This window comes from Rhinolophus sinicus, chromosome 3 (genome assembly GCF_057876585.1).
Source record: "Rhinolophus sinicus isolate RSI-liver-muscle chromosome 3, RSI-T2T, whole genome shotgun sequence".
Taxonomy (NCBI): Eukaryota; Metazoa; Chordata; class Mammalia; order Chiroptera; family Rhinolophidae; genus Rhinolophus; species Rhinolophus sinicus.
Window position 1 is genome coordinate 93,530,730 of NC_142503.1, and position 62,151 is coordinate 93,592,880.

Below are 62,151 nucleotides of genomic sequence, written 5' to 3' on the forward strand. Positions count from 1 at the left end.
CACTGACGAGGGGCACAGAGTAGACATGCGGTGAGTGAGTGCCTGAGAGAATCCCCGCCAAGGCATCCAGCAGCCTACTGGTCGTGTGGGTCTGGGGCTTGGGAAAGAAACCTGGCTGGGGCCGAGCATCCCTCCACACTGGGGAGACCAATGGAATCAGGGCTGTGGCCGAGCGAGTGTGGCACAACTGACAGCTGTGAGACTCACTAGTATCAGCCCATGTGGCCTGGGCTAGTACAGGACCCTAGATGGGTCCTGTCATGGGAAGCTGTTTGGGCTATAATGAAGACCTTCTTCCCAGGGATGAGCCAGCCTGTCCTCCAAGCTGGCCAGGCAGCCAGGCAGTGCGACCCTTTGAGTCGGAAACCAGTCTTGGACAGCACCTCTGATTTGGACTTCCTCTGACTTCCCCAACTGCCCCCAGGATCCCACAGCCCCATAACGAGGCTCTCCACCTTCCCCAGCCCATTCTCCACATGGCAGTCAGACGGTACCTGCTCACATGGGGATCTGACGATGACACTCCCTGTCTCAAACCCTCCATGGCTCCCCAGTGCCTCAGGGCAAGAATCCAATCCATCTTGGATTCCTGGCCTGATTCCCATGATCTACTGACTTCTCCAGCCTCATTACTCAACATCCATACCTCATCCTCAGTACTTCCGTACCTGAGTGAACCATGGTCACGTCCCCAAAATGTTCACCCCTGAGCCTTCACCTCCGCCTGGACCACACCCTCCATGCTCCCATCTGACCCCAGGTATGCTATAAACAATCCCGTTCTCTCCAGAGAGGACTGACTGCTCTACCTCGTTCCGCCTGCTGCACCCCTCGCCATCTGTCCTGGACCATGAAACACTCTGGGACACTTCTCTGTCCTCGTCTATCATCCCCTCTAGACTGTGGACTCGGGCTGAGGTTCTGCTTGGTGCATCTCCATGCCTGGGGCCTGGCATGCAGTACAGTTGTCCCCCCTTATCCATGGGGTACGTTCCAAGACTCTCAGTAGACGCCTAAAACTATGTATAGTACCAAACCCTACATATACTGGTTTTTCTTATGCATACATATGATAAAGCTTAATTTATAAATTAGGCACTGTAAGAGATTAACAACAATAACTAATAATAAAATAGAACGATTATCGTAGTATACTGTAATAAAAGTTACATGAATGTGGCCTCTCTCTTTCCCTGATAACCGGTCTAATAACTGAGACCACTGCTAAAAGACTAATGAATGGGGAGCATATACAGTGTGGAGACGCTGGATAAAGGAATGATTCATGTCCTGGGCAGGATGGAGAAGGACAGGTTGAGATTTCATCATACTACTCAAAACGGTGTGCATTTTAAAACTTATGGATTATTTATTCTGGAATTTTCCATTTAATATTTTTGGACCATGGTTGACCCAAATAACTGAAACCACAGAAAGCAAAACCGAGGATAAGGGGGACTACTGTAAGTGTTTGTTGAATGAATGAGTGAATGCACCCATTGTATAGACAAGAGAAGCGAGGCCAAGAAGTGATGGTGGTTGTGAACCACTGTGGAGTGCAGACACAGGCCTTTGAGTTTCTAAGAGGGTGTAGGCTAGTTTCTGGCCTCTGGGCTCTGCCTGTGCCTCACCCCACCCCAGGTAAGCTCCTTGCAGGGAGCAGCAGGCTTTACCACCTCTCCAGGAGCCAGGAAGCAGAGAGGCCAACTGGAACAGTATTTGGAGATCTTTGGGGGTGCTTCCTGAGAACCAGGTCACTCAGGACATCTGCTCTGCAGAGCCAAAAGCTCCTGGGTAGGCCCTAGACTCGCCTCTGGGCCCCTCTCTGCCTCCCAAACTGGGTGGGACTCAGGGGTGGGCAGTACCGGGAAGGTATGACAGGAGCAGGGAGGCAATAGGGAGAGGCAGGCTTGATTTATGAGGCAAGCAGTGATGGGACCACTTGGCAAGGTGGGCACTCACGACAGACCCTTGGAGATAAAAGCCCAGAAGTATGTGAGCGATGTAAACAGTGGGAGGTGGACACCCCAGCTCCCCCCGTACCAGCCGGAGACACCAAGAACCGGGCAGGACAAGGCAGCCATCTTGGATGGAAAGAGGCATCAGGACTTTCCAGGGCCTGGCCTGGCTCTCCCCACCAGCCAGTCTACACCCCTCATCCTTCCCCACATTCCCACCCCTCACCACTGCTCAGTCCATACCTCCCACAGAGAGCCTACTTCATCACTGAACCCTGCCCAACTCGGCATCCTCTCCCAAGGCAAACCTCCTCCAGAATTTTCCCTGAATTCCTCAGGCTCTCCTTCATCACTGCCCCCAGGTCAGTGGCTCATCATGGCCCTGCTTAAGCTCAGCCTTCCCAACCTCTTGTACTTCCCTGAGTATGTCCCACACTTCCTACCACTTTGGGGACTTAGCACACATGATGCCTGGCAAACTCCTACTCAACCTTTAAAATCCGTCTCATAGATCCACTCCTCCATAGTCATTCCTGCCTCTACAAGGGATGCCCTCAGCTCCACAACCCCCACCCCACACCTGCTTCTCGGCCATAGTACTCAGCACTCTTGCCAGCCTGCTTTCCCTTTGATGGGGGCTCTCTCGGGCAGAGGCCTCGTCTGTGGCCTCTGGGTCCCTGACTTCCACCTTGGGCTGTTGAAGACGCAGAATCTCCCAAGTCAAGGCCGGAGGTTCCACCCACCAAAGGATCAGGCCTCCAGCGTTATTCCAACCAAACCCAGCCCTGGGCCCAGGAACCAAAGTTCTGGCCATTGGCCTTCATCAGGATCACAGCAGTCATGTGGAGGGTATCACCAGGCCCACTTAAAGGGAGGAAACTGAGGCTGTGGGCTGGGGCGACGTAGCTATCCTGCCATAGTCGAACAGTGGTAGAGCCCAAGTTGGTTCACTTAAATGACCCTATGTGTAGAATACATTGAAGACATGCTCAATTTAAGTACAGGCCAGGGGACATACCAGCTGGTGCCCGGGCAAGGCACAGGACAGGGGAAATGTTGGTGTGTGCAAGGGCAGGGGCTACACTGGCTGCGTGTTCAGGGCTAAGGACCCATGTGGGCAAAGTCATACTAGGAGGGCAGGGTTTGGTACTTGCTGAGTGCCCAAGGCAGGAGACAGAAGAAGCAGGGCGTCAGCTGTGTGCACAAAGCCAGCGTCTGCTAACTGCCTGCACGGGCAGGGACACAGCTGCATGCCCATGGCACAGCCATCCACTGGTGCATCCAGCCCAGACTCCCTTGGCTGTGTGCAGACTCATGTCTGCAAACGACTGTGCGTGCCGCCCCAGAGCCCCCGCCCCTGCAGACAGCCGCGACCCCTCCTCACTGCCCTCCCACAGGAATGCATGACTTTGGATGGAGACTGTGTCATCCAAGAAACATTCCATGTTTTCCTTGGTGCGTGCTCTGGGAACGTGGTGAGAACGGCTGTCCACACTGCTGTCCACATACTTGGGCAGCTGCTGGAACACTCAGCTGCTCAGGCCAACCATGTCCTCAGTCCAGAGGTGCCTGGTCCCTGGGAAGCGACCACCTGCCTTCGACCCGCCTGGGAGACCTACTGGGAATATCTCTGGAGTTGGGATCTTGGGGGTTGGGGGAGGGGTAGTTTGCAGAGCACGGAGGCCTGGGTCGTGCTGGCCAAGTACTGTCTTCGAGTCTGGGAGACAGAGACATCGATGCCAGTTCCCATACTGGCCACACCCATGTGGCTTTGGGCAAGCCACCCTTCTCTCTGAGCCTCAGTGTTATCCTCCGTACAATGGGCTCCCCCAAGGCCTTCCCAACTCTGAGAGGTCCACAGTTAGAAACTTTGGATCTTGGCCTAGGCAGCTCATACCAACAGGATAAAAAGACCCACCAGTATCCCTATGCCTACATCCCACAATGGCAGGGACACCCCGGCCTTTATTCCTGCTGGCATCTTGTCACCAAAAGCTTCCCTTCTTCTTCCTGCTTTGAGCACAGCAGCCAGCCACAGAAGCCCCCTCTGATCACTTTGCCAACCTCTCCTTCCTCCAGGGCCCTCTAGTCTTACCTGTTCCTGCCCTTGTGCTGAGAGTGACAGAGCAAGGGGGGGCAGTGGGGAATGCTGTCTGTATTCTTCCCTCTCAAGTGGGGAACCCAGCCCAGCCCTCAGGTGGCTCTGAAACATTGCTGGGATGGGTACACTTCCCTGGGGCCACCAGAGTGGCAGGAGAGTGTCACCTAGGCAGCGGGTCTGGTATCTCTGGGCTCACGCATGAGATTGGCTGACACCAAGCACCCTGCCAGCCAGTCCTGAACCAGTCCTGCTGGTGATGGAGCCTGCAGAGGGGGCAGCCCCCAACCTAGGCCCATCGCCTGCTCTACAGGAGTTAACAGCAACACTCCAGCCCTTTCTGCTTTTGATTTGGACATGGTAGACAGGGCTTAAGGGTTTTCATGTTTCCTTAAACATTTCTGGGCTGAAGCGGGGGCAGGGGGTGAGGATGGATGATTTTAGGGCAAGGAGTCAGGCACCACCTGCCCTGTGCGGCAGCCCACATCTGAGCAACAGACCTGCGGTTGTCCTGGCCCACAGGCTTCTGCGGCCCCCAGGTCCAAAGGGTGGTAGAACCCAAACAACTCCTTTCACAGGCAAGGAAACTGAGGCCCACTGAGGGGACACGCTTTCCCAGGACCCACACGGCACAGGGCACAGAGCCCAGAAGGGAGCCCAGGACACCTGCCTTGGGCCTTTGGCTGAGCAGCTTCTGAGGTGGCAGCTGTAAGAAGGGCCATCTTCTGGGGCTCACAGACCCTGGCTGGAAAAGACCTCTCCATGTGATCTGAACCTGTCCCTCCCTCTCTCAGCCTCAGGCCCCTGCCATAGGAGCACAGGTGTGTGTCTGTGTGGGGGATGTTGAGGCTATGCCCTCTGACTGGTGTTCTAATTTGAGGGATTCGGGACTGTAAATGTACCAGATAACGAGCTCTCAGTGCCGAGGGCACCAGCCCCCAGCTCAGGTCCTCAGCTGGGACCCCTGGAGCTGAGAACCAAGCCAGAATGGGCAGGGCCTTGGTCAGCCCTTGAATCCCTTGACCCGCCAGGCCCATCCTCCCTGTCTGCCCCCTGCCCAGCCGGCGCTTGCCTTGGCCGGCCTCTCACCCAGCCCTGTGGAGGCCGAGCGCCTGGAGCCGGTCACATCCGGCCCAGCCGTCTCAATAGGCCTGAGGGCCTAGAGCTTGCTGGGCCCAAGGGGAGCCCAAAATAACATCTGAGTCAGCGTCCCTACAGACACCCCCACGAGCCTGGGCCCATAGGGAGGGGCCGAGAGGCAGCCCAGACAGAGGACCAGGCCAGGTCAGGCAGCCACCTGCTCTAGTGTTGGGCCCAGCCCAGAAGGCAGCAAGACCATTAGGGTCAAGAGAGGGAGGCTGGGGAGCAGAGGGAAGATGGGGCCCTGCCTTGGGGGTCCTGAGGGAGACAGAGGTGTCTGCAGATGGTGGCACTGCAGTGTGGTCAGTGTCATAACAGAGGGAGAAGTAGGGGCGGGGGGAGCAGGGGGAAACCCATAACCCACCCTAGGGTCAGAGGAGGCTCCCAGAAGCAAGCAAGTCTGGAAGGACGGGTTGGATCTAGACAAGATAGGAATGGGGAAAACACACTCCAGACAGGGGAGTGAAATCAGAGCCCAGGGCACTCGGGTCTCATACAAGAGCAAAGCTGGGTACCCCCACCCCTTGGTGGACAGATGCAGAGAGCCCAGGGCAGCTCCTGTCCTGGCCCTCTAACTGGAATCCACCCGTCACACCATGACCCAGGGCTCAGCCTGGGATCAGGGACCGGAGCTAGGCTGCTTCATCCAGGGTTTAGTCTGGGGTGGGGTCAGGGCTGGGCCTGGGTTAGGGAAGAGGGTGCTTCAGGTTGTGAGACCTCGGCCAATCGGCGCAGGGAGCAGGAAGCATGCGGCTTCATCTCCTCCCCAGAGGTGGTCCCCCCATTGAGCTGGCCCAGGTGGCACTGTGTCCCCATGTCCCCGGGTGGGTGGCTCATGTCACTCCTCTTGTTTCACAGCCTGTGGCTACTGTGAGGTTATCTCGCCGCTCATCCCCAGGCTGGGGCAGGAGGTGGATACCTGAGTCCCCGCAGGCCTGCGGCTTAATCCCCCAGCTTTCCTGAGAACAGCTCTGCTGTTCTTGGCCAAGGGCCTCCACTGAGCCTGGCACGGCCCCGGCTTGGCCCTCGCCAGCGAGCGAAGGCTTGGCTGGGGCCCAGCCAGGGCGGTGGACATGATGAAAGCACAGAACATGGGGCCCGGGCAGGAAGCAGGGGCCCAGCTGAGCTCTGGTCAGCGGCTTTGTGGCAGGGTTGGGACTCACCTCTTGGGCCCCTTTGGTCCAGTGGAGGCCACAGTGGCCTTCTCCCAGCTTACCTGTTCTAGCAAACATTCAGGCGCTGCCCCTTTATGCCTCTGAAACAAATTAGGGCTTTCCCAGGGGGAAAGAACCAGAAGATTGAGAGCAAAACCTGGTCCTCCCTGCCACCCTCCCTCCATAACAGGCTTTAATTGCGTCGGTACCATACCCCCAGCTCAGTGCCAAGCTCTGCATAGGGGGTGCAGAGGTGAATTCTGTACAGAGCCCCGAGGCCGGCCACACACCTCCAAAGTGCCCCAGGTTGTTGGCATTGCCCTGAGCAGTGATCTGAGTGGGGCTACACGAAGAGCCGTAGCTGACATCTGTCAGGCAGCTACTCTACTCGTGTGACTGACATGTGCAACATGCTCCTTGACGCCTCCCCACAACCCTCTCTAATAGAGGGAAAACGAAGTCTCAGGGAGGATAACTTGCTCAAGGTCAAATAGCTCAAAGTGGACAGTGAGCACTTGAACCTGAGATATGTGAGTCCAGAACCTTGGCTTTTCACTACTCTGTTGTGGGGGAGAGGACGCAGACAGAGACAGAGAAACTATGCAAATGTCTGTGTCTGTGTGTATTGTCTGTGTATGTGTATGCGTGTCCGTGTGTGTGTGAGAGTGTGTGTCTGTGTACATGTCTCTGTGTTTGTACATGTCTGGGAAAGGGTGGGGCGCCCAGAGGCTGGCTCAGAGGTGGGCAGCAGGGCAGGACAGTGGTGTGTCACAGAACGGTGCCCGAGCAGCCCCCGAGCAGCCCCATTTCAGAAATTCCAGAGCTTCCTGGTCTACTTCATTAGCAGGTCGGCTTTTCATACCCTGTTATTTACTGACCTCGTTTGTGAACCCCTTTCCTGAAAGTTATCTGGAGAGAAACATTTCAACTATGGAACTCCAGTTACCCACCAAGTTCTGTTTTGTTTTAATTGTATGCTAATCCCACCCCAGGGACGGGGGCTGGAGGTGGAGGAGGCAGCAGTAGCCGGCTCAGCAGATGGCAATGACCATCACATGAGGCCCCTGATTCATTGATTTTATATATTAAATATTGGAGTCAAGGAAATCATGCAGAACTAGGGACAGACTAGACTAGGTCTTATTCACTATTGTATCCTCTGTGCCCAGTGCTGAAATATACCACTACTGAAATACAGTAGGTGCTCAATCAATATTTGCTGAATTAATAAGTCCCTCTGTTAAATGGATGCTACCTGAGCTTCCAAACCTTCTCTATTAATTAATAGCTGAGCCCCTTGAGTGCATCAGTTAAACTCTACTTTGGATTAATCCTAATGAGGGACTTAGACATGAGAGGCATTACAGGCACAACGTGTAGGGCACGATGCCCACCTGTTGCTCCCAGGCAGATGTTACCCAGCGCCCGCTGAATCTGGGTAGCCTCAGAATCCTTCCTAACACCACTTTAGGCAGCTGTTGCCAATCAAACGTCGTTGGTAATAGAACCTTTTTGCCATCCTGGGACGGGATGAGCTCCTCCAGTCTTTAAATCTATGAATAAGTCAGAGAAGAAACTGGGGAGGCCCAGGCAGTGGGGTGGGTTTAGGGAAGAGTAGGAATAATCAGGTGAGGGGGCTTCTTAGAGATTCCTTGTCACAGTCTGGGGACCCTCAGAGTTGTATGAATAGGTGAGCTTGTCCCACACTTGGTGTGAAAAGAAGCACACATGGAGAGGAGATAGAGGACCCCACTTGCTTCCTGAAACACGATAGAGATTGGAACCAGCACTCGGGCTGAAAACCACAGGCAGCTCAGAGCTTTTATTAATTCCAGGGCTGGGAAGAAGGGCTGAGACCAGTGACAAAAGGCAGTGCAGCTGGTGACTCTGGAGGGAAGGAGTTCCCAGCAAGCTTGGGGAGGGGCTGGGCAGGTAAGCTGAGGCCTGGTTCTGCTGAGATTTTAAATTCTCTTGCATCAAAGTAGATCAGAAACCTAAAAGTAAAAGGTAAAACTATAAAGCTTCTAGAAGAATAGCTTCATGACCTTTTAGTAGGCAAAGGTGTCTTCCACAGGACAGGAAAAAACACTAACTACTAAGGAAAAGATTGATACATTTGACTTCATTATTTCATTAGAATCAAGGATTTCTGTTTAACAAAAGACAACATTAAAAGAAAGGCAAGCCACAAAGCAATAGAAGGTTTTTCTAATGCATAAAACCAACCATAGAATTGTATCAGTATATATAAAGAATGGCTACAAATCAATAGGAAAATATCAACACAATTTTCAAAAATGGACAAAAGACTCGAATAGATACATCATACACAAAGATATCCAAAGGCCCAAAATGCGTATGAAAAAGTGGTCACCATCATTACTCATCAGGGAAATAAAAGTCAAAACACAATGAGATACCCCAATACACCCACCAGAGTGGCTAAAATTTAAAGACTGACAATTCTAAGTGTTAACAGGATGTGGAGTAACTGGAGCTCTCATTCACTGCTGGTGGAAATGTGAAATAGTACAACCACCTTAAAAACTACCTGGAAGTTCCTCAAAAAGTTAAATGAACACTTACTATAAAACCCAGCAATTCCATTCCTGGCTCTATACCCATGATAAATGCGAACATTTGTTCACAAAAAGGCAGAAATGTTCCTAGCACCATTATTCATAATAGCAAAAAAAGGGGAAAAAAGAAAACAACCCAAATGTACATTAACATTAGAATAGGTAAATAAATTGTGGTATATTTCTAAGAAGGAATACCACACAGTAATGAAAAAGAATAAACATAACACACATGAATAAATTCCACACACACAATATGAGCAAAAGAAACCAGACACAAAAGAGTATATACATTGGGATTCCATTTATATGATGTTTGCATTAGTTTCCTGGCACTGCCATAACAAATCATCAGAAACTTGGTATTAAAACAAAAGAAATGTATTCTCTCACAGTTCTGGAAACCAGAGTCCAAAATCAAGGTGCTGGAAGGGCTATGCTCCTTCTGAGAGCTCTAGAGAAGACTCCTTCCATGCCTCTTCCATGTCCCCTGCTCTCTGCCCCCTTCTTTCCATCTCTCTCATTCTGCGTCTGTGTGTGTGTGTGTGTGTGTGTGTGTGTGTGTGTGTGTGTGTCTGTCTGTCTGTCTGTCTCTCTTTCTGTGTGTGTGTGTCTCTTTCTCCCCCTGTGTTCCTTCTGGCATCTTTCTCTGCCTCTCAGCTTTTGGTGGTTGCTGACCATCTTTGGTGCTCCTTGGCTTATTGGTGATTCACTCTAATCTCTGCCTCCATCTTCACATGACCATCTTCTCTCTGGGTGTCTCTGTGTCCTTGTGTGTTCCCATGGCCATTTTATACGGACACCAGTCATGGTTTTTAGGACCCACTTTAATCCAATATAATCTCATCTTAATTTGATTATAGCTTCAAAAACTCTATAGTATTTCCAAAAGGCCATATTCACAGGTACTAGGGACTAGAACTGGAACATATACTAGGGGGTCCCAAAAAAATGTATACAAGTGGACACTTTGGTCAACATTGCTCAGGCAGTGGTTTGCTGTAATCAGAAGTGTCTGGATGCTGATGGTAACTACTTTGATCACCTCTTGTAATTGCAGAAGTCAAACGTGACTTGTATTTATCTTTTGTTATCGGTATATATTGAGTATTATAATTTTCATACAGTTTTCCTTTCTTAAAATGTGTATACAGTTTTTTGGCACCCTCTGTATTATGGAGGACACAATTTAACCCACAGCAGAGTTCAAGAACAAGCAAAACTAATGTGTGGTAGGAGACGTCAGCTGAGTGGCTCTCCCTAGCGTGCACTGACTGAGAAGGGGGCACAGAGGAGCCTGCTGGGCTGGAAATGTTCTTTGTGCTGATGTGGGTAGTGGGGAGATGGGCATATAGACTTGTAAATATCCTCAAGCTGCACACCTAAGGTTTGGGCGCTTTAAAGCATGTGTGTTGTTCTCACTTTAAAATGCTCTTATGGAGTTGAGTAAGCTGTTGGGTAAGCAGTTATCATTATGGAAGTCAGTATGACAGCACACACACACGCCACATACCAGAGACAGACTGACACAGAGACACACACAGACCCACTAGCTCTCACTGATACCTCCAGCGCAGGCAGGCCTCAGTCTCCTCCTCTGTGATCAGCAGGGGGTGGGAGGAGGGCCATCCTCCCTGCCCTGGTGATTTCAAATGTGGAGCATGAGGCAGAGGAGGGATGCATATCCCCCAGAGCTGAAAGCTAAAACCCGTGCTGGGGAACATGGAGACCACCCCGCTGGTGGCACTTCCTCCTCTGGGGCTTGGAACAAGAGTTCAGGCAGCTGGGTCTGCTTAGGATAAACAACTTAATGCAAACCTGGGGGGCTGGAGAGCCTCAGGCCTTGCAAGAGTCGATCCCTGAGAGGCAGAGAAAGATGCCAGAAGGAACACGGGAAAAAGAGATACACACCCAGAAAGAGAGACAAAGACACACACACACACACACACACACACACACACACACACACACACGAGCACGCGGAATGAGCGAGATGGAAAGAAGGGGGCAGAGAGCAGGGGACATCCATTCATTCACTTTTTTCCTACCCCCCAGGTATGTGTTCTGTCCTAGGCTATGGTGGTGTTGGGGTTGCATAGGGGCCAAGACACAGCACCAGTCCCCAAAGAGCTCCTGGAAAGAGGAAATAGAGATTCCATCGGTCCAAAGGGAGGGGGCCAAACTTAGGTCAGGTCTGCCTCCTCCTCTTTCAAGAAGGTCCCAAGATGTTAAGTCATCAAAAATACACAATAAAAAGATATGATTCATACAGGGGAATAACAGTACCTCTGCATTTGTTTGGAGATTAAACTAGTTATTATCATGGAAGCTTCCAGCATGGTGAGCAGGTGGTAGGAGGACCATACAGGCTGGAATCCAAAGCCACATCTCACCTCCTCCGAGAAGCCTTCCCGGACTGACCACACCTGGCACTTCTGTTTGATGCCCTTGGTTTGTGATTAGCACTGTCAGATTTTTTTTTCTATGCCCATGAACTCTCACACACATGGTTCTGGGGGACGGTGGTCTCACTAGTCTGGGCTGATGGGTAAAGAGTTGCCAGCTCAGTGTGAATAAAAGAATATTTTGAAAGAAGTAGATGAGAACAATCATATACCCACCTGGATGCTCAGACCGTCTGGTAACACAATGTGACCAGGAAAGACCCCTCAGAGAAGTTGGTGCAAAGGAGGGATCTTCTCTCCTATACGGGACATTTTGCATATTGTTTCAGGAAATGCACACACCTCCTCAGGCCCACCCCTCGAGCTCAGGCAAGAATAGGGGGTCTGCTTTCAGGAGAGGCTGCAATGAGCATGTTGATAGCCAAGAAAAGAATCAGAGTGGCTGGAGGGCTTAGTTACAGAATGTTCCCTCACCGTACTTGGGGCCTGGGAGTAAGGAGGCAACCCTCTCCCGGGCCCCCACAAGTCCTTTGTTATGGGCTGATTCATATGACGAGGCTGTAACCCTCAGTTCCTCAGAATGTGAATGTATTTGGAGATAGGATCTTTAAAGAGGTGATTAAATTAAAATAAAGCTCCTTAGGGTGGGCCTAATCCAATATGATTGGTGTCCTTTTAGAAAGACATTAGGACAGAGACACACGGAGGAAAGACCACGTGAGGACACAGCGAGAAGGTACCATCAGCAAGCCAAGGAGAGAGGAGAAACCAGCCCTGCCCAACCTAGATCTCAGACTTCCAGCTTCCAGAACTGTGAGACAATAAATTCCCGTTATTTAAGTCACCCCATCTGCAGAATTTTGTTATGGTAGCCTGAGAAAACCAGTCTACCCACCAGGAACCTTTGCTGGCTCCGCCTTTTTTCCAGAAGAAGACGCTGTGGTTGGGGGACACAGGTGACCTTCACACTGAGGAATATGGTAGTCAAGGTTAAACCAGTGGTTCTCAGGCTTGAACGTGTACCAGCATCACCTTGTAGGCTTGTTAAAGCCTAGGTCACACTGGTCCCACCTCAGAGTTTCTGAGTCAAAAGATCCGGGTAGGGCCTGAGAATCTTCATTTCTAACAAGTCTGTTCTCATATGGAGCGGATGCTGCTGGTCCAGGGACCACACGTTGAGAACCATTGATGACGAGCATGATGCTAGTTGAACTCTGAGCACCACTGTCCCGATAGCCTGAGTCCCCTGTGAGAGGGTCCCTTGCAGAGATGGGCCATCTAGCCGTGTTTTCCAAACTCTGCTATGCATTGGAAACCCCTGGAGCACTATAGAAATACCAACACCTGGGCCCTGCCCCTGAGACCCCAGTCTGGGGCACAGCCTTGACAGTGGGCCTGAGCAACCCCCAGGGTTCCAATGCACAGCCGGGGGTAAGAACCACTGCTCCAGTCTGTACCCCCACTGTTCAGAGGGGGCTCCAAGCCCAGAGAGGAGAGAAGTTACCCAGTGTCACACAGTGATTGGGCAGGTCAAGGAACTGAGGTCTGACATCCCAGCAGAACGGTGGTTTTCATGAGTTTTCAAGGCCCAGAAGACTTTCTTCAAATGAAATGCTGCTCAGAGCCCCACTATATAAACGGCACAGAACCAGGTCTGCTTTGGCAGTAGCAGGGTGGGGCCTGGAGCACTGCCCAGCCAGCAGCCCCACCTCCGTCCTTGGGGTTCTGAGGAGCACATCCTGAAATCACTGAGCTCCCCCAAGATGTCCTCTCAGGGGACCCCTGGGGGAATCTGGAGGGTTTTAGGGCTAGGAGCAGGCATATACTCCCCTCCAGAACAATGTTGACCCAAGCTTGGGTGCCAACACCCCAGTTCTTATCAGCTTGGCAGGAGCACAGTGTGTGGCCAAGCGAAAGAAGGAGGTCAGGGAGGTGTGTAGCATAGGGGTCTCCCTCCTCCACATCCATTTGTTCACTCATGCATTCACTCAGCCACACTGTGGGTGCCAACACTAGAGCAAGCCTCCTTTCCGTGAGCAGGACGACAGCCCCCAGTGGAAAGGGCAAGAACAATTTGTAAACAGTCATTGCAGCAGTGTCTTTCAGACTTGCTGATTGCGACATGCAAAAGAAAAAAAAAAATCATCATAATCCAGTACTCACATGCAAATACATGTAACTCAGACAAAAGGTTCAAGATACAAGGTGGATTTGGTCACATGTATCACACTTGCATCTTTTCTGTGCTATTCTATTCCCTTCTTTTAAAATACCGTTCCTCACCCACTAAATCAATTTCACACCCCACAAATGGGTCACAGCCTGCAATTTGAAAAGTGCTGGTAGCACGTGAAAGGCTGAGCAGGAAGGGCCAGCATCCTCCCAGAGTCAGTTACTGGCAGGCTTTAAGCAGGGCGGGGATAGCTGGGATCTGTGCTTTTGGGAGCTCCCCCAGCAGGCAGGCAGCCTGTGGGTGGGCAGAAGGGCAAAGGCCAGCTTTGGTCAGGGCTGCCTGCAGCTTTCCTGCTTTTGCAAACACCATCCGGTACACATCTTCCTTTGAGAGAAGAAAACAGGATTCAGCTCTGGCATCATCTCCTCCAGGAAGCCTTCCTGATTGCCTCCCCTTTTCTCAGGACTGCAGGTGCTAGTGTCCTGTCTGTCGCCCCTCCCATGGCATGCTGCCCAGCCAGAAAAGTCAGTTCAGGAATGTGGAGAGCAGAATGAATGAGGGAGTAGATAACCCAGGTCTAGTAAGAGCCCCCAGCCCAGTCTGGACTGCCTCCCACCCTGTATCCTGGCAGCTGCCCTGCCCGCCCTGCGGGACCCGCCCGGCGCCACAGGGATCAGGCCAGCTGAGGGTTCCGGGCATGGGTGGAGGGGGTCTGTTCAGGGCATGGAGTGGCCAAACGTGGTGTAGGGATGGAGACCGACAGAACCATGGAGGAAGAGGGCTCCCGCCCAACAGTGTTCCTGGTTCAGGCTCTTGGAAGGGCTCCTGGGCACGGCAGGCTGGGGGAGGCAAGGCGATAAGGGAGGGCAGGAGGGAGCACTGCTGTGAGCCATGCAGAGGGAGCACGGAGGCTGGGGGTGGAGCATGCACGGCTCTGCCCATCAGCTCCCACAGCCAGCCAGGGAACACTTGGGATACACAGCCCAGGGAACACAAGGCCCTGGTCTCCAGGTGTTGAGTGTACCCCAAAGCTGGGGCCATCGCCCCGTCAGAAAGCAGTGTGGCTGGCCGAGTGAGATATCCCAGAAGCCTCAGCTCCAGATCACAGTGCCTTGGGGTGACCTTGGGCCAGTTGTGTGTTTCCAAAAGACTCCATCTCCACACCTGGGTAGCAGGATGGTTTTTTAAGTAATGAATCCCTGTGTGTGTCCATCCTGTATCCTGCCCTCCTGCAACTCACCAGGCTGCAAGCCAAAGCAGTTTGAAGTCTTTTTCCCTTGAGTGACTACCCTAGAGGGGCAAGAGGCCCTGAGGGAAGATGTCCCACCCTGGGGATGCGAGAGTCTCCTGTGGGTCCCATGAGCCAGTCACTCCTTGCAAGCATTCCCGGAGACGGCCCGGGTTCAGGCTCCCCAGCCTCAGCACAGTCTCAGGGTACACAAAAGCACAGAGGTTCCAGCAAGGCCGTCAGGGCCCTTCGGTCTCCAGGCCCCATGCTCTCGAGACAGATTTTGGTTGGGTGGAGGGTAGAGTCAGAGACCCAGTAACTGGGATGGAATTTACTGCTGCCTGCCCATGTGACAGGGGCTCAGAGTTAAGATTAAATAGATCTAAAGGAGATACCGAGAGTGCTCTTTCTGGCAGCCAGAGTTTGTAGACAGGGCTCCTAACCCTGTGTTTATAAACTGGGATAATAATATCTGCGATCGCAAATGGAGATGTGCTTTGTAAACTGTCAAGTGTCAAATGAGAGGCATGTTCTGGACTCCTCATCCCAAGTCCCTTGGGAGGGGTGTACAGAGCACCCGGCTCACAATGTTCCCCTAGGCCACAGCAGACAGCCCGCGAGGTGACAGGGGAACAGCACGGGGCAGAACGACCCGTCCGGGACACCCCCCACCCCAACCCTCCACTCCCGCCGCCCCCACCCCCCCAGGCTCTCACTGCCAAGGACCCAGACTGACAAATGACTCAGACACGCAAACACCCGGGCCTGGGCAGATCCAGTACAGAGGTCACTGGATCAGAGACACGCGTGGCTCAGGAGCTGGGGCGACGCAGGATGGCAGTGGTGGTGGTACTTGTGGGAGGGGCTTCCTTCCCTCTTGCACCAGCCTCAATCATCTGCTTCAGTTGCCTGAGATGGTGTCATGCACCCCATCCCACCTTTGAGCACTTGCTGTATACCAGACTCACAGAAATGAGCCTTCAATCTTGAAGGCTGTGAAAAGCCCTGTCTCCATAAAAGGAAAGCGGGGCTTCCCTGGGTCAATTACTGTCGATGCCACCATTACCTGGTATGATTAGGTGATCTGTGCAATCTCACATGCTAATCAGTGTTCGTCTCTGTCACCACGTGGCTCCAGTGGCTCCCTCTGCACCCCCAATCTGCTCCTGGCACCCCAGCCTGAGGGATGCAGAGGCAGCCTGTGCTGGAATTCCAGACCCCTCCCCAACTTCCCAACCGCCCTCTGAGCACAGCCTGTTCTTCGCTCTGGCTGGGCTGATCCTGTGTGATGAAGTGAGACTCTAGTGGCCCAGGCCAACAGCGTCCCATCTATTTTCAGCTGCAAACCCTTTACCTCTAATGAAGTCTGACATCTGTCCCCACGGCAGGTCCCTTCCTTTCCTGGCTTCTTGCTGTCAGAGGGGTCCCCCGCTGCCTCTGGGGAGAGACGAGCCGCAAAGGGCCTTTGTCATTTTCCAGCTGAAGTGTTGGCTCTGGGCCGATGCTGCCTGGTACCCTTCAGTAGGCGGTACCCTCTCTGGCTTGGTCACCAGCATGAGGGCAGGGCCTCTCCCCTGGGGCTGCCTGTCATGGGTGCACCCAGGCCTTTCCCTTCTGGCCGTCAAGGATGTCCCTCCTTCCCTGGCCCTCTTCCTCATCCTCATGCCCGATCTTACCTGTAAACTTGGAGCAGCAGAAGCCACCATTTCATGTTCGCTCCTCGCTTGTCCTAAGTCAGGCTCATCCTTACCAGTCCCTTCATGGTCTCCACCTGTGCTGCCCACTTCGGTGACCACCTGGCCACATGTGGCTTCTGAACGCTGGAAATACAACTAGTCCAAATGGAGATATGCTCTAAGAGCAATTTACACACCAGTTTTAAGGCTTAGTACAAAAAAAGAATGCAAAGTATCTCATTAATAATTTTCACATCAATTACATGTTCAAATAATACTACTTTAGAAGTACGTATTGGGTTAAACATAGCTTATTATTAACATTACTTTTACTTATGTTTTCTTTTCTTTTATATAGCTACTAAGAATTTTTAAATCGGAGGAGAAGGTTTTGGCTCTAATGTCTGCAGCTGGGTCTCACAGATGAGGGCAGGTGGGTCGGGGGAGGCGTAAAGGGGTCCCTTACTCTACCTTGCTGCTGATTCTCTCCTGGGGTGTCGACACTTGAAGCTACACTATCCAGCCAGCATTTTTTCTGTCCCAAACCTTACGTGGGTCCATATGAGAAATCCATGTTCCTCCTATTAGTGTAATCTTGACTTTGTGGGACTGGCTGGAGGGACCCTCACTCACACCACTCACACAGAAGCATAAATGACCGACAGCAGAGACTTCCGCACTGGGAGGGAGCACAGCAGGGCCCTAGGTTTGGCTGACGTCAAGCTCTTCCCAGGCTAGCCAGGCAGCCCGCGCTGTGCTCTCTCTCTGGTCCAAGGTTCCATCCTGCATTCAGTGGACAAAACGACCATGTGGAGTCAAGGGAGAAAACAGAAACCACACTCCCAGGATTCAGGACATCTGTCCACGCCGGCAGTCTCTGCACCCTTCTCCATGAGAGCACATCTCTGCTTATTTGATACTCTTAGACGATGAGAGAGACAGAAATAGTTCCATCCTCCAACTGACCCCAGCGATGCCCAGGGCAGTGGAGGATAAGATGAAGCACCAAGCTCAACCTATGGGGGCTGGCATCAGAGAGATCTAGGGGGGAGCCTGCTGAAGCCACAGACCTGCAGGGATGGAAGCTGAGGCGAGGGCACCTCAGCAGCAAAGGACCAGTGCACAGCCCTCTAGGACAAGTCTGGGGCCCGGGGAGCAGCGGCCCTGGGCAGAAGGGAGGACGGCCAGGAGGAAAGAGAGAATGACAGAGCAGTCAAGCTGGATAGAGCAAGGCCTTGAAGGCCATTTTCAGAAGTCTGGACTTTATCCAGAAGGCAACTGAGGGTTTCTGAGCAAAGCAATGACATGCTTAGAGCTGTGTGGAGGCTGGTGGCTCTGTCCTTCCTCAACAGGTGTGCTTGGGGTGGGGGTGGGGGGAGGGCTTACGGCAGAGATGGCCTGTCAGTGACTCCCCTGGATGCCCAGCGCGGGAGGCTTGTCAATGATAATGGTGAAGCCAGCCTCACCCAGCATTCTGTGAGCCCTCTGTGGGAAGTTCTACATTTGTGACCTTATTTAATCTGTACAGCTCTGCAGAGAGGTAACACAGAACAGCTGAGCACTGTTGGGTTTCTTGAATGTATGAGTGAATGAATGAATGAATGTTGATTGGTAACTCTAACCCAGTCCTTACATTAAGTATTAAATGCGTTGGGTTATATTGCATTTGATAATCAGTTTAATGCATTGGATTCTGGACTCAGGCCCCCTTTTGAGGCCTTGCTATATATGAGTTAGTGGAGCTCCTGCAATGAGCATGGGATGCTAAGAAGAAGCGGGGGCATAGGCGGGGGTGGGACTCAGGAACCAGTTCCTGCAGAGAGAGGCCTGGCCCAGCAGCCTCAAGTCTATCCCTGAAAGCACCCCACCACACCTCTCCTGGATCCCCCCGAAGCAAGCCCTCTCCTGCTGGCTCCAGCCTCTCTCTCTGTCCTGGAATTAATAAAAACTCTGAGCAGACTGCGGTTTGCAAGTCTGAAAGCCGGTTCCTGCCCACGTCATTGCCCTGAGAGGAGTGGGGCCCAGGTCCTCCCAGCACCCCATCCTTCCCCCTTCCCTGGAGGGGGCAGACACACAGATACAGCCCCTGGTCTCCCCTCCCTAGCAGCAGGCACATCCTAAGCACTGGGCTTCAGACCGTGGCCCTGAGCAGCTCCTACCCCCTCAATAAGGGCCGGCTTGGGCTCATGAGCTCCATCAGCTACGCCAAACGCACCCCCAAATAACACACCCTAGAAGTGAGAGCTGCACACTTGCTGTGCAAGCACAGCTGCCCTACAATTCTCCTGGCAGGTCCACCCCTTCGAAACTCCTGGAACGCCTGCCACCTGAGAGCAGGAAGAGGAAGGGATGGTCCAGGGTCCCAAGGTAACCCGGGAGAGAGCCAAACCTAATAGTTACTCAACAAACAGGAGTGGTGCTGGAGAAGCAGTGGTAGTAACAGCAGCACTGGTACTAGTGCTAGCACCAGATGAGTACAGAGCATTTTGGATCTGGCAGGCACAGCACAGAAATATATGACCACATTTTATTTACCTTTGCAATAACCCTCCTAGGCAAGAATGTTTATCACCATTTGACAGATGAGGAGACTGAAGCTGTGTGAAGCAGTGACCCCCTTAGAGTGTCTTAGAGCCAGAATTGATTCCTCAGAGAGTCCAGTTCCTGACTTTGGCATCTCCACTCCTGGACGCCCCTGGTAGCCCCTCGGACTGCCACGGAGCTCCTGGCTAGAGGAGAGGCCATTTAACTCCTTCCCTCAGAGCTGTGGTTGTATCCTCCCCTCGTTTTCCATCTGACTGCAGGGGAAAGCTCTCAGAACTTATGGCCTCTACTTCTCCCCTCCCAGGCTGTGATGAGGGCAAGTACCAGTTCCCCGCTCCTACTCTCTGGCTCCCAAATTTCTTCCCCACTTGAGCAGGGAGGTATGACACTCTCCTCCCCCACCCCACCCCCCAAAAATCTCCAGGGTCCTCATCCTGCCCAGTTAGGCGGGAACAGACAGAGTCCTTCTGGAAATGTTGGTCCCAGCTGTTTCAGCGCAGAGCCGCCCCCTCCTGGCCACTGGAGGAATGTCGGTCCTGGGTGTTCTGGGGTAGGGAGAGAACCAGCAGTCGGGAGACTCCCATGTCTGGTCTAGGTGCCAGCAATGCTCAGTGTTGGCACAGATGAGGGCTGAGTGATAAAGAAGCACTGGGCCACCTTGATAGTCTTAGTGGGCTCCCCAGCCCCCTGTTATCCTGCAGGGCACCTGGGGGGTCCAGCCTAAACTTTAACAGGCACTGTGGCATGCACAGGCCTGCTCGCCAGTGTGAGACTGACCTTGGTCCATGCAAACAGAACCCATGTGGTGTGTCAGGGTCTCCCACATGTCCCCCAGATGCCCCAGGGAACAACACCAACATGGTCTTAACTCCCTGGTGCAGCCCCTTGGCCTCTGTAGACATGGATCCCAGACCTGCCCAACAGCCCCCTCTCAGCTGCAAGCCAGAGGCTGTAACCTTAGCGTCTGCAGAATGGAGCCATGTAGTGTGTCAGGGTCCCCCTTCCAGCTCCCAGATGCCCCAGGGGACAACAGCAATATGAATTTACCTTCTAGGCCATTCTGCCTGCAGCCCCTCAACTTCTGCAGGCTTTGATTGGCCCTGGGCCCCAGCCCCCAGACCTGCCCAACACCCCACTTCCCCAGCTTTGGGCAGGGCTTGTCTCTGGCCAGGTCTGGGGGTGTTGGGGAAGTCTGGAGGGCCAGGGTGGGGGCAGAGGCTCGGGACAGCTGGCCTGTGTCCCCACACTGGGCCCGGGGCCCAGCTGGAGGGGCGGGGTCCTGGCCACTCAGGCCTTGGCTGGGGCTGGATTTTTGGCCGGGCTGTAGGGCCCTCCCTCCTGCTTCCTCTCCCGAGGGCTGTCCTGGCAGAGGCCCCCCTCACACTTTCTGGCGGGAACAGGGCCAGCAGTGAGAGAACAGCCACAGAGGGAAAGCAGGAGAGAGATGGGGGAAAACTGTGTGTGTGTGTGTGTGTGTGTGTGTGTGTGTGTGTGTCCACGCGCGTGCGTGTATGTGTGCACGCGCACGCGAGTGTCTGTGTTTTAAGGAAAAAAGCCCACAGTCCAGTCCAGTCAGACCCAGCCTGGGAGGCTTGTGAGCTGGGCCTTTCGTAATTGCCCCCCTCCCTTTGGCCCCCTCCCCCAGGCCTCCCCCTTCGCTGGCCCTCCCGCCCGCCCTCCCTCTCTCCCTCCCTCCTTCCCTCACAGCCGAGGAGGCAGCAATTACGCTTTGGGGATAAAACGAGGCGTGGAGAGCAGGCTGGGGCATTTCTCCCCGAGATGGCGGGTCCGACAGCTGCAGCCCTGCGGCCCGGAGTCCTGCTGCTCCTGCTGTCCATCGTCCAGCCCTCACAGCCTGGAGGTAGGCCTCACCCTGTTCCCGGTGCTGCCTGCAGCCCTGGGGCCTCCCGGCCAGGTGTCTGGGCTGATGGATGAGAGAGCACCCTTCACCCCTGGCGTCCTCCTGGGCTTCCCAGGCCGGAGCCCCATAGCCACTGGATCCTTGGAACTGCCCTTCCCGGGAGCCAGCCTGTGCTGAGGTGGAACCTGTCACACAGACACCCCCCCATTCGGGATAGTCCCGGCAATGTCCAGGTTCTGCTGCCCTGAGAAGGCTGAGGGGCTCCTGCTCTGTGGGATGATGGGAGTGTGCTGGGGCCGAGCCGGTCCCATGGGTCTGCAGGCACTGGTTGTTTGCACACCTGTGGCCCCAGCGGTGTGCCCACATACCCTGTGGGCAGGGGACCTGGGCTGGAGGCCAGCCACAGTGAGCCGTGTGACCTCAGCAGGTTCCTTGTCCGCTGCGAAGTCAGGAACCCCCACTCCCACTGCTCTGAGGGAAGTCAGGGTTAGTGATGATGGGGTCGCCAGTTGGAAAGCTGCTGCTGTGGTCTGTCCCTGGTGAGAAGGGCTGGGACTTCTGAGCGCACGCGTGTGTGTGTGAACGTGCATGCACGTGCATACATGAATGGATGTTTTGCATGCTGTTACACAGGTGTGCATGCGTGTATATGCCCAAATGTGTCACCAAATAGTGGAGGAGATTTCTGGGAGGAGATAAATATCTGTTCACAGGGTCATCCCTGAACAGGTGTATGTGTATGTGTGTATGTGCATGTGTGTGTATTTGTGTTTTGGGGGTGAGGTTTTAGGGTATGTGAAAGTGCCTCTTAGCACCTGCAAAAGTCTGCCACCCGACAGGCATGTACACATGGGAGATCTGGCGTCCAGGTGTGTCACTGGGTGTGGATTGTCACTGTGTGTGTGACGATGTGTGTGTGTAGTATGGAACACAAGGGAGAACAGGGAAGCTGGGGAAACTGTCCCTCTCTCGGCAGAGTAAGTGTGTCCCATGGCAGAGGCTGGAGTGGACCTTGGGGCAGTCCTGGACCATCTGGCGTATGTCCTTCCACAGGCCCCAAGAGTCCCCCACCTGCCTGCTACACACCTTGGGAGACCCGCCGGGGGCCCCTGAAGGTACTCTGACCATGGAAAGAGAGAGGTGCAGGCTTATGAGCCATTTGTGGGGTGGCTTGGGTGGGGTCTGATTCCTGTGCGAGTCCTCCTGGTCATGAGAACCAGACCTTTGGTGGAGGCCAGCATGGGGGGGGGGGGGCGCAGGGTGGAGCAGGCCAGGCAGGAGGGCTGGAGTAGGGCACCGGGCAGGAGCAGCAGCTGTTTCCGTGAGATTGCCTGGCTGGGCAGGACTGCTGGGAGCAGGGGCTTCCTGCGCAGAGGTCAGCTCCTGGGTTTGGACGAGGCTGAGAGACGATGAGCACACCACCAGGTGGGGCCCAGTGGGGGCAGCAAGGCAACCCAGAGGACCCGCCACCCGCCTGCCTGAGAGCAGCCTCTGCACCTGCCTGAACCTCCCCACCACAAGGTGTGTCCGCTGAACACCTGCCTTCCCAGAGCTTCCACCTAAAGCATGGCAATTAATTAATCCACCCCCACAGGAACCTTGAGAGTTGAGAATTACTATTTTCACTTTATAAATGGGGAAACTGAGATTCAGACACGCTAAGGCAGCCCCAGGAGGTTAGTACCAGACAGCTCTTTGCCCTGGACCAAAGGATGGGGGGTGTCGGGGCCAGGTCCAGGCAACATTTAGGGAGGCACAGGCCTGGGGCTGAGTCCTCTATGGTGGGCACATCCTAGGGCAGAATGCACCCTCTCCTTGTTCCCTCAGTGACACCATGAAATGCTCAGCTGGCCTTATTCTTTCTTTGCAAACATAAATCTCAGCTCTGTACCAGGTGGTAAAGTATTTGGGTCCAAATAAGGGGTGTGTGGATTGATGAGGTCTTCACAGGTTAGTCCCCAGAGCCTACTAAAGTCTTGAGAGGTCGGAGAGTAGGAGGGGCTGCAGACACACACATACACACACACACACACACACACACACACACATACACCACAGAGCCACCTGCCTGGCTGTCCTAGGGGAGCTCAGCTGTCCCCCACCCTAAGAGAGTGTCACCTCCACGAGTTCCCAGCTCCAAAAAACCATGTTGCCCGTGGGCTTCCAAGAAACGGGCTCCCTAGGAAGACCCTGTGATGGAAAGCGTTGTCTAGACCCAGTTAGGATGGGTCAAAAGTAGCTTTGAGGACCAGCTGTCCCAGACCACCATGCCATTTAAAAAGAGAGGAAATAACTAAATTGGGCATAATTCTCTCCCCACCCCCTAGAAATATTACAGGGTCTTGTTTGTTTGTTTGTTTGTTTGTTTGTTTGTTTGTTTTTTCCGATTTTGGAACTGAAGATGTTTTGAAACAGGGGTTTTCACCCCTGGCTGCATATTGGAGTTACCCAGGGAACTTTAAACAATTCTGATGCTGGAGTCTCACCCAAGAATTCCTGCTTTATTTGGCCTGTGGAGGAACCCAGACATAGAGGTTTTGTCAAAGCTTCCCAGGTGACTCCAGTGAGGCTCCAGGGCCAAGGACGTTTGGTTAGGGGTTGATCTGGTTCTCTAGGTCTGCTGGGGCCACGGCAGGAGGGCAAATGTGCCCAGGGGAGGGGGGGGATGGAGGCACTCACTGGAGGACAGATTGTTTTTGAAAAGCCCTTGGCAGCCTTTCTCCATGCAAACAACAAACAGCTTCATGTGGTCTTATCTGCTCCCCAGGCCAACCCTTTGGACTTGGGCTTGGCAAAGCCCCCTGCCAAGGCCCGCTGGCCCACTGCTTGCTCCCAAACAGGCTTTTCCGAGATCTTTGAACTTGGAGCCCAGGACCCAGGCAGAAGGCCCTGTATGTGACTGGGTTCAGCTGTGGGTCCCAAGCCAGGCTCTTGGTTCCCCTGGCTGTAAAGCGGGGAAAGAAATCCCTGCCCTACTTTATCTCCTAAGGCTGGTGGGAGGGGAGGCTCTAGCAATAAAACATCTGCCAAAAATGCATCAAATAAGAAGACTGTGGGAATGTGAATTCTTAAAATGATGTATCTTCAGAATTTGCTAACTTTGGCTGATTGACCCTTGTAATTGCTGCACATTTATAAGGTTTAATTTTCCTCCTGCTACTCAGGCCACATTGTGTCTAGTGGGGAGGAGCACGAATTGATGGAGGAAACAGACAGGACGGGGGGACAGGGTGCCCGGAGTAGCCGCAGGAAGGCTTCACAGCGGAAGTGACCTTTGAGTTAGACCTCTAAAGAAATGTATGAGAGTCTAGCCATGGACGAGAGGGGAGCCTCCATCTATGGGCCTCTGGGAGGCAGAATTGGGGGGGCAGATTATGTCTTGATAGGAGGAAGACCTCTGTGAGGTAGAGCTGACAGCATCAGAAGGTGGTGATTTTCCTGTCACTGGAGGCATGCAAGCAGGAGCACCAGGGGATGTTCGCAGAAGGCGTTGCAGCCCAGGCCAGAAGACTGTTATGATCCTGAGAGTCTAGGATCATGACTCTAAGATGCAAGAAACAAGTTCACCCTGTACTCTCTGGTGAAACAAGCCAAACCCACATAAAACAAGACAAGCGTGCTCCAGGCCAATTGCTTTGGGCCAGCTAAGCAGTGAGAACCACAGGCTCAGGGCAGGCAGGAGGGAGAATCTGAGCTCAGTCTTGGTGGAAGGGTAGGGTTTGAAGAGAAGAGAAGGCATTCCTGGCAGGAGAAACTGCTTAGACCAAGGAGTAGAGGTGACCACTGGAGCTTGAAAAGTGGCTGCTGCCTTTTCAAAGGCTCTTGACTGACTACTGTCTTATAGTCTCACCTCTCCAGCACTCAAAGAGAGGAGGCAGGGCAGGGACCATTTACACCCACCAGGCCTTCTCCATTACCTTAGTGCAAAATGGGGATCAAAATCTATAGCTCCTCAGGCTGTCATGGTTCAGGCACAGAGTTTGGCACATGCTGTTGGGATTTGAGTCACGGAGGTGGAGAGTGGGGAGAGGAGAGAGCTGGGGGGAGATGGGCATGCGCTGGGAGAGAGGAAGCAGAAGAGGAGATGGCAGGCCCGGGAGGGGCCTGGCCACAAGTGAGTGTGAAAGAGCAGAGCCCAAGGAGAGGAAGTGGGGGTTCAGCCAGTCCTAAGGGCTACACCAGTCTGAGGTGGGAGACCCCTTGGCTGGTTGGGGATAAAGAACAGATTGGACCCAGACCCACAGGCAACATCCTTGCCTCCCCTCCACCTAATTCACTCATCATTTATTAAACACCCACTGTATACCTGGCCCCAGGCCATGTGCTGTGCAGCCAAGTAGAGACAAACATTTACCATCTTTTTTTTTCTTTCCTGAGCAATTACTGTGTGCCAGCTCCATGGCAGGACAGGTCTCTTACTTGAACCCTTTGACAATTCACAACAACTTTGCAAGGCAACGGTTATCAGCCCCACATTGTTGAAAAGGAAACAGGCTTAAAAGCGTTAAGTGACTTGCCCAAGGTCACACAGGTGGTAAGAAGTAGCACAGCCGAGAGCAGAGGCAGATGGGTCTGTCCTGAACCCCTTGCCCTCTCCACTCCCCACACTGCTCCTGCCGTCTGTTCTGGAGCTGGAGAGGAGGCCAGGGCAGAGAAAGGTCTGGAGTGCACCGGGGAAAGGCATGTAAGAGACAGTGCTCAGAGCTGGAGGCCAGAGCCAGGGAAGGCATCAAAGGCTCGAGGCAGGCCATGTGTGTGCTTGGCATTGGATGACAGGGCCGAAGTCCTCATTCCCAGCAGGGCCACCCTCATGGAGCCACCGCTTTGAGCCCCTGAGGCTCCAACAAGATTGCTTGCACACTCCAGGCCTGGACTGAAATTCCTGGGGGGCCACAGGCCCTGGAGGAGGAGGACTGGCGCCGGGACATTGGCACAGGGTGGCCATGACAGCTTGGCATCCCCTACCCTGCTGGACTGGGACTGGGGCTGACGGGCCTCTGGGGTCTAGCTGTGCAACATCACCAGGCCACAGAGGCCAGATGTCCATCTGGGAGGTCTCTGGACACACTGCAGTTCTACCCCACACGGTCTGTCAACCCCACTGCGCCCTTTTCAGCAGGGTGGTGCTGGGGCCTGGGTTGGGGCATTGGCAAGGTGGCTTGTCAAGGTTGGGGCCATTGTGTGGTGGTAGCATTAGGGCCTGGTCTGCACCAGGGTCATCTGTTGCCATGACCATGCTCAGGCTGGGTCTGGGGCCCAGCTTCACAGCCTTCCCCAGTGAGAGCTTCAGTAGTCCGTGGGGACTGAACTCGTGATCTTGGCTGGGCAGACGGCCCCTGGCCTGGCCAGTGAATTAGCTTTTCCTTAGGAAACTATTCACTTTGCTCATTCATGGTGTCCCCCTCTGGGGCCCGGCGCCTCCTAAGACAGCCCTCTGTCAGACAGCCAGAACCCCACCCAGCCACTGTTGCCCAGTGGCTGAGGACGCTGACCTCACACCATCCTATCAGTGTGGGAATGGTTGCATTTTTGCTGGCAGCAAGCACATTTCCTTACCGCTCAGTCTCAGCCTGGCCTGCCTTCCTACAACCCTGGTCCCTGCCCATGCTGCTCAGGGCTAGAGAGAGTTGGCTGCCCAGCGAAAGGCGCTCAGACCGGCCTCATGCCCGCCCTCTCCAGGGAGAGGGTTTGAATCCAGGCTCCATCTCTTTCCAGCTGCGTGGCCTCTGGCACGTCTCCTAACTTCTCTGAGCCTGATTTCTCATCTGTTCAAATGAAGATAGTAATCCCTGCCCTCCCCACCTCACAGGGCCATTTTGAGGAGAATGAATGAGAAAATGTTTTGTAAACATAAATTGTTCAGTTGACATAAGTTGCTTTGTGGACATGCAATATTATAAACATTATCATCATCATCATTATTATTACATGTGCTTTTATTAGTTCTGACTAATGGAGGACTCTACCCACTTCCTTCTAGGGGTCCCCGGGGCTGTTCCTGGAGTCATTCCTGGGGTAGTTCCTGGAGGAGTTCCTGGAGGAGTTTATTACCCAGGTAATGCACATGAAACTTCCACACTCCCAGGTGAGGTAGACAGTGAGTTCACTCACGACAGATGTACCTTTTGACGCTGCAGAAGGGAAGAACGTTGGCACACCTACTAGAGAACCCACAAGCCACTCCTACTTAAAAAAGCAGTTTATGTGACACTGTTTTACAACTATTAAGAGCATAATCTTCTGAAAGATGAAACACAAAATGTGTGAGGCTATAGGAAAGTGGGTGCCTTCACGCGTCCCTGCCATTCACAGCTTTCAAACGATTAACCCACTCGTGGAAATCCATTTCAAGGAAACAACTGAAAAGAAGAGCAAAAGAATGATCTGCAACATGGTTCATAGGAGCGGTGTTTGCAAAAATGGAAAACAAGAAACCTTCCTGACTGGAGGCTGTGATTAAGCAAATTCTGACATAGTACAAAATTACTGAAAAGTATGAATGTGTTATCTGTTGTGCAATATGGTAAAGTGTTTGTTCAGGTAAAAACAATATCAAAGCAATGACTATGTGCAGGTGGAGACTGGAAGCCCTCCCCCAAAAGAAAATGGGCAGAATATTGGGGCAATGGCATCAGGGGGCCACATTTTCTTTTAATTTAGAAAAAGACAGAAAAAATATACCGCTTTAAAGTATATTGAAAAATCAAAAGTAATATTTTCTATACTTAAAAAGTATTTGAGTGTTGAGAACTGATGTGGAAATAAGGACAGCTGCCAGCACTCTCTCAGGCACATACTGGCACAGGGCTATTGGCCTGATGAGACAGAGGAGGAAACTGAGGCTCACAGAAGTTAAGGCTTGTAGAGGTCACGTAGCCAGGCAGTGATGGATTTGACCAAGGGTGGATGATGGGTGGCTTTCTGGCAAGGGCACTGATCTGACGGGGCACTGATGTTTCTCTCTCTCTCTCTCTCTCTCTCTCTGTCTTCCCCTCCCCCCCTTCTCTCCACAGGGACTGGTCTTGGAGGCCTGGGAGGAGGAGGTAAGCTCAGAAACCAAATTTAGTTCCTCATTGATGGGGTTTGGTGTCACTTGAGCCTACACATGTTCTCAAAACTCAGAACTCCAAAAGGCCAAGGCATCAAGGGCCCCTTGTTTTATAGACCAAGTGGCCAGTGGGGAGAGACTTGTCTGAGAACTGGAACCCACTGGCCTCCTGAGCCTCTCCCAAGACTTTCCCCCTGGTGGCCCCTGCCTGCTTTCATATTCCTCTACAACCTCCTTGAAATGCTGCTGAGCGGGTATCATCATCCCCTTCAAAGGCTGAAAAACTGAGTCTGAGAAAATATAAGCCACAGATCAGGGCTGGAGCTGGGCTTCCTACCGGACATGTAGACACTAGGCTCCCGGCAATTCCCTGTCCAAAGGAGAGGACTGTCCCTGACAGCCCTTTTAGGACTTGGAGAGTAAGACCCCACAATGTCCTTGCTTTGTCCTAGTGGGATAAATAGTAAGACAGGTGGGCTGGGGCTCCTCATTCACTGCCATCTCTTCCCTCTGCAGCACTGGGTCCTGGAGGCAAACCGCCCAAGCCAGGTAAGACCTGAGGTCTTAGGGCTCTGAGAGCAGGCCAAGGGGCAGGGGAGGGAAGGGCCAACAGAGCTGTTCACCTAGCAAGGGAGCCAATGAGCAAGAGAGGGGAGGAAGGAGGTGGTGGGCAGTGCCAGCCCCCAGGCGTGAGCAGGCTGGGGCCAGGTCCCAGGGCTCCAGGGACAGGAGGCTGAAGGCAGCTTGACATCTCTCTATGTGAGGAGTGGCCAGGCTCTACCCTGCCAGTGCCTATGTGCCCAGCTGCCCTCTCCCCTCTGCACCCGTCTCAGAAACAGCCCTAGTACTCGGGGCAAAGGTAGGCATTGATGTTCCAGTGGCCACCAACACTGAATGACACAGATGGTGGGCTCTAGACTCCACCAGAATGATCCCCAGGCCCCAGACCACACCCTCTCTAACTCCAGGCCAAGACTCTCAATATCCTTAACTTCAATGACAGTCTGAGCCCTATCCTGACCCCAGGCTGAACCTGACTCCAGACTCAGCCCTAAACTTAATCCCAGGTCGGACCCTGGCCCTGGCCCCAGATGAGCACCCTTCTTGATCCCAGGCCCCTTCTAGCTGTGTCCAGACCACGGAGTTTTCCAGGAAGGAGATGTGGCTAGATCTGTCCTGGTCTTGCCGGATCTGCCACCAGGGTCCACCACCAGCTCCAAAGAACATACCCCACCCAGGAAAGAGGGAGGGCGTGTCCCACCAGGAAGCAGGTGGCGGAAATGGCGTCTCTGTCCAGATTTATGACCCCATCGGAGTGAGATGCTCCGCATGTGGCCTTGGCACCCCCACCCTGCTCTGTGTCTCCCTGGCTCTGAAGCCCAAGGCGCTAGGACAGTTTGGATGTCCGACAGTTCTTACGAAATCCCACTGTGTGATGATCCAAGTGCAGATGAGTCTGCAAGACCCAGATTTCCTCTCCCTGCAAGTCCATCTGGGTTGTGAAACTCCAGGGCTGAGGCCAGGCCGGAGAGAGGCAGGAGGGCAGGAAGCTTGGGAAAGGGGTTCCTAGGGTCTGGGGGTTCTGCAAGGCTGGAGCCCTTGGGATTCACTGCCCTTGGAATTCCTGCCAGAACGTGCATCCTGCCTTCTTGGAGGGTGAGCAACGTTCTCTGATGAAAAGGGGCTGGATCCCACGACCTGCCTGAGGTCATCGTTCAGCCTTAGGACTCTGGGCTACAAAGGCCTGTACAGAGCCACAGACTTCCCCCTCCCCCAGGCAGCTCCCCACATCCGGGCCATGGGGATGTTGGGGCCTGCCCAGGCGAGATGGAACGGGGCACAGGCAGTGTGTGTTGTGCTTCGGAACAATTAATCCCTTGGCGAGTAGAGGGTGGGTGGCCTGGCAGCTGCTCCATGTGGGCCTCGGCAGGCTGGCCCTGCCTGGACTCTCAGTAGGGGACCAGGCAGCTGGGAGCCAGCAACACCCACACCCCTAGTACCAGCTGGAAGCCAGCTGCCTACGCGAGAGGACAGGAAGGAGCAAGGCACACATACTGGGCACCCTGGCATATTGCACATACTAGGTGCTTTCTGCTCATGCTCTCACTGGTCCCAGGAAGGTCAGAGACACAATGGCCATTTTGTAGGTAGAACACCTGAGTCTCAGAGAGTGAAGTGACTTGCTCCTGCATGCAAAGAGTCAGCAGGGACAGCAGCACTAGAATGCAGAGCTCTCTGATCCCGGGAAGAGGAAGGGTTGGGCTGACCAGGCCCCTGGGCTCACAGCTGTGGTCAGCATCTCACCCCATCTCTCCTCCTTTCCAGGGGCTGGACTCCTTGGGGCATTTGGGCCAGGTGAGTCCACAGGGAGGCCAGCAAGAGGGGTGGGTCTGGTCATGCTGGAGGGCAGCCTTGGGACCAGACAGCTGGGGGGAGTGTGGGAAAGGACAGATGGCTGCAGAGGGGTGGCCTGCCCCCACCCTACCCACCCCAGCCTCTTCTCTCTTTCTGTTCGGTCCCGCATCATATTTTCCCATTCCCTCTGTGGTCAGGAAAGGTTCAAATATGTCGTCTGCCCTGTTGAAGCTTAGGCCTGGCTTGAGAGAAGCCCCTGACAGATGGGGTGGGGCAGGGCCTGTAGTGCCGGGAAGTGACCCAGGCACGCCCCAGGCCGGGCCTGACCCATACCACGCCTACCAAGAAGGGCGACTGGCCAGAGTTAGAGACCCATCTTACAGGGGGGCTGGCTGAGTTTCAGACAGGACCTACTCCCACAAGTAGGAAATGAGTAGGGAGCAGGGAGACCACGCCCAGTGAAAGCCAGGTAGAATCTCCAGGGCTCCCCAGAGAGGACTCCCCTGGTCTCACGACCCTGGCAGCCAGGACTGGCTCTTGCAGGAGAGATTCTCACATAATTGGAAACAAACCCGGCACGCTTGTGAACTCCAACCTGATTGCCCATCAGTCCTGGCCAAAGCCATGGAATGTCTCCTGGAGGGGGAGAAATTGCGATTGGGCCCAGATGTGCAAAGGAGAGAGCCAGAGAGACCCATTTGACTTCTCATAAACATTTTAGCATCCGTCTGTAAGTGAGGAGGCTTCTGGACTGCAGGCAGACTGGATGGTCAGATGGACAGATGGTGGGGACAGAAGGGTCTCCAGATCCAGGGGAGGGGGAATGGGCTGAGTCAGGAGACACCTGCGAGGAAGCAGAAGAGGCCTGGGGTGGGAGCAGGGCAGGGCCTAGCTTGGGTGAGGTCTTGCTGGCAGCCTCTACACAGCTCCAACCCTCACAGAAAGCCCTGGTGGGTCCCCCATTATCTGGCAGAACTTCTAGGGAAAGCAAGGCCTGACCCAGGCATGTTATGGGGAGTCAATGCAATCACATCGACATGGCACATAGCAGCTGGTCACTAAATGGTGGCTGCCATTTTATCAGAATCAGTCCCTAGGTACCAAACGCTTGAGTCCAGCTTAGGGGCCTGAGTGGCTGCACAGTGACCACAGCACTGCCTAGTTCCTGCCTGCCCTCCATGAGACCCTTCCTACCTGGGGCCCAAGAATGATGCCCACATACCAGTCTCTCCTCTCCTCACCTGGCTGTGTCTCCTTCTCCCTGCAGGTGCTGGAGGGCTTGCAGGAGGTGGCCTTGGGGCAGGTTAGTGTTGACACCCAAGCAAAATGCCTATATCGGGACCAGAGCCTAGCCCAGGGCGTCTTCCTGATGTGGAAGGCAGTCAGAGTACCAGGATATGGGCCAGGCCTATCCTGGGCACTGGTATGGGTATGATGCTGAGTCCACCTGTCCTGAAAAGCTGTCCAGGACACGAGGGAGTCACCACTGGGTACTGGGTGCTGTTATAACGTAATGCTGAGAGAGGGATGGAAGAGGCTGTAGGGGCCAGTGGAGCCCAGAGGAGTTGCTTAACTCAGCAGGGATTCAGGAAGGCTTCCTGGAGGAGGGGGTGTGGAAGTTTGACCCTAAAAGATCCCTGTAGTTTTGACTGGCACATGTTGCTCTCTGACACCAACCCGGGTCCTGGGAGCAGCGGCTGCTGCTTATTGTGGAAGTCCTGCAGACTTCCTGGGAGGGGCTGAGTGACTCAGGACCTCGTCCTGTCTTCCCCTCCACAGGACTTGGGACCTTTCCTGCGGGCACCTTCCCGGGTGCTGCAGTGCCTGGCGGAGCAGCTGGCGCTGCTGCAGCCTATAAAGCTGCCAAGGCTGGTGAGTGTGATTCTTTGGGACATGCCATACAACCCTCTGGTCTCCATGGGCTCTCCACTTTGCAAAGAACCTTTCCTGGGAGGTAGTATATCCTCATCTCCAATGTACTGGGGCTCGGGAGGTAACCCTCTGTACCCAAGTCTCCAAGTGAGGCAGTACAGGACCAAACCTCAACGCTGGGCCCTCCAAGTGCACCCAGAGCCCTCCTGCCTCCCTCTGCTCTTTGCATGACCCCTCACCTCTCCTACGCCTGACTCTGTAGGTGCTGGGCTTGGCGGTGTCGGTGGGCTTGGCGGTGTCGGTGGCATTGGCGGTGTCGGTGGCTTAGGAGTGTCTACAGGTATGGTGGCTACCCCTGAGTTGCCCAACTGAAGGCTGCAGACCTGGGTGACATCCACTCTGATACGCCCCTTCCATGCCAGGTGCTGTGGTACCTGGAGCAGGAGTTGGAGTTGGAGCCGGAGCGAAGCCTGGGAAAGTGCCAGGTTAGTGTGGAATCCCTGGGGCTGCACAATGCAGTCACTGGGCAGAAAGGGCGGGGCCTGGCTACAGCAGGGCATGGAAGACAGCCAGGCCCAAAGCGTGGTGCTGAGTCCCAAACAGGGGAGAGGGGCCCCGGCCTAACTTCCAGGCCCTTCTTCCAGGATCTTAAAGCTGGAAAAGACCTCAGAGACAGGCTCTATGGCAGGTATTCAGTGACAGAAGGGGATACTGAGGCTCAGAATGGCGAATCAGTGCAGAGTGCCCTGGGTGGTCACAGCAGAGCCAGTATGGCCCGAGGTGCACCGACTCCCCATCTGGTGCTCATTCCTCTGCACCAAGACCTTAAGGAAGTGACTTCAGGTTAAACAAAAGCCTGCCTGAGTCCACACAGCAGGGAGGGAACATCTGGAAGCTGTTAGCCCAGAGGTGGGGTGGGCCGGCCATGTAAACAGGCTCCAGGAGACAAGATAAATCCACGCACAGAAGGGTTTGCAGATGACTTCCGAAACTCGTGGGAGTAGGGCTGTGGCCACCACGACATGTATCCTGGCTGGGCACTGGGGTGGCTGGTTTATGAGCCCTGGAACAGTGGAGGGAAAGGTCAGGAAGGGATTACTGGGGGCCAGGCTGCTACTTAAGGCTCCTCCTTCTTTTGGCCACAGGTGTAGGGCTACCAGGTGTATACCCAGGTGGAGTGCTCCCAGGCACAGGTAAGGACAAGGAGTAAAAGGGGACCCTAGAGCAAGGAGAGCAGCCCCTGGCCGCCTCCCTCCCCTCCCTGAGGCTCAGGCTGAAGGACACAAGGCCTCTGTCATCTTTCCCCATGAAGGTCACCCCACCCCCACCCCACACAAGCCCCAAATCCAGGCCCAAACCCAGATCATCACCACAGCCGGCGCTGGGCCCCTGAGGACACACCAAGTCCCCAGTGTGGCCAACTATTTCCCAAAAGCCATGAGTCACCAGGGAGCCTGCCCAGAGCAGCCGCGCTGCAGGAGACCCTTAGACCTGCCCTCCCACCCTCCTCTCCCTGCCAGGCCCTGACCACCCCACCCAACATGTGACCTCCCGAATTCCCCCAAAAGCCCAGACTCAGGCTGCTCTGTGCCATTTGCTGACAATGTCCCTCCCTCTGTCGCTCTGATTGCGAGGCCCAACCCCAGGGGAGACAGGAGAGGTAGGAGTGACAGACACTGGCAATTGCAGAGTCCCTGGCCACAGCAGATGGCTGTGTGTGTCCCGTTGTGAAAGCACATCAAGCGAGCGCCCGAAAGGGCACGGGCTTCCCACTTCACACCGGATTTGACTGTCTGCCTTCTCTGGTGAGGGTGGGCAGGGCAGGTGGAAATTCACTCCAGCTTAGAGACAAGGCCAATTGAGACACAAGCTCATGTGGCTAGAAAATGGGATTAAAACTCAGATCTTCTGAGTCAGACAGGGAAGCAAAGTCACACCAAACAGCTCCCATCCCGTGGCTGATGGTCAGTGCAAAGGAGGTCAGCGTGTGACCTGAGGTGGGGTGCGGGTGCCAGGCTGCACCTGTAAGGCCTGCCTTCTGGCCCTCACTGCCAGCCCCTACTTTGTCCCCTCAGGAGCTCGGTTCCCAGGTGTGGGGGTGCTCCCCGGGGTTCCCACTGGAACAGGAGTCAAGCCCAAGGCCCCAGGTATGCAGCTGGTGGGCTGGGGACCCATGGTGGGAATCTTCAGGCCCCTCTGGCCTGGGGTTGGGGGTAGGGGTGGGGCTCCTGGTCTCAGGGCCCTCTGGGTGGGCGCGTCTTTCACTGCAGCCTTGGTACAACTGGCTGAGATGACCACCAAACCTCTCAGAAATTCTTGAATATGTGTGAGGGCAACATGAGCTGGGAGGTACGGGCAAAACTGGCCACTGCTCTGGCCAGCCACACCCTCAGTGGTGCCTGGTGCCAGCCATTAGTGCCTCAGTGCCCTGCGCCCATGGTGGCAGGGCTGCAGTGATGGCCCCTTGTCATTGCAGGTGGAGGTGGAGCTTTTGCTGGAATCCCAGGTGAGGCAAGGTTGGGACCCCCGCATGGGTGGCCAGGCCAGCAGCGTGGCCAGCCAGGCAGGAGCTCTTGTCCTGGAAGGGGCTGGGCATTCAGAATACCATCAGGCCTGTCCAGTTTCCCTCATGCCTACTGCTCCAGGCCTTGGCCTGGCTCCAGCACAAAGTGGCATCCATCACAGCCCTACTTCCCCAGTCCCAGCCCTTCATGTGTAGCAGCCCACATGCACCCAGAAAACCTACCAGTCTATGCAAATGCTGCGAGGACTGCACGCCCAACTGTGGCTCATGGCCTAAGAAAGAGAATCCTGCAAAGAGGGAGTGGCCCAGTGCTAGGAGGGCTCAGCTGACTGGTGACAGTGAAGCAAGAAGGCCCTCTAGGCAGATGCAGTGGAGGCTCCTTCTACCTGAGCAGAAAGTAGAGAATGAGGCTGGGTGCTTAGCAGGAGCTGCTGGCCCAAGTTGCTAGGACCTGATTTGACTCTCCCTGTTCCCACAGGAGTTGGACCCTTTGGGGGTCAGCAGCCTGGAGTTCCACTGGGGTACCCTATCAAGGCACCCAAATTGCCAGGTAAGTCAAAAGGAGGATTCAAGAGACACCACTCGCTGAATCTCGCTGCTGAGAAGCCAGCTTGCTGGGGGTACTTGTTTGGCCACAGGTGTCTCTGGTGGGAACCTGGGTATCGACCCCTACTTCTGGTTGCTAGCAAAGGAAAAAGTGGGGAAGCCACCCTGAAGGTGGTAGCCTCACTCACATGCACACACACGTACACACATGCACACACATGCACTCACATGTACTCACATGCACTCGCATGTACTCACATGCACTCGCATTCTCACATGCACACACATGCATGCACTCACATGCACACACATGCACTCACCTGCACACATGCACTCATATGTACACACGTGCACACACATGCACACCTGCACATACATGCGCTCACATGCACACATGTACACTCACATGCACCCACATGCACTTTGTATGCACTCGCATGCACTCGCAGGCACTCGCAGGCACACACATGCACTCACATGTGCACACATGCGCGCACATGCACTCGCAGGCACACACATGCACTCACATGCGTACACATGCATACATATGCACACATACACACATGCACACACACGCATGCACATGCACGCACCTGCACACATGAACTCACATGCACACATGCACACATGCACTCACATGCACACACATGCACTCAATGCACTCACCTGCACACGTGAACTCACATGCACACATGCACTCAATGCACTCACATGCACACATGTACACACATGCACACACATATGCACACATGCACTCACATGCACACATGCACTCACATGCACACACATGCACTCAATGCACTCACCTGCACACATGAACTCACATGCACACATGCACTCAATGCACTCACATGCACACATGTACACACATGCAGACACATATGCACACATGCACACACATGCACTCACCTGCACACATGAACTCACATGCACACATGCACACACATGCACTCACCTGCACACATGTACACACATGCACACACATATGCACACATGCACTCACATGCACACACATGCACAGGCACAGAGACCCACAGCCCTGATGGGAACCATTTGTACTGATGGTAAGAAGCACCATTCATTGGGAAAACACTGTTCATTGGAAAGACGAGATGTTTCCTGTTGGAGAGGGGAGTAAGGAAGATACTCAGATTCTAGGGCCATGGCAGGGCCTGGATTGGTAGGGGGATGGGTGCCCCAGCTGGCCCTGGGACAGGAGTGCCCTCTCCCTCATCCACCCAGGGCCTCTGCTCTCCTGAGAGCCTATGTGAGTCACTCATGACCCCTGGGCAGGTGTGGGGGTGTCTCAGGCCTCAGCGAATAGGTCAGTCCACCCAGGTAGTGAGAGCCCAGAAAGGTGTGGGGCTACCATGGTGCAGTGCCTCAGCCTACCCTGCCCTCTCCTCAGGTGGCTATGGACTGCCCTACAGCACTGGGAAACTGCCCTATGGTGAGTAAGGCCCTCCTAGACTCGTCAGCTTCCGGCTTTCTCCAGATACAGGGTCCTGTCCAGGAAGCTGCAGCCTCAGGCCTGGGCTAGGAGAGCACACAACTGGGGGTAGAGTGGAATCCTGGACAGGGAATTCCCGAAGGAAGGAATCTGGAACTTGGACTCACACAGCTGGGTTATCAATCCTGGCCCTGACACTTATCACCAGGCACTGGGAGAATCAGCTTCTTCTCTGAGCTTTGGTGTCCTAGTGTGTCAAATGGAAGAAACCACACACCACATATTTGAATTTGTTTTAACTCTGGCTAGGGGTGACAGGGTAGAGACTCTGGGCAGCCCACGCCCTAACGGCAGGGCAGGGGGACAGCCGTGGTGAGCTCTGCATGGATGCCCACTGAACATCTCTGTTTCACAGGCTATGGGCCTGGAGGAGTGGCTGGCGCCGGGGCCAAGGCTGGATACCCAACAGGGACAGGTAAGGACAGCCTCACCCTGCTGGATCACCTCGTTCCAGAGCCCTGGGGCTGGCCAGGTTCTCTCCAGAAAGCAGGCCAACCCACCCTGCATTCAAACCCCAGTCTGAGCCTGGAGAAGGATCCTGGGTGAGGATCTCTCAGCCTCTGCTGGCGATGAAGCCCCTCCCCACACCCTTGTATGAATGTGGTGGTTCTTTTGGGGCTGGATGAAGAGGGCAGGGGCACAGTTTGCAATCTCTTCCCTTCCCCTCCCCCAGGGGTTGGCCCCCAGGCTGCAGCAGCGGCAGCTAAAGCAGCAAAGTATGGTGAGTACCCCTTGAGTCCCTACCTGCTAGCCTTCAGCCCCGCAACCTCTCCATCTCTGTTATTACTGAGAGCCTGCTTCACAAATAATTAAGCAAGGCAGCCCTTCCCCCACCCCACCCCCCATTTTTCCAACTTATTCAACAGCACCCATCCATCCATCCATCCATCCATCCATGCATTTACTCTGCCTTTCATCCCTTTCTCTATAATCCATTGATCCACTCGCCCTTCCATCCATCCACTCACTCATCTAATTACCCATCCCTCCCTCCCTCCACCCATTTCAGAGACCAAGAACAGATAAGAGCTCTATTGGAGACTATAGACCTTGTTGCGGTTGTCGAGAAGAGGGGAGATATCATTTCCACCCGGGGAAGAAAATCAGGAAGCCTTCTCAGAGAAAATGACACTTGATTCAGGCCTTAAAATATAGGTGGAGTTTGCCTTGAGGTTAAAACAGGAAGGAGGAGCCCAGGCAGAGAGAATGGATACATTGATGGTTACAATGATCATTTTAGGTGGAACCTATATGAGCATTTAAACAATTTAATAGTGTGTACTATAAAAAGTTTAGCTCCTCAATCTCGTCATCCCTTGGCGAGCAAACATGGCACGGCCTTCCCGTGCCCATGTGGTGATGGGAGTTGGCATCTGTCCCCCTGCCCCAGGTAGTCCCCATTCAGAGTCATCATTGGGGCTGAAGTCCTTGCCTTCAGCCCCAGTGCCAGCGAGCCCTTCCTGAAGCCATGGTGGGACAGAAGACATCTGCCCACCAGCCAAGGGGGCGAGAATGTGGAGGGAAGCACGGAGCTGGAGGCCTACCCCACGGAGGCCCCATAGGCCCTCCCTCCAGGCCCCCAAGGGTGGAATATGGGAGCAGGAGAGCGGGGCAGCGAGGGGCTGCCAGAGCCAGGCAGCCAGGCGCTTGGATTACAAACTTGGCTGAGTCTTCGGAACACAGGGAGAGGAAGCCTTGAACATTCCTACAGGGGCCCCTCTGGCCCAGGGAGCGGCCGCTTGTGGTTTCTCAGTATGTGGCAGTGATTAGAATGGGATTTGTCTGAAAACATACAAGTCCCTTAATGAGCGTGTTGAAATGGACACTTTGGGGGTGAGTCAAGGAACAATGGGGTGGGGACCTCCTCAGGCAGGAGCAGCCAGAGACGCCGGGGCCTCGTTCCCGGAGGAGACTGTGCTGGTTAAAATGCCAGCGCCCTGGCCTCACGAGGGGCCCTGGGAGCCACAGCTGCACTGTCTGCAACCCTGCAGGTGCTGGGGGAGCGGGAGTGCTCCCTGGTGTTGGTGTTGGAGGTGCTGGCATTCCTGGCGGGGCCGGTGCAATTCCTGGGATTGGAGGCATTGCAGGTAGTGTCTGTTCCAGCACTGGGTGGGGGTGTCCTCGAGAGGGCCACCAGGGAAGGAACTCACATTCTGTGACTGTCTCTCCAGGGGCTGGGACTCCAGCTGCTGCTGCAAAGGCGGCTGCTAAGGCAGCTAAATATGGTGAGTGCCCCCAGGGGAGGCAGGCCCTGGGCCCCGGCCGCCCTCAGACCCTTGGGGCCTGCCTAGGCCTCTGCATGGCCTTGGAGATCCCAGGCCTCTAAAGCTAGATGGGCTTTGCCTTTGTGCATCTATGGCAGCCTCCCTTCCCCTTTCCCAAACATGCCGTGTGCATGTCTCCTTGCCTTTGACCATTCCAGCCACTCTGTCTGGTCTTCTCTGTTGTTCTCCAGTGACTGGCCTAGCAGTGGGTGCCCTGTGCAGGAGCATCTGGCTCCCACTCTCCTCCCAGAGCCAACCCACAGCTGCTGTACCAACTACCTGGGTGCCCAGTGGAGAGCTCTGACCTTACTTTCGACATAGACCATGTTCTTCCCACCCATAAACCCAAGCTTTAACGCTCCATCTGGGCTCCTTCAGCCCTCTTCATCTCTCGGAGGAGTTGAACCCATTCACTCGCAATGCCAGACCACCTGGGATGCTATATTCAGAAACTGCCAGTCCCACAGCGCCCCAGAGCCATGCCCTCGGAATCCCTCTGAGGTTCCCACAGGGTCCAGGCCAGGAGAACAATCCTTTCCTTCCATAGGAGCTGCTGGAGGCTTGGTGCCGGGTGCTCCAGGAGTTGGGGTCCCTGGTGTTGGAGTTCCAGGCGTTGGAGTTCCAGGTGTTGGAGTCCCAGGTGTTGGAGTCCCAGGTGTAGGGGTCCCAGGTGTTGGGGTCCCAGGTGTTGGGGTCCCAGGCATCATAGGTGGACCAGGTGAGCTGGTGTGTGTGTGTGTGTGTGTGTGTGTGTGTGTGTGTGTGTGTGTGTGTGTAAGAGAGAAATATTGAGACTATGGCCAAGACTTTTAGATTCTCCCGAACACCTAACCCATCTATTCTCTTCTCCTATGCTACTAGCTGTGACTCATCTTCTCTCCCTTGGGCTATAACAACCTCCTAACTAGTTACTGCTAGCATTATCTTCTCCAATTCACATTTTGTCTGTCAGTTTGCTCCCGGGGGAAGGAACCATGTCTTTTTCATCTCTGTGTTACCAACCCTTAGCTAAATAGATGCTCAATTAATGGTGGATAGATGAATGGGTGGGTGGATGGATAGATGGATGATAGATGGATGAATAGATGGATAGATGGGCAGATGGACAACTGGATATGTGGGTAATGGCCATGTGAATGAGTAGAGAAGTTGATTGATAAGAGGATGAATGAACAGATATGAGGGTGGATGGATATATGGATAAATAAATACATGGGTAAAATGGTGGATGGAGAGATGAATGGGTAGATGGAGAGAAAGATGGAAAGGCAGGTGAGGGACTAAATAAGTGGTTAGAATGATGGAGGGATGGATGGACGGATGGATGGATGGATGGATGGATGGATGGATGGATGGATGGATGGATAAGCACATGGTTGGATGAGCAGATGAATAGATAATAGATAGGTGAGCAGAAGGCAAATGCAAAATGGATGGTTGGATAAATAGTTAGATGAATGGGTAGATGAGTGGATAAATGGATGGAAAGATGGGTACATGGATGGAGAGAGAGATAAGTGGTTGAGTGGGTAGTTAGAAGTCTAAGGACAGACAGACAAATGGGCAAACATATGGGTAGGTAAGTAGGAGGATGAATGAAATGGGTGATTAAGTAGACAGATGAACAAATGGAGGTGTGAGTGGGTGAATTGATGAACAGACCTCCATTGGGTTGACTTAATAGAAAGATGGACTGAACAGATGAGTGGACAGGGGGAGTATATTGAGCATCTCTCCTCTATTCTCTCCTGATCATTTGTGTCCCCCTTGGTCTCTACAGGGGCTGTGTCGCCAGCTGCAGCTGCTAAAGCAGCTGCCAAAGCAGCCAAATATGGTGAGTGCGCTGACAACCCCGCCACATCTTGTTCTGGCCAAAGAAGGGGAGTGACTTGCCCCAGGTTACACAGCAAGTCACTGGCAGAGCTGGGACTTGGATCAATTGGGTCCCAAGTGATGTTTTCCCTAGTGGTCTCCCACCATGAGGCCATGGGGCTGAGTGACGAGTGAGTCCCAGTATGGTATTCCCAGAGGGGACAGTGTTCCTGGCCCTCCCTGCCCCAGCCAGGGCCCTCTCAGGGGAGCCCAAGCCTGGTTGGGGAAGTGGGACCTGCCCGCAGTCTCTCTATAACAAACAAAGGTGCCCTATCCCAGTCAGATATGAGAGGGGTTGGGGGAGCGCTGGGGGAGAGTGTCAGTAAAGGCTTCCTGGAGGAGGCTGGTGGGGGTCCAGGCATCCTATGGTTTCCTGTCCTGCAAGGACCGGACTTGAGGGAGGCTTGCACCCTCTTTCCAGTCCATCAGCATTCCCCAGGGCCCTCCCAGCTCCTCTCACTGAGATCCTTTTCCATCTGGTTCTCCTCTCTCTGCAGGAGCCAGAGCTGGAGTGGGAGTTGGAGGCATTCCCACTTATGGGGTTGGTGCTGGGGGCTTTCCTGGCTTCGGTGGTCTCGGGCCTGGAGTCGGAGGTGTCCCTGGAGTCGGAGGTGTCCCTGGAGCCATCCCTGGAGCCATCCCTGGAGCCATCCCTGGAGCTGGCATTTCCCGTGAGCCCTAGTTCCCTCCAGGGAAACCAGGAGAAGTCGTGAGGGCTTCTCTCCTGTAGGGATCTAGGGGGAGTGGGGGCGTGTAGACTGGGCTTCAGTGTGTTCAGGGAGGAGTCGGGGGAGAGCGCAGGGAGGGCCTGCAATGTCTTTGGCGACAGGAGAGCAGTCAGCACAGCCCCGCTGAAATCCAGCCAACTTTCTGAGGGTCTCTTTCTTGTTTCCTCATAGCTGCAGCTCAGGCAGCAGCCGCCAAGGCAGCTAAGTATGGTAAGTACCCCTGCCCTCTACCTGCCCCACACCCAGGGCAGTGCCCTGCCCTCCTCCCCACCCCAGCCCTCCTCTGCCCTGGGGCCCAGACTCTGAGCTCAGAGCAATTCTCCAGCATGAGGACAGAGCACGCTCACACTCAGACCTCCGGGGGCTGAAATGTCCCCGGCTCCCTCTTCCAAAGCCACACTGAACTTTTCTGCTCTTTTCAGTTGCCCCCATTAGGATTATTGGCACCTTGGTTATCACCCTACCCCAAACCAACAGTCAAAGGTGCCCACGCAGCTAGTCTGTTCCCCACCCCATCTTCACCCTCTGCTCCCTCAAGAAGGGGCACTTGGAGGGGCAGAGCTGGATGCTCTTAATTCCTCTAGGTGCTGGAGGAGCAGGAGCCCTAGGTGGGCTGGTGCCAGGAGCCGGAGGTGTAGTACCTGGGGTGCCGGGCGTTGGAGGGGTGCCAGGTGAGCTATCCCCAACCCAGAGACGGGTTTGGTTTGTGTCATGGAAGGGGCCCTGGAGTAGACCCAGGCCAAGTGCACCCTTTTACAGATGGTAAGACCGCCCAGAGGTGGGGAGGAGGGAAAGCAATGTCCTGCAGTTTGGAAGAGAGACCCTTTCTGGGGTTCCAGTCTGCTGAACTAACCTGGCAGTCGCTCCCTCAAGGACACTCAAGACGTCAGCCACCTGGGCAGTAGAGCTCTGCTCTGCCAGGGTTGGGTGCCCTCATTTACTCCAGGGCCTTTCTGTTCCTGATTAGGTGGCAGGGCCAATTTCACCCTTTGGTTCCCCTGGACGCTTTCTCCTCCACCAGTCAGAGGCAAGAGATGAAGTTACAATGAGATTAAGTTACAGCCTTCCTCGGTTGTTTTTTCCCACCAGAAGATTTCTCTCCTGCCTTCCTTATTCTTTCTGGGAGAAAATTCCCCTTTTGAGTTTCTTCAAGAAATGAGCTATTTCCTCCAATAGTTTTGGATACAAGCACAATTAGGATTTTGTTAAATTAATAGTACCTTTAGTAGAAAGCTCCACAAATCTTTAGACAGAAGCTTGGAGAGAATCTAGGCCTCTGCCAATCACAGCTTTGGGCTCCGCCCCCACCATAGCCTGAGCTAGTCTGCGGCAGTCTCAGCTCCTTCTCTGAGAGGGGGTGTGCCCTGGGCGGCTAGTGAGTCATCCTCACAGCAGGACTGGAACCCAGGTAGCCTGCCTCAGGCCGCACTCTGCATGCTTCCCTCTCTGTCTCCAGGGTGAGGAGGCAGCAAGGAGAAGGTCTTCTGGGAGAGGGGACAGTTTCCTAGAGGTGGAGTCTGGGAGGTCTTTCTACAGTGGGAGGTGGAGGAGAGTGAGGAGGGATGCAGGGGACCCCTCCCTGATCCCCACTCTTCACCTCTGCAGGAGTAGGTACCCCAGCAGCTGCAGCCGCTGCGGCAGCCGCCAAAGCTGCCCAGTTTGGTAAGTGTCCACACCCAGGTCTGCTCCCAGCGCTCTTCCTACAGCGCTGCTCTTTCATGTTGCCTGCTCTGGGGTCAGGCTGTCACATTCTGAGCATGGGCCTTTTGACCCATCTGACCACTTTCAGGGTGTGGGTGAACTCTCTGATTGGGAACGCAAAGTAAGAACAGGTCCTGGTGAGCCTTCGCCAGGACCCGGCTCCCCACACTTCCCAAACCCCCTACGACCCAGTCTAGCTGGGGCCCTCCTGCCTTCTAGACCTCAGGCTGGGCTCTTCTCGGTTCCCACCCCCTCGGTGCAGTATTTCTTGCTCCCTGACAAGGTTCTCCATCTCTCTATACATCTGAGGGCCACCCTGATGGCCCCGGGCGCCCACACCTGCTTATAGCAAATGGCAATAGCCCCACCTTAGAGCCCAGTTACCTGCCAGGCCCTAGGCTAGGGGTCTTCATGCCTTGATTTAGGGACCTGCATGCAGCAAAATTCAAATCAGAAAATCTAGGGCTGTCAAGGCCACAGAAATCTTAAGGGTCCACTGACCCTCAAACTGACACATGACAAACGACATCTTTTTTGTTACGTTGCCATTTGCTGAAGTAATCCTTACACCGACTCTATGAAGTTGGTGCCATTATTCCCATTTTACAGATATGGAAACTAAGGTTCTGAGAGCTTAAGTAACTGCTCACAGTTATACAGCTGAGTGGTGGCCAAGCTGAGCTTTAAACCCAGGTCTGCCTGTCTTGCAGAGGTCCTTTCACTGCTATGGGCCCCACACTAGCTGAATAACTGCCTCCACCACCCTCAGAAGCCTCAGATGGGTCCTGTCCCACCCAAGAACTCCTGATCCTGCCTATGCCTCATATTAGGAATGAGGCAGCTGAGGCCCATCAAGGAAAAATAACTTGTCCGAAGTCACACAGCAAGTCTGCCCCAGCTGGGATGAAAACCCAAGGCTCCTTATTCCCAACTCGCTGCTCTTTCCATTGGCTTCTGTCCTTGGTCAGGACTGGGTTAAGCATTTGTTCTTCTCGCTCTTGTAGGGTTAGGCCCTGGCGTTGGTGTGGGTCCCGGCGTTGGTGTGGGTCCCGGAATTGGTATTGGTCCCGGAGGTGTTACAGGTGAGCTGCGTGAGTCACTGGGCCTAAGGAGCCTCTGAATTCTCCATGGGTGACATCCCTGACCCATCTCCCTCTCCCTCCAGGAGCAGGGGCCCCAGCTGCAGCCAAATCTGCTGCTAAGGCGGCTGCCAAAGCCCAGCTCCGTGAGTGCCCTGCCTGCCTTTCCCTCCTCACCCCACCAAGTCTAGGCTGGCCCAGAGCAATCCAAGCCAGAGCTGGGCCCCATGATTTGCAGACTCTCAGGCCCATCATGCAGGCTTGGGGGTCCCCAAGGCAGCAGGCAGAGGGGTTGAATGAGCAGATTTGACAAGAGGAAGACCCGGGTTCGAATTCTGAGCCCCACATTAGCTCAGTGACCTCTGAGTTTTCTGTCCTTGTCTGTGACATGGGGGTGTTAATGGCATCTGCTACAGCAGGTTTTTGGGAGAACTAAATGAATTCATCCAAGAAGGAAGAGTGGGAGGTTTGGCTGGAAAGGAAAGTGGTGTAGAGAGTGTGCAGCCATGAATGCCAGCTAGGGGAGCGGAGGGGCTGGGCTTGGTGGTCAGTGGGAGTTAAGAAGGTCATTTCTGTGGCAGCAGAGAGGGTGGATTAAGGGAGAGGAAGCCCCTGCATAGGTCTGGGCCCCTTCCCTTGGGGCCTGACTCAGCTCCCTGGGCAGGACACCCCCCATAGGTCCTGCTCCCTGCCTGCTGCCACCACCCTACTGCCCATCTCCCCCAGGGGCGGCAGCTGGGCTTCCTGCTGGTGTTCCTGGATTCGGAGCTGCTCCTGGAGTTCCCGGATTCGGAGCTGCCCCTGGAGTTCCCGGATTTGGACTTGGTGCTGGGGTTCCAGGCTTTGGGGCAGGTGCAGGTGAGCGGCCTTCAAGGCTGGGCAGAAATGACCCCTGAGCTCAGAGGAGGGAGACCTCTCCCCTGCCAGCACATGCCCCAGCCCATCATCGTGGGGCTGGCGGTAAATTCCCATTCGGTTCACCTGAGCAGTCAGAGATGCCTGGGGTAGCAGATGAGGGGAAGCCAGGTAAGGAGGCCCCAGGCTGCCAGACGTCAGAGTTCCTTCTCCCTCAGTGGATGGGTCACAGGGCTCCAAACTGAGAAGAAGCCCACCATCCAGGGAAGGAGGCTGGAGGTACCTGGGCTCAGTGAACACGGGTGGGCCAGCCTGGCTCCCCTTCAGCAATGTGCTGTGGCAAGGGGTGGACCACTGTTCACAGGGTGGTTACTGAGCCTACTCTGGTCCCACCCCAGGCAGACCACACTGGACCTGGAGGGGATGGGAAGGGGCCGATGGAAGGAGAAGGCACAGTTCAGCCCTCAAGCACCCCCAGACCAGAATTATAGAGGCATGATTAGATACTGGAGCTCTGTACCTGGCGGGTTGAGCTCTTGGCTGGGAAGCCACAGCTTCAGGGCTTTGAGAGGAGCAAAGAAGGCAGAGGAAGGCAGGAAGGGCTCCCTGGAGGAAGCAGAACCCCCAAGCATAGAGCTCAGCTGCTGACCACCCCACTTTCCCTTTTTCCTTTTTCCTCAGTACCTGGATCCCTGGCTGCCGCTAAAGCAGCCAAATATGGTGAGTGGCCCCACACACACTGCCACCCAGGGTTGGTTCCACTACTGCCCCACCATCCCTGACAGCACCTAGTCACCCATCTCCCCTCCCTCTGAGCTAGGGCCCAGTGCCCGGAGCCTGCAGCACAGACTGGGATGGTCAGGATGGAAAAAGGCAGTTTCTAGGACACATTCATGACCGTTTAACAGACCTGGCTCCTGCCCACTAAATGCCTATCATGCTTCCAGCCCCGGGGACAACCAAACACGCCCCTCATATTTCCAACCTCCCTGGGGGCAGGTCCACCTTGGTGAGGACCATGGTCCCTAAGGCCTGTCTGGACCTCACAGTTTCGTGGGCCCCAGGGCCATGGAGGGGCCAAGGTTGCTGTCTGCCAGGCGGCTTCTGCCTCCTGGCCAGCAGAGCCCCGGCCCCCCGCCTGCCTCCTTGTCAGCATGACTGCGCCTGCCACGAGCCACAAGGACGTGGCAGACATGCCTGCCCCTCCACTTGGCGTTCAGCAACCCCAGCTGGCCAGACCCACACTGTCTGTGGCCCCCGCATTCCTGGCCTCCTGGGAGCCAGGTCAGGGCCTCCGCCAGGGAAACACCATCCAGCCCCGGCCAGTCCACTTGGGGCCAGTTTCTACCTCGGAAAATCCCAGCTTCCTTACTCCCCACTCCTGGCGGGCCTTTCTCCTGTTCCCTGCTGGCTGCTCTGCCGGCCTGAGTTTGTCAAACATCGCCAGGGAAACAAAACAGTTAAGGCACTGGCTCCAGAGCTATTTCCTGCCCAGGGGCTGTTGAGAATATTGCTTAATCCCTACTGTGCCTCAATTTTCTCATCTGCAAAATGGGGATAATAATAGTACCTACCTTTCCTTTTGCAATGAATAAGAAGCAGGCTAATGTGTGAGAACACTGAGAACTGTGGAACTCTGGCAGCTGCTTTTGCTAGTAGCTCTGCCCTGGAAAGTAGTGGCTCAGAACTAGAGTACATTCCTTTTACTCTCCAAACATCCATAGGGTAAGTGGAGTAAGGATCATGGCCCCCTTTAGGAAGATGGGGCTCTGGAGCTCAGAGAAGTGACAGCTCTGATGAGTGGAGAAATCAGGATTCGAACCCAGGGCTGTCAGAACCAGAGGCTAGTCTTCCCCTCTCGGCAGATTTTGGCTACCACTGTGGCCACCTACAGCTCTAGTGCTAGCCCAGAGGGATGGGATGGAGAGGAGAAGGACACCTAGTCTGATTGGTCAGTGACACAGGCCCAAGTGTCTAGGAATGGACTTCTGTCCAGTGCACCTTCCACTGGGTCACATGGCCTCGGCCACCTGTCTGCTTGCTTACTGTCCCTGGGTCCTTCAGAAATAGGCGGACTGACTCTCTGTTCTCTCTCCTCAGGAGCAGGAGGGCCTGGGGCCCTTGGAGGGCTTGGGCCTCTTGCTGGAGCAGGTGTTCCAGGTGGTGTGGCAGGTGAGTTGAAACCCCAGGATGGGCTGGGCGGGGAGGGAGACTGACCCATGGAGAATCGCTCCCTAAGCTCCCTTTGTGTCTCCAGGAGCTGGACCTGCTGCCTTGGCTGCTGCCAGCAAGGCTGCTGCCAAAGCTGCCCAGTTTGGTAAGTCCTGTGGGGGCGGCTTGGGGGATCCTCTGACCGTGCACCATGGTGCACTATTGTCTGACCTGCCCCTGAAGCCCTCAGGGGCGTCATCTCCCCAGGGCCCAGCGCCCCTTCTGGCCCCACTGCACCCACAAAGGCCCTGGAAGCTCAAGCTCCACCTGGGTCCTGGGATGAAAACTTCAGCCCTCCACAGACAAGCAGCAGGGGTCCCACCAGTGGGGGTTTAACACACAGCTCTCTCCACAGGCCTGGGCGGAGCCGGCGGGCTCGGAGCTGGAGGACTGGGAATTGGAGGGCTTGGGGCTGTCCCAGGGGTTGGGGGCTTTGGAGGTAAGAGGCTGCTCTGGAATCAGTGAGTCCATGGTGTGTGTGTAAGAGAGAGACAGACAGACAGACACAGACAGAGGGACTTTCCTTCCCACCTGGCCACACCTTGCTCAAGCTCTCTTCTCTGCCCCCACCCCAGCGGTACCTCATCTACAAGTCAAGGTGGCCTGCGCCCTTGTCTAGGCCCCTGCAGCAGGTACAGAGGGCCGTGGGCAAGCAGGAGCTGGGGCTGCTTCCTGCCGCTACTGCGACTCCAACCCTGTCCCTCTCCTCTCTCCTTCAACTGGTATGAGCAGTTCCAGTGGGAGTTCATTAGGATAATGATGGTTACACCTATTTTCTAGAGAAGAAAACCAAAGTTTGGAGGGAATTACTTTCCCAAAGTCTCTGCCATCCTGGCGAGCCTTGTGTTGACATTTCACTCTTTTTTGGGTCATCATTGTGTCTCCCTACCTAAATCCGTCTGAAGTATCTTCCTATGTGTTCCACACGACCAGACACACAATAGAAGCTTAATGAAGTCTTTTGGAAACATGGATGGATGAAGGAGGGGTGGAGAGATGGTGGAAGGAGGAGTCAGTGGGTAGATGGTAAACGGAGGGCAGGGATATTCCTGAGTCCTTATGCAGCCCCTCTCCCCAGGTGTGTCCCCAGCTGCAGCTGCTAAAGCAGCCAAATATGGTGAGTGGCTCGCTGCTGGCCTCCCCTGCCCAGGCCTGCAGGCTGCTTGTACCTCCCCCCATTCTAACTGCCCCATCCCCACACAGCTCAGCCCTCAGTCCTGCTTGAAGTATCCCCGAGAGCCCTCTAGAATCTCCCTGATCCCAGGGCCACTTAGACTGTGCCTTGTCCCAACCCCCATTTGCCCTCTTCTCAGGTGCTGCTGGCCTTGGAGGTGTCTTAGGAGCCAGGCCCTTCCCGGGTGGAGGTAGGGGCCTTCTCTGCTGTGAAGTCCACTATGCCTGGGTCTAGAGAAGTCTTTGGGGCTAGCAGGAGAGATCCCAGAGCTACACTAGCACGAGGACATGAGAGAGAGGGTGGCGGGGACAGCTCAGGAAAGGAAACATCCTGGGCAAGGGGCAGGCCTCAGGGTACGGTAGGGGATATGCACCGTGGGCCTCGGGCACCAGGCTGACAAGCTGTGGCTACGGGGCCCATAACAGGATGTCAGGTGGGGACAAGGTTTGTGAAGAAAGCTACTCTGGGTATGGGGGAGGGGAAGGGGGGCAGTGGGGAGGAAGTGGTCCTGGGCAGAGAGGAAGAGGGGCTGAGGACAGAGTGGGGCCTGCCCTGTGCCAACCCCAAGTGCCTTCTGCAGGAGTTGCAGCAAGACCTGGCTTCGGGTTATCTCCTATTTTCCCAGGTATGTCTCTGCTTCCTGCCCCAGGCCCTGTGTTGCAGCCCTGGCTGCCACCCTCCTCCTCCCCTGCTTCATCTCCTGCTCAAAGGGCTGAGCCAAGCCCCGGGATGGACCCCCTACCTCAGATTACACGAGGCTGGGCCTCCCCTCATTCTTCTCTCCCTGCCTTGCAAGGCCAGGGAGCATCAGCTTTTCTGGGGGCACACAGAGAGTGAGGCAGAGCCAGCAGCCCCTCTGCTGGGAGGGCTTGTTGGGCTCCCAGAGGAGGTACACTCACAGTCCCTCTCCTTACCTTGCAGGTGGCGGAGCTGGGGGCCTGGGAGTTGGTGGTGAGTCTGCGAGAAGGGGGTGCCCCACTTCAAGCAAGGCCCTGAGCTCCTTGCTGGGTGGAGGGAGAGTCCTGTTGAGGGAATGGCTGGTGTAGCCACAGCCCTCAGCTGGCCCTCTAGTGTGGCGGCTTAAGAGATCTGCCCAAAGGGGAGTCATCGAAGCTGAAAATTCAGCCCTGGGATGTGGGGACAGGGGACAAGGATCCTGATTCCTGGGGCTCCCAGTCAGGCACTTGACAGGGCAGTAGGAGTAAGACAGGGACCTGGGTTACCCCAAGGCTTGGGGTCTAAGTGGAGAGATGGACGAGTTCCCATAGAAAAGGAGAGAAACTGTAAGAGAAGAGCAAGGTCCTCAAGCAAGTGGCCAGGGAGACCGAAACCTCCCCGACCCCAGCGTGTTTGCTCAGGCAAGGCCGAGGCTGGGGTCTGGCTGTGGCGGGAAGGGCGCCTGCTGAGCTGCTCCAACCTCCATGGTAGGATCTAATGCAAAGGCCTTTGCAACCTGCTGGGACAGGATCAAGGCCCTGTACACGGCGGGGGTCCTGGGGAGGCCGTAAAGTCCTGCCCCCTCCCCAAACCCCATCCTTCCCTCCACAGGCAAACCTCCCAAGCCCTTCGGAGGGGCCCTGGGAGCCCTGGGATACCAAGGTGAGCAGAGACCCCACCCTGGAAGCGGGCAGGAAAGGAGGGGCAGAGATGGAAGCAGAGGCTGGGGCCCATCAGTGTAGGAGAGGAGGCAGCACGTTTGCACCCAGGCTTGGCAGGGAGTGGGAAGGCTGGGGAAGCCGGACACCTCACCCGTCCCTCTGCCTCTGACACAGATGATCAGGTCTGGAAGTGGCCCGGGACCCTCCCGGCTCACCCAGCCGGGTCTGGCCTGGCAGTGCCTCCCTCCCTGCTGTTCATACACCCCCTGCAGGAAGGAGCCAAGGGAAAGAGAAAGGAGGAGGAGGAGGGGAGGACTCAGAGGGGCAGATACAGAGAGTGAAAATGGATGACACAAATCTGAGGGGTGGGCAGAGGGACCCAAGGTGCCCAGGCTGGGCAGAGTGGGCAGAGGCCACCACCTGACCACACCCTTGCTCAAATACACAGACATGCCTCTAGGAGTGTGTGGGGTGGGTCCTGATCACCACTCCCCAACTTCCTCCCAATTATACCCAAAGAAGCCCCAGCTTCACCCCTGTGGTTATTCAGGCTGTGGATTCCCTTCCACCCCAACCTGTTTCTGTCTACACAGAAAAGGCAGCCAGGGCCAGGGTGGGGAGAGGCAAAGGCAAGACCAGGGTGCCCAGTGATGCTTGTGGCCCTATCCCCTTGCTTTTGAAACACTCTGGATGAGCTGCACAGAGGCCTATCCCTGCCCCACGTGGCTGCTCACTGCCACCAGGTGGCAGTAACAAGCCATGTCTAGCTCCCTCAGCGGTAGGAGGGAGCTACACCAGGCCTTAGGTAGGACCAGACAGTGTGCCTTGCTTGATGACTGGAAACAAGGTTTATCAATCAGACCCTCCCCAGGAGAAGGCAAGAGTCCTGGGTTCCAGTCCCAGGTCAGCCACTGACTGTGGATGAGGAGACTCTCCCTTTCGCTGGGCCTCCGTTTACTTACCTGAAGCATAAACTCGCATGTGTATCACACCATTTCCCTGGATGGGGGCTGCTCTGAGCCGCTTGCTGAAGGCTTCCCAGATGTGGACTGAGAGTATGGAGACCTTGTCCAAGCCCGCTCCTTCCCGGACATGGCCTCATGCCCTGACCCCTTCCCTTCTCTGAGCCTTGGTTTCATCAACCACAATCTGAGCCTTGCTCCCACCTACCTGTCGAGAGGGGTTTTGCGCAGTAAGAGTTTGGCCTGGGGTGGAACCCAGGCTTCTGGGGGCTTCTTGGAGTTGGTCAGTGGGCCACGGCTTGAGCAGCAATGAGGAGGGGCCAGAATGACTGACATATGCCCCTCCCCCTAGGTGGGGCCTGCCTGGGGAAATCCTGTGGCCGGAAGAGAAAGTGAGCTTCCCAGGACCCCTGACTCACGACCTCATCAACGTTGGTGCTACTGCTTGGTGGAGAATGTAAACCCTTTGTGACGCCCCCCCCCCCAACACCCCCTCCTAAGTCCCCAACCCTGGAGGGGACAGGGCTGGCCGGGTGGACATGGAAATCCACAGGACAAGGAAATAAGAGAACGGTGGCCAAGTGGGCACCAGGAAGCGCCCGACTTCAGAGGCAAGGGGTGGGTGGGCTTAGACCCTGCCCTCACCCTCTTCCCGCCCAGGAGCTCCCCCTCCATACACTCTCCATCTCCAGGGGAACTTGGTGCTAAGTGCTGGTGCTTTCATCTTCCTGGGGGAGGGAGGAGGGAAGGACAGCCCTTCGGGGAAACCCCTCTTTGGGGCTCCTCTGAAAATGGTGCGATACTTCCTGGGCAGTCCCACCTCCCCCTGCCCACCAGGACCCACCCTTGGCTGTGGTCCAGTTGGTACCCAAGCATTGAAAACCTCAAGCTGGATTCGATTACACCATCTCTTGGCCCTCTTGGCCCCCCTCTCCCCACACCAATCGCTATTCCCCATGTCTGAGGCACCTTCAGATCAGAAGAACCCCATTGGGAATAGCCCTCTTGCTCTTGTGGAATTCATCCGCCCATCTGTCCGTCTGTCCATCCATCCTTGTCACCAGTTTGACCACCTGGCACCACTAGCTGGTCAGGTATCCCACCATCAACCTGGTGAACCTGTCAGGGCAGCCTATGCCCTGCCTCTGCCCCACCACATATACCCCTATGAAGGGGCCTAGGGTGTGAGGGGCTGTGCCAGCTGGGGCGGCAGGAATCTCCCCGCCAACCTGGGTCAACCCCACGCAGTACTGTATCCCCCATCCCTCCCTTGAGCCACTGTACTTCACAGCATTTCCCACCCCTGCCCTGCCCATCTCTTTGTGTCTCGCTGTGATAGATCAATAAATATTTTATTTTTTGTCCTGGATATTTGGGGATTATTTTTGATTGTTGATGTTCTCTCTTGGTTTTATTTTTGTGATTAGTTGGGAAAAAAAAGATTCTTTTGGTTTTTTTTGTTTTTTGTTTTTTTTCTGATCTGGGGTGCTATATCCTCAGTAGAAAAATTCATTTTAATCACTTTGGTATAACTCTGGATGAAACACACATTTCTTTTTTTAATAAGAAAAGAGAATTAACTGCTTCAGAAAAGACTAATAAATGAAAACCTTTTAAAGGAAACTGTGTCTTGGCATCCTTTGTAATCTCTCATCTGCCTTTAGTTCCCGGCCTGGGTAGGGAATAGGGTTTGGCCTTGGGGAACCCCCACTTTTCAAGGTGTATTTAAGGGGCTGCTTACCAGAATCAACTATCGTTGGCTTCTGGTGTCTGATCTTTCTCCAAGTTCAGCTTGTCCTTTAACAATGAAAGCCCCTTTATAGGGGAAGCAGGGCCCCCACACACACCTGCCTACTGTGGGTCTCCTGTCCACAGTGGCTCACCCACCCAGCCACACCTTCCCAGCCCTCACCTTATAGGACCAAGACCCGAGCACAGGGCCTGGTGGGCAGCCTCCAAGCGCTGAGTGTGTAGCTGGAGGGGTAGAGGAAACAAAAGTGACCCTTCTGTCCAGACCAAACCCTCGGCCCAGTGAACAGCCGTACAGAAAGGGGAACATGACCCCACCTGAGAAAACTAGAAGACTGGTTTCCCTCTGAAACATCCACTCTAAGGAAAGCCTACTCTCTCACATGGCCATGTAAGGCACCGCTTCACTTCTTTATAAAACGTACCACCCTTAGATGCCCCCATCCCCAGGGACATCTCCTTCTCTTTGGGGCCAGAAATCCATGGAGCCTGGGGACGTGCCTACAACTCCCTTCTACGCTATACTCTGGGTACCAGATTATGGAATTCCCTCCCCAAACCACCAAGTCCACTTCCAGGACCCACATGACTTACGCATGCACCCAACCTCCTGAGGGAGGACCCCATGGCCAGTAGTACAACCCTCAGCCAGGAGGGTGCAGGGCAGCTGTTTGTTGGGAGAGTGGGTGGAGCTTGCCAGGCGCTGGAAGATCTTGCATTTGTTCATAAGGCTCCTCACAGTGCCAGAAAGAGTGGGATGGAAAGAGAAAGGGGGTGGGACGATGCTCAGGGATGGCTTCCTAGACGATAGTAGAGCACAAAAGGAAATTTAATCAGGCAGACTAGAGCAGGGAGGAGGACCACGCCCTTCAGGGAAGGAGAGCAGCCCACATGAAGGCCTAGTGCACAGGACAGGGAGGGTGCCTGGTGGGACAGGGCAGAGCTAAGGGAAGATGGAGGCGGTATCTGAAGGTGGTAGGGGCTGGGTTCATGGAGACCCACAACCGGCTGCTGTGGCAATCAGTGAGGACTGACAGCCTGCCCAAGAGTAGTGGCAAAGGAGATTCATTCATTCATATACTTATTCTACAAAAATACCCCTTGCTGGTTGGCCAGCCCCAGCTGGGGGCCTCCCTGCTTTGGTTTCTCATGGTTCATGGCTTTAAATACTGCCTATGCATGGCAACTCCCAACCACCTCCAGCATAGACCTAGCCCCTGAGCTGCAGACTTGCACATCCAAGGCCAATTCTTAACATCTCTATCTGGAAGTCTCATAGGCATCCCTGAGGGGCCGGTTTCCCACCCTCCACAACAAAACATGCTCCCCGCCCCACCTTCCCCAGCTCGGTAAGTGGCAGCTCCAGTGGATCGGGCTGGTAGCTTGGACTCATCTCTGGCTCCTCTCCTCTCACTCCCCACGGCAGATGCACCAGCAAATCCCTGCAGTGCTACCTCCAGAAAATGTCCAGAGTCCAGCCACTTCTCACAACCTCCAAGGGTCATGCTCTGGTCTGTCAGCAGCTAGTGCCTGTATTACTGACACAGGTTCCTAACTGAGCCGCCCAGTTCTGCCCCGGCTCCCCTTAAGCCTTCTCTCCACACAGCAGGCAAAACAATCCTCTTAAAACATAAGCCAGCTCAGGTCATGCGTCTGCTCAAAATCTTGCAATGGCTCTCATCTCACTCAGGGCCAAAACCAGAGGCTTTCAATGGTCTAGAAGCACTTACCTGAGTTGCACCATGGGTTCCGACCTCACATCCTGTTTCTCAGCCTCCCACCAGCTCCTATGGTTACAGGGGCCCTCTTATTCTTCATGCAAGCAGCAGGCCTCCACCCCACGGCAGGCCTCCACGTCTGCTGTCTCTCCTGCCCAGAATGCTCTTCCCTCAGCTGTCAGCATGCGGGGATCCCTCATCTCCTTCAGGTCTTGACTCAAACGTCTCCTCAAAAGGTCCTTCCCTACCCCCTTTCCAAAACTGCAAACTGTAGCCTCCCTTGTACAGCACTCTCTCACCTGCCCCAGCCTTCTTTTTCTCCAGAGCACCCATGTGGCACAGTAGACTTTCCTTCTTTATTGTCTGAAGGAAAGACAATAGAATGTAAGTTCCCTGAGGATAAACGCTGTTTTAAGAACAAAATCGATAAACTCCCTGCTTTCATTAGTTATACACTCTGGTAGAGAGACAGTAAGCAAATGTGCTCGGCTGATAGCGGCCCCAAACATATCCAGGTCCTAATCCCTGAAGCCTTGTAAATATTACTGTATTTGCTTGCTCGGAATGCCATAACAAAGTACCACAGACTGGATGGCTTTAACAATACAACTTTATTTCCTCACAGTTCTGGAGGCTGGACGTCCAAGGTCACGGTGTGGGTAGGGGTGGTTCCTTCTGAGGCCTCTGTCCTTGGCTTGTACATAGATGGCTGTGTTCTCCCTGTGTCTTCACATGGTTGTCCCTCTGTACATTTCTGTGTCCTAATCTCCCCTTCTTATAAGGACACTGGTTATTGGATTAGGGCCCACCCTAATGACCTCATTTTAACATAACTGCCTTTTTAAAGACTCTATCTCCAAACAGTCACATTCTGAGGTGCTGGGGGTTAGGACTTCAACATACAAATTTGGGTGGGGGGGGGCGCAATTCACCCATAACAATTATACATATATGAAAAAGTCTTTGCAGATGAGATTAAGTTAAGAATATTGAGCTGGGAGAGATTATCCTATATTATCAGGGTGGACCCTGAATGTAATCACATGTATTCTTATTTATACCGTGTTTTCCCGAAAATAAGACCTAGCCGGACAATCAGCTCTAATGTGTCTTTTGGAGCAAAAATTAATATAAGACCCGGTCTTATGTTACTATAATATAAGACCCAATCTTTACAATATAATATGCTATGATATGATATGCTATGATATGATATGATATATGATATGATATAATACTGGGTCTTATATTAATTTTTGCTCCAAAAGACGCATTACAGCTGATTGTCCAGCTAGGTCTTATTTTCAGGAAAACAGGGTAAGAAGCTGAAAGAATTGTATGCCAACAAATTGGATAACCTACAAGAAATGAATAAATTCCTAAAAACATACAACCTACCAAGACTGAATCATGAAGAACTAGAAAACCTGAACAGACCAAATAACAAATAAGGAGATTAAGTTAGTAATCAAAAGCCTCCTAACAAAGAAAAGCCAAACATTTCAAGAATTAACACCAATCCTCCTGAAACTATTCCAAAATATTAAAAAGGAAAGAATACTTCCAAGTTCATTCTAAGAGGCCTGATACCAAATCCAGACAAAGACAGAAGAGAAAACTACAGAGAAGTGACATCAGCAAAATAGCAGAATAGGAGGTCTTCAGCCCACAGCTCCCTACAGAAAAAATTCTAAAATTCATTTGGAACCACAAAAGACTGCAAATAGCCAAAGCAATCTTGAGCAGGAAGAACAAAGCTAGAGACATCACATTGCCTGATTTCAAAACATAATACAAAGCTATAGTAATAAAAATGGACATATAGATCAATGGAACAGAATAGAGAGCGCAAAAATAAATCCACACATTTTTTATCAACTGGTCTCTGACAAGGGTCCCAAAAACAATGGGGTAAGGATAGTCTCTTCAATAACTCGTGTTGGAAAAATCGGATACTGGATATTCAGATGGAGAACAATGAAACTGGATCCTTATCTCACATCACACACAAAAGTCAACTCAAAATGTATTAAAGACACACAGCAGAGCTGAAACCGTAAAACTTCCAGAAGAAACATAGGGAAAAGCTTCTTGGCATAGGTCAGAGAAATGATTTTTTAAAATATGGCTCCCAGAAGCACAGACAATAAAAGCAAAAATAGACAAGTGGGATTGCATCAAACTAAAAAGCTTCTGCACAGCAAAAGAAACAATCAACAGAGTGGAGACAACTTATGAAATGGGAGAAAATACTTCCAAACCACACATTTCATTCAGGCTAATACCCAAAACATAAAGGGACTCAAACAACTCAATAGCAAAAACAAACAAACAAACCAAAACAAACAAACAAACAAACAACATATAACTTGATTTTAAAATGGGCAAAGAACCTGAATGGACATTTCTCAAAAGAAGACATACAAATAGCTAACAGGTATGTATGAAAAGTTGCTTAGCATCATCAATCACCAGATAATGCATATGCAAATCAAAACCACAATGAAATATCACCTCACAACTGTTAGAATGGCTATTATGAAAATACAAAAGGTAACAAGTGTTGGAGAGGATATGGAGAAAGGGGAACCTTTGGACACTGGTGGTGGGAATATAAATTGGAATAGCCACTATGACAAATAATGTGGAGATTCCTCAAAACATTAAAAATATAACTACTATATGATCCAGTAATCCCACTTCTGGGTATACATCTGAAGGAAATTCAATAATATCTAGAAGAGATATCTACCCTTCCATGATTATTACAGCATTACTCACCATAGCCAAGATATGGAAACAACCTAAGTATCCATCAACAGATGAACGGATAAAGGAAACCTGTTGTGTATATACAATAGAATATTCAGCCTTTAAACAGAAGGAAATCCTGCCATTTCGTGGATGAACTTGGAGGATACTATGCTAAGTAAAATAAGCCACACAGAGAAAGACAAATATTGCATGATATCACTTATATGTAGAATCTAAAAAAAGTCGAATTCATAGAAGCAGAGAGTAGAATGGTGGCTGTCAGGGGCTAGGGAATAGGGGACATAGGGAGATGATGGTCAAAGGGTACAAAGTTTCAGTTAAGCAGTTATAAGTTCTGGAGATTTAAGTATAATACAAACTATAGTTAATAATATTATATTGTATGCTTACATTTTTCTAAGACAGTGGACTTTAAGTGATCTCAGCACAAAAAAAGAAAAGCAACTATATCAGATGATGGAAATGTTAATTAGCTTGATTTCATAATGTATATGTATGTGAAAATATTGTACAACTTAAAATAGACAATTTTTATTTGTCAATTATTCCTCAATAAAGCTGGATGTTTTAATTGATCAATTAATTGATAGATTTTTGAGAGGAAAGAAAGAAAACTACAGAGCAATATCCCTGATGAATACTGAAGCAAAAATCCTCAATAAAATACTAGCAAACTCAATATAATTGCACATTACAAGGATTATACACCATGACCAAGTGAGATTTATTCCCAGAAGGCAAGAATGGTTCAACATATAAAAATCAACTGATATAACACAACACATTAACAAATGAAGGACGAAAATCACATGATTATCTTAATAGATGCAGAAAAAGCATTTGACAAGATTCAACACCCTTTCAAGATAAAGACCACTCAAGAAACCAGGAGTAGAAGAAAACTACCTCAACATGATAAAGGCCATATATGACAAGCCCATAGCTAACATCGTACTCAATGGTCAAAGACTGAAAATTTTTCCTCTAAGATTAGGAATATAACAAGGATGCCTATTCTTACCACTTCTACTCAACATAGTACTAGAAGTTCTATCCAGAGCAATTAGGCAAGAAAAAGAAATAAAAGGCATCCAAATTGGAATGAAATAAAATGATCTCTGCCCCGGATTTTATATGTAGAAAATCCTAAAGAACACACACACACACACACACACACACACACACACACACACACCTGTTAGAACCAATAAATGAATTCAGCAAAGTTGCAGGATACAAACCTAACACAAAAAAAATCAGTTGCCAAAAAAAGTTAGAAAATAATAAAAAATAAAATAATTTAAAAATTAAAAATAAATCAGTTGTGTTTTGATACTCTAACAATGAATAATCCAAAAGGATATTTAAAAAACAATTCCATTTACAATAATGTCAAAAAGAATAAAATTCTTAGGCATTTAACCATGGAAGTGAAAGACTTGTACATTGAAAACTACAAGACATTGCTGAAAGAAACTAAAGAAGACACAAATATATTAAAAGGTCCTATATTCATGAATTGAAAGACTTAATATTGTTAAGATATCCATACTACCCAAAGCCATCTATAGAGTCAATGCAATCCCTATCAAAATCCCAATGGCATCTTTTGTAGAAATTGAAAAACGCATCCCAAAATTCGTATGAAATTTCAAGGGCCAAACAATTTTGAAAAAGAAAAACAAAGTTGGAGGACTCATACTTCCTGATTTCAAAACATACTACAAATCTATAGTAATCAAAACAATATAGTACTAGCATAAAGACAGACAAATGGACCAATGGGATAGAATAGAGAGCCCAGAAATAAATATTCATGTATTTGGTCAAACGACCTTCCACAAAGATGCCCAGAACACTCAATGGACAAAGGACAGTCTCTTCAACACATGGTGTTGGGAAAACTGGATATCCACACGCAAAAGAAATCGGACACTTATCTTACAACATAAATAAAAATTAACTCAAAATGTATTAAAGACAAATGTAAGACTCAAAACTATAAGTTTCTTCTAGGAAACTTTTGTTTCCTAGGAAAGACATAGAAGAAAAGCTTCATGACACTGGTCTTGGCAATGATATCTTAAATATGACACCAACAGCACAGGTAACAAAAAACAAAAAAGACAAATGGGACTACATCAAACTAAAAACTTCTGTGCATCAAAGGACACAATCAATAGAGTGAAAAGACAACCTACAGAGTGCGAGAAAATATCTGCAGACCATATATACGAGTATGATAAAGGGTTTATATGTAGAATATATAAAGAACGTCTATAATTCAATGACAAAAAACCAAATAACCTTATTAAAAAATGGGCAAAGGACTTAAACAGACATTTCTCCAAAGATGATATACAAATAGCCAAAAACAAAGAGAGGCCCAACTTCACTAAGCAGCAGAGAAATACAAATGAAAGCCACAATGAAATATCCCCTTATACCTATCAAGATAGCTACTATCAAAAAAAGCAGAAAATAAGCTTTGGCGAGGATGTGGGGAAGTTGGAAACCATACGTACTGTTGGTGGGAATGTAAAATAATGAAACCACTATAGAAAACAGTGTAGAGATTCCTCAAAAAATTAAAACTAGAACTATCATATGATCCAGCATTCCCATTTCTGGGTACGTATATACCCAGAAGAATTGAAAGCAGGGTCTCTAAGAAATGTTTGCACACCCATGTTCATAACAGCACTATTCCCAATAGCCGAGAGGTAAAAGCAACCTAAATGTCTACAGATGGATGATGATACATACATATAATGGAATATTATTCAGCCTTAAAAAGGAAGAAAATATTGTCACATGTTACAACATGGATGAACCTAGAAGATATTATGCTAATAAGCCAGTCACGAGACAAATATTGTATGATTCCACTTATATATGACATCTAAAATAGCCAAATTCATAGAAACAGAAAGTAGAATCATGATTACCATGGGCTGGGGGGGCGGGGGGAGAGGGGATAGGTAGGCATTGTTTAATGTATATTGAGTTTTAGATATACAAGATGAAAAAATTTTGGAGGTTTGTTTCATATACTTTGGAAATCATATATATGACAAAGGTTTAATATTCATAGAGTGAATATACTTAACCCTATTGAAATATACACTTAAAATGGTTAAAATGGTAAATTTATATTATGTGTTCTTCACTGCAATTTAAAAAAAAAAGAAGCTGGAAGAGGGAAGGAAATGATTCTTCCCTAGAGCTTCCAGAAGGAGTACAGCCCTTGACTTTGGCCCAAGAAAACTGATTTGGGACTTCTGGCCTCCAGAACCATGAAAAAATCAATTTCTATTGTTTTACACTGCCAAGTTAGTGGTCATTGTTATGGCAGCCACAGGAAACTAACACAGAGAACAAACAATTAACTGTAATGTCAGGTGAATCCGTGCTATAAAGATTAAAAGCCAGGGAAGGAGACAGAGCATGACAAAGAATGTTAAGTTACTTGAGATGGCTGGGGACACCTGACCTCAGGCCAAAGACCCTGCGGTGAGCACCTGTCTGGGAAGTCAGAACAGCAGAGAAGTGCCCCTTGGTTAACAAAGTTGAGCAAGGAGCGAAGTCATAAGGGCAAGGAAGCAGCCAGGGTCTAGGTCTCACAAGGGTCGAAGTGAGGGCTTTGGACTGGAAAGCAAGGAACTGCCACACTTTGACCTGTGTGTTCAGAGGCTCTGAAGGGTAACAGAGGGACAGATTAGGGGCTGTTGCACTGGAAGCCTAGCCAGATCAGGGAGGAGGGAGAGGTGGTGGAATTCTGTATATATTTTGTACCAAGAGCCAACAGACTTTGCTGATGGGTCAGATGCCAGGAGTAGGGAGAGAGAATGACAGAAGTCAAGGACAGCTGCAAGATTTGGCCTGAACAACACTAGATGACGGTGGTGGCGTTTACTGAGATGAGAAACATCTAGAAGTGAAGAATCCTAGAATGGGGAGGAGCAGATCTGGGCACAAATTAAGAGCTCTGGCTTGGACACATTAAGTGTCAGGTGCCCATTTGCCATCCAAGTGAAGATGCTAAGTAGACATTTGGGTCTTTGTGTCTGCAGTTCACGGAGAGACGATGGAGTGAGTCACTGAGGCACATGTCTGGGTGAGGAGGCGGCAGACTGGGTCTGACAGCAGGGATCCCATCATACCAGCTGTCTTTTCACTCCTAGACGAAGACAGCTCAGGCGCTGGCCCCTGCCCTGAACAACAGTCTTGGGCTCATCCTCTGGGTGTCCCCACAGAGCCTCTCTCCTGTCACCAGCTAGTGTTCAGCCAAGCACCAGTTCGGACAAATCCTCATCAATGACCTGGAATAATCGAGTCTTTCCCACAGTACTCTCAACCCCTCATCTAAAAAATTTGTATCATGAATTCCATCAGTAAAATATTTTTAAGCAAACATCATATATATATATATATATATATATATATATATGTGTGTGTGTGTATATATATATATATATTTCTGATGGAACACAAATGGGCACCTAAAACTTAACACATCCAAGCCAGAGCTCTTAATTTGTACCTAAATTAAGATTTGTGCCAGATCACACACACGTAGGCATATTCACTTATAAATTATGTGCATAATTGACTATACAAATAATAAAATATGTTCATCACATAACAATGCAAAAGCAGAGTTTAAGAAGAGTGCTCTAAAGATGAGATAAACAATATTTGAATGGTTTTATTTATTAAAAGTACAAAATTCCTTTTTTGCTTTCAATTAAAAAAAAAGTTTAATACCTTTGAGCAATGTGACTGAATACGTCA

At 52.6% G+C, this 62,151-nt stretch overlaps 1 protein-coding gene across 3 annotated transcripts; it reads left to right on the forward strand.

Moving 5' to 3' along the window:
• The first annotated feature begins 20,624 nt into the window (after nt 1-20,624).
• On the forward strand, nt 20,625-52,484 carry ELN (elastin). Of its 3 annotated transcripts, XM_019755001.3 has the most exons (37): nt 20,625-20,816; nt 26,797-26,871; nt 27,830-27,859; nt 28,381-28,413; nt 30,190-30,219; nt 31,487-31,522; nt 31,999-32,091; nt 32,354-32,431; nt 32,514-32,576; nt 33,237-33,284; nt 34,167-34,238; nt 34,568-34,597; nt 35,094-35,165; nt 36,570-36,611; nt 37,027-37,086; nt 37,345-37,392; nt 38,663-38,758; nt 38,843-38,896; nt 39,483-39,653; nt 40,716-40,769; nt 41,305-41,478; nt 41,707-41,745; nt 42,120-42,206; nt 43,141-43,197; nt 44,241-44,318; nt 44,402-44,461; nt 45,042-45,173; nt 45,852-45,890; nt 47,271-47,342; nt 47,428-47,487; nt 47,737-47,820; nt 48,460-48,498; nt 48,695-48,745; nt 49,136-49,180; nt 49,477-49,506; nt 50,104-50,154; nt 51,468-52,484. In XM_019755001.3, the coding sequence occupies exons 1-37, from the start codon at nt 20,735-20,737 to the stop codon at nt 51,509-51,511; spliced, it is 2,409 nt and encodes an 802-aa protein (XP_019610560.2). In that variant the 5' UTR covers nt 20,625-20,734; the 3' UTR covers nt 51,512-52,484. The 3 variants fall into 3 exon arrangements, with proteins under 3 accessions (XP_019610560.2, XP_019610563.2, XP_019610561.2); XM_019755004.3 differs by lacking the exon at nt 50,104-50,154; XM_019755002.3 differs by lacking the exon at nt 36,570-36,611.
• Nucleotides 52,485-62,151: the final 9,667 nt, after the last annotated feature.

Bases quoted from the DNA above. Each gene is read 5' to 3' on its own strand.
- ELN (XM_019755001.3), top strand. From the start codon at position 20,735: ATGGCGGGTCCGACAGCTGCAGCCCTGCGGCCCGGAGTCCTGCTGCTC. The intron at 32,577-33,236 runs GTTAGTGTGGAA...TTTTGGCCACAG, and splicing joins GAAGCCTGGGAAAGTGCCAG to GTGTAGGGCTACCAGGTGTA. The intron at 38,897-39,482 runs GTGAGTGCCCCC...TTCCTTCCATAG, and splicing joins TGCTAAGGCAGCTAAATATG to GAGCTGCTGGAGGCTTGGTG.